The 71,718-nt window shown below is 41.0% G+C and overlaps 3 protein-coding genes across 8 annotated transcripts in view; 1 reads left to right on the forward strand and 2 right to left on the reverse strand.

Moving 5' to 3' along the window:
* Nucleotides 1–4,860: 4,860 nt before the first annotated feature.
* spast (spastin) lies at nt 4,861–43,242 on the reverse strand. 4 transcript variants are annotated; one of them, XM_042332884.1, is made up of 17 exons: nt 42,855–43,242; nt 34,085–34,168; nt 31,959–32,042; nt 26,302–26,397; nt 20,781–20,968; nt 18,715–18,857; nt 18,040–18,133; nt 17,576–17,650; nt 16,093–16,164; nt 14,890–14,965; nt 14,643–14,734; nt 13,977–14,056; nt 11,563–11,605; nt 10,846–10,925; nt 10,437–10,507; nt 8,310–8,350; nt 4,861–7,417 (listed from the first exon to the last, which is right to left on the reverse strand). In XM_042332884.1, exons 1-17 carry the CDS (start codon nt 43,186–43,188, stop codon nt 7,289–7,291), a joined length of 1,782 nt encoding a protein of 593 aa, XP_042188818.1. In that variant the 5' UTR covers nt 43,189–43,242; the 3' UTR covers nt 4,861–7,288. The 4 variants fall into 4 exon arrangements, with proteins under 4 accessions (XP_042188818.1, XP_007890263.1, XP_042188819.1 ...); XM_007892072.2 differs by having other exon boundaries at nt 34,085–34,171; XM_042332885.1 differs by lacking the exon at nt 26,302–26,397.
* Nucleotides 43,243–47,052: 3,810 nt separating this feature from the next.
* dpy30 (dpy-30 histone methyltransferase complex regulatory subunit) lies at nt 47,053–54,594 on the forward strand. 2 transcript variants are annotated; one of them, XM_042333656.1, is made up of 5 exons: nt 47,056–47,181; nt 49,674–49,720; nt 49,838–49,885; nt 53,229–53,371; nt 54,271–54,594. In XM_042333656.1, the coding sequence occupies exons 1-5, from the start codon at nt 47,172–47,174 to the stop codon at nt 54,341–54,343; spliced, it is 321 nt and encodes a 106-aa protein (XP_042189590.1). In that variant the 5' UTR covers nt 47,056–47,171; the 3' UTR covers nt 54,344–54,594. The 2 variants fall into 2 exon arrangements, with proteins under 2 accessions (XP_042189591.1, XP_042189590.1); XM_042333657.1 differs by lacking the exon at nt 49,838–49,885 and having other exon boundaries at nt 47,053–47,181.
* Nucleotides 54,595–59,070: 4,476 nt separating this feature from the next.
* The window catches only part of psen2 (presenilin 2), a 12,876-nt gene continuing 228 nt past the window's right edge, over nt 59,071–71,718 (reverse strand). The window contains exons 1-11 of one of the 2 annotated variants that reach the window (XM_007894264.2): nt 71,613–71,705; nt 70,073–70,215; nt 69,547–69,773; nt 67,807–67,948; nt 67,122–67,189; nt 66,801–67,021; nt 64,635–64,733; nt 63,406–63,483; nt 60,904–61,047; nt 59,989–60,107; nt 59,071–59,883 (exon numbers count right to left, since the gene is read on the reverse strand). In XM_007894264.2, the coding sequence (XP_007892455.1) occupies nt 59,728–59,883; nt 59,989–60,107; nt 60,904–61,047; nt 63,406–63,483; nt 64,635–64,733; nt 66,801–67,021; nt 67,122–67,189; nt 67,807–67,948; nt 69,547–69,773; nt 70,073–70,204 (1,386 nt within the window). In that variant the 5' untranslated portion in view covers nt 70,205–70,215; nt 71,613–71,705 and the 3' untranslated portion in view covers nt 59,071–59,727. Of the gene's footprint in view, nt 59,884–59,988; nt 60,108–60,903; nt 61,048–63,405; nt 63,484–64,634; nt 64,734–66,800; nt 67,022–67,121; nt 67,190–67,806; nt 67,949–69,546; nt 69,774–70,072; nt 70,216–71,612; nt 71,706–71,718 lie in introns of those variants that run through there. The other variant, XM_007893697.2, reaches the window with a different exon arrangement.

The raw sequence follows: 71,718 nt of genomic DNA on the forward strand, positions 1-71,718 counted from the left end.
GACCAATGAATCAAATTTCTTTTACACTTCAGTTGAATTGGGAATAAACTATTTGACACCTCAAAACATTTATACATTTTTTAAATATGGCACTAAATTTTCACCCAGAAAATATACAGTCAATTCACTTTACAGTATATTCTGTGAAGTGCTTTGAGAGGTCTCAAAGACATGATAAGGCACTATGTCAAATGCAAGGATTATTATTATTACATTTGGTCAAACACATAAGAGAGATTTTCAGTCCATCATTGATGCCTGAAAGCTCTTCTTATGCTAAATGTAATTTGAACCTAATCTTTTACAAATGATTTGCACACTTGGCTTATAATAGAACTCAGGCATCTTTGTATTACTAGGTGAAGACCAGCGCTGGATTATAACAATCCTTGCATTTGATATAGCGTCATTCAAGTCAGAATGTCTCAAAGCAATTCATGGGATTTTATTGTATCGTGAGGAGAAATTCAATATTAGCTTTGCTTTGACAGCTGGATTGTCTGCCTCACTTTTAAACTGATGAAATTTTCCTTTAGTTCAGACTATGAAAGGATACATTTTTGAGGCATTTTATTTGGTTGAAAGTACAGTAATCAATAGTGTAAAAAAACAACTTTAACAATTGCCTCATTCAATCTTTTACACATTGCTTTTCCTCTATGACCCTCTATAATACCTTGCCAGGATTCAATATTTACTCATAGCTGTCAAAATTGTTTCACTGAAAAAATTCACTCAAAAGGATAAGTTTTAGAAGCATGCTAAGACATGCAAGTACAATTTAAGTTTAATTTTATCTTGAAATAGTAGTTCTCTCACCTTTAGATGTAATAGTCATTCTTCAAAAGATAATTATTCCCAGTGTCTTGACCAAGAGTCCCCAGAAAAAATTGGTCATTTTCCTTATGGCCATTTGTGGGACATTGCTTTGTGCAAATTGGCTGCTGCGTTCTAAGCAAAATATAGTCACTACACTTCGCATTAAATCTCGTAAAGAGCTTTGATATGTTTTAATATGGTAAGACACTAAAACAAAGGTTTCTATCAATTATTATATTACCCATAGACCATGAGAGCTTTTGGTGTGGGGGAAGGGGGAGGAAGAGGATTTACAAAGAATCTACAGGACTTTTAGAGTGTTTGAACATCAGACAATTCACAATTCAAATCATGTCTGCCCTCTGAAGCATCCCCTTGGCCCAACAGCCTGTGCCAGTGTTTATACTCCACTATTCTCCACCCACTCCTTACTCCTTCATTTGAATGTATATCTAAAATGTATCTATGCTACCTATTTCAACCACCTCTTCAGGCAACGAGTTCCACAATTTCACTTCCCTCTGCGTGAAATACTTCCTCCTAAATTCTCTTTTAGATCCCCCTAATCGCTATCTTAGATTAGCATCCCCTGGTTACGGATTCCCCAACCAGCTGGAACAACTTATTTATGCTAACCTTATTGAAACCTTTTAGAATTTTAAGTATCTCTATTAGGTTCCCTCTTAAATGTCTAGCGAAAAAAGGCCTAACTTATCCAGTCTATCGTGATAGCAGTAACCTGCCACTGCTGGTATCTGCTTAGTAAACCTACATTGTACTTTCTAACACCTCTGGATCCTTCTTGCAGTATGGTGACCAGAATTGGGCACAGTATTCCACATGTGGTCTAACCAAGCTTTGTACAAAGGAGAATAATGTCAGTTGGATGCTTCAGAGAGCAGACATGATTTAAATCAGGATATTCAAACACTCTAAAAGTGTATACAGATAATAATAATCCTTGCATTTGATTATAGCACCTTATCACGTCTGAGACACCTCAAGTGCTTTAAAGAATATATTGTAAAGTGAATTGACTGTATATATTGTGAGTGAAATGAGGATGACATTAGTTCCCTTTTTCAATTAGCAAAATGTACTTCATAAGATGCCACTAAAATAAGACATAAGCAACCATGTTTGACCTTCTGTGGGAACAAATTGCGAGAAGGGTGCCGAATCCTTAAAAGACTTAAAGAAAAGTAAATATCATAATTTAAGATGCCTAAATGAGCCCAGACTCTGCTTGAACTAAATTACTATTAAGTTAGGGATAGGATTATTACAACTGCTACAGAATGGTGCTCATGGTTGACAATGGGCGTGAACTCATAGTGGTTCATGCAGTTCAGGATAGCATCAGGAGTCCTATTTATTGCTGTTCATAGTGCATTCTGTTGACCATTCTATCCTCCTCCACCGCCTCTCCTCTCAGATCAACCTTCACGGGCCTGTCCTTGCTTGCTTCAAATCATATCTCTCCCACTGTCTCCACTAATGGCTTCTCCTCCAGCCCCCACACCATCATGTGTGGCGTCCCTCGGGACTCTGTCCTTGGTCCTCTGGTTTTCGACATCTACATGCTCCCTCTTGGTGACATCATCTGTAGACATGGGGTCAAATTACACATGTATGTGGATGACACCCAACTGTACCTCTCCCCCTCCAACCACGACTACTGCTGTCCTCACAAACTACCATTGGACATCAAGTCTTGGATGAAAGCTTTCTCCAGTTGAATGTCAACAAGACAGAGCCCCTCCTGCTTGGCTCCCATCAGCACCTCCATACCTCGGGCACTGACAGCATCACCCTTTGTGGATGCACTCTACTCCTCACGTAGCCAATGCAGAACCTCGGCGTCCTGTTCGACCCTCAACTATCCTTCATCCCCACATCCGTGCTCTGCCTTTCCCCATCTCCACAACATCTCCGGGCTCTGTCATTGCCTCACACCACAGGCCGCTAAGCCCTTCATCTACGCGTTCATCACATCCATCTCGACTATGTTTGTCGGCCTCCCCAACTCCTCCCTCCACAGACTGCAGATCGTCCAGAACTCTGCAGCCCGTATCCTCTCCCGCACCAAGCTCCATGACCCTATCACCCCATCCTTGCTCAACTCCATTCGCTCTCCATCACTCAGAGGATGCAGTTCAAGAACCTGATCCTCACCTTCAAAGCCCTCCACAGCCTTCCTTCTCCCTACCTCTGTGACCTCCTAACCCCCTACCAACCTGTCCACTCCCTCCACTGAGCAGGCTCCGGCCTACTTCACGATTCCCCGCCTTGCCCACCCTACCATTGGCGGGGTCAGCCTCTCTGACCCCACTGTCTGGAACTCCATCCCACAGTCTCTCCATCTCATCCCCTCCCTTGCCTTCTTCAAGACCTGTCTCAAGACCCTCCTCTTCGACCGTGCTAAGTAGAATACTTAGTGCATATATAGTGGACCAGCCAGCCAATGCAAATTACACTGACTGGTTTTAATCTGCACATTTGTAAGGAAAGAGCAATCTGTGTGAGCCATTATACAGATCTGATTCCAGCTGTTAGCTACAGCTGTTAAGACCGGCTTCAACTTGCTCTAACTCACTATTCAACTACTGCACTAACAGGGTGGTCTGAGGAAGGCAGTGGAACCAAATCGGAGGTGGGCCCAGCTGCTTAATACTATTTCCATATCAGATTAACATGAAAGGCATCATCTCAGTGAATATAAAAACAAGGACAACATGTTCCCAACTTTATGTTGGTATAACTATTACAGGTTGTTTATCCAGCTGGCAGAGGCAGAAAACAGCTTAAGTTTAAGATACAAAAGCGATTTGTCTCCCCCCACCCCCCCACTCATTCCCATGAACAGCGCAAGATCATAACAATGTATAATCACTGTAAAGTTCTTGTGTGAATAATCTCCAGTCCTTTAATGTATTGAATGCCTGAATGAACACACGTGCGCACACACACACACACACACGTGTTGACTGCCATTTCCCATAAAAGGAATTGGAGAAGATGGTCTCTTTTTTGAAAAAAGAGATTGAGGTGTGGGCAATGCAATGTTTGCCCATACCCAGTAGCTCTGGAGAAGAGTTTTAACCATGAAATATTGCATTAAAGATTGTTTAAGGTACAGACAGACTAGCATGAAGTTATATACATGTAATGTGTTTTAACATTTTTGAATCACGTTTCAAATACAATTGCTGAACCAATTTCATTGCAGCTCACAGCCCAACGAGGGGACAATCCTCAAGTCTGAAATAAATTTGACAAATCACTTTCAAGTCACAGGTGGACAGCTTACAAATCTGTTCTAAAAGGTGCAAATGGACAGTTCCAGGTGTGTTTGCGCCTAAAGGAATCCAATGGTGGATAAAACGTTATTCATTAAAAAGTAGTTAAATCTTGAGAACCGTTCGAAGCAATGTTGATGGAAAGATTGTTTCCAAGGTAGCACAGCAAATGTTCATTTCTAATGTAAATAAATTGTATACAAGACTTTGTTAAAAATCACAGCATTTAGATAACCTGGCTTGGAATCCAACTGGTTATCAATTACTTTTGCAACAGCAGTGAATCCAAGATGAAACTGACACCTGCAGGGGAAGTTCTATCACTGCAAGCCTTTATCTGAAACAGTGAACATACCTTGTATTTCCAGCTGATCAGATCACTAAAGCATTCAGTAGCTGCAGCAATTTCAGGCAGCTTCTCCACCCAATTTCCCAAAAGATTCCTTTGATGCATCTCACTTTTAAATCTAATAAAACGGTATCATTTAAGTTGACAGGAACTTGTCCAGGTCCTTTAGTACAAGCAAGACTTTTCTGTCAATTCACTTACATTGCATCTTTCAGTGAGAAAGCCTATAAAAATGTCACAGAACAGGGACTTGTTGCTTCTAAAAGGTAGGCAGTCAAACATTTTCCCATAGGGTTCAAGCATGTAACATAATGATGCAAACAGTACCACATCAAAGTCACATACAAATACAACAGACACATCCCCTCCTCCCAATAAAAAGAAAATCCAGACTTCAAATTAAAACTTTTATTCATCAATATATTAGACATTTAAAACAGAAAGGAACCAAGAACGTATCCATGCACATTGATACAAAAACAAGAAAAAAGGGAGGCGGCAAAAAGTACAATACAGTACTTACTGATACATGAACTGTATATTTTCTAAACCAAGTTTTAGGGGTACCAGGCGTTTAGAAATATACAGCATTAAAGTAATCCAAAAAAACTGCTTCCCCTGAATGCCATGCACTTCAGTAAGCCATGTCTAAACGCTCTATTCACATCAAATCAATTCACCAATTTACAAATGTTGTTAAAATCTAATCAAAATTTATCAAAAGTTAGAAAGAATCCACAAATTCACTTAATTGCTTTTTGCTGGTTAAGCTTCACGGTTATTGGGGGAAAAATGGCTGAGATTTTTGTGACGCAGTAAAAAAAATTAAAAGTATCATTAGAAAGTTGCACTGAAGTGTGCCTTAATATTTTAAAAGCACAGATTAAACTAATTGTGAAGGTACAACTATTAACCAGGTTAATTAATATTTCAGTGTTCTCTGAATTCCAGGACACCATTCATTCAATCACTGTGGTCAGTCTCAACAGCACCATAATATTTCACAAGCCATGCGGTGGAACAGCACAGAGACTTCTAGTGGGTAAGCACACACTGCAAGGGAACAATTCCACCTGGATCCAGATTTATTCTTACTAAGAGTTTGGGAATTTACTCTTTTCTTACCATTTCAGAGCATTTAGAATTTTTGGGTTTTCTTAAAGAACTTCATAGAAAACCGGCTTCAAAATTAAGATTGCAATTAAGAATTTGCCTGAATCTGGACATCCTGAAATGCTCAGATAATAAAGTAAATCTAAACTCACGTGGAATTTCCACTCCTATATTTGGGTGTCTCAGAAAGGATGCAACTGCACCCAGGCCTGGATGTCTAAGGTAGAAAGAGGATGGATGCACAAGCTGAGAAAACAAGGAGCTACAAAATAAGACAGGCATATACGAGGTAGAGCTGGTACAAAGATCATTTCTTAAACCTTCTTCGGGAAAAAAAAACCTATGAACCTCCTGGTTTGTTCATACATCTGGCTGCATAGATCCAAGTCCCATGGAAAAGCTTTTCTTGCAATTACATTTTTGTAAAAAAAATGATTTGAAGTGTTTGTGGTTTGACTCTCAAAATGTAAAATGTATGTTTTATAGGCAACAGGACTGAAGACTTATGAAGGACTGAGACTTGGTCCCAAAGTCCAGAAAATCAAATGTGAGCATTTAAAATGCCTGAAATGTCAGAAACCTGGAACAATGACAAAGTCCCTTTCATGAAATCAAAGTCATATTTTACTACCAAATGCCATTAAATAGCAACAAGAAAGCACTTTAACGCCATTACGATGTTCTCTAAACCTCTGATATATGTACAAAATGTATTCAGCAATATAACTGCTGTAGCAGTTTTAAGAGAAGGTTCTAAGGAAGGCTCATTATATATGTACACCTCTGAATTACTGTGAAAGAAGGTCATTCATTCCCAAACTTGATCCTCAAATGGCTATTTTATACAATCACTGATAAATTATAGAACATAATAGAAAAATATTCTGAATTATGCAAAAGTTTTAAATGAAGTTTCAAACTCAGTACATCCCCAAAAGTACAATTTGTTAAAGAGTTTAATAAACATTTGTACCAGATCTACCTGCCATACTGAGCCATTGGCAGAGGCAGAATTAGAACCTTTATTCATGGGCTGATCAGTAAATCAAGAGACCAGCTGCTTGACATTAGGAAAAGACGTGTTTCTGTAAAGCAGATAAACACTCCAAACTCTTTTCTTTTAAAGAATTTTTTTAGTGAGTGCATTACCAGAATTTTATTTGGCACATTAAAAACCGATGTCTGAAGTGATAAATGATGGGACATAAATGCACATTTCTGGTCACTGCCATTTACATTGGATTAGTGACTAGATTCAGAGGACCAAACACAATAGGACATGCAAACACTGTAAACTTAAGGCACCAATCTTTCTACAGTTGTGCTTCTACTCTGTACACTCGGAACATAAACTGTTTGCAGCTGAAACAAAATATACAGATGAGTATTTTGTTTAAAGCAGTCAGACCCCAGTACTTGCCTTCCCCGACCTTCATCGACCACACATCGTGTCTAAGAAGCCGTCACATAGACCAAGTGGTCTGTAAAAAAAATGCATTATAAAGGATACGGCGCGTCACATAGAGCATTCTTTTGCTATACTTTCTATAGGCTTTAGTTCCGCTGATTTCATGTCCAAACCTGTAATGTAACAACTTTGGATGCGGTATTGAAGGCCAGAGGAGGTGGTGCCATTTGTGGCTGACAGTGGGTGTAACTGTTCTTTGACAATGGCAAGTCCACACAGCAATGAATGAAGCTGCTAGTCTCACAAGGTTGCGGCCGTATCTCCATATTCCCTGTTCCAGCGGAGATACCCCTCCAGAGTCTGAGGGCTCACACTACGTTTGATCTTCTTTAGAGAATCCTTAAAATCAGACAGTTGGATACTTCGGACCTAGAGAGGCAGGAAAGATAAAACAGCTTCAGTTACAAATTACATACACACACACACCTCTCTTAAGTTTACAGTTGGCTGGCAGGAATGGATGCAACTATCTGCTGAACCTTTTACCGGAAGGATTAGTTTTACACCCCCCCCATCTTTTAAGATTACGAGAAGGAGCATGGAATGGGTGAATACTCATGTGGAGTAAACACTAACAGATTGGGCTGAATAAGCTTTTTCCTCCATTCTACCACCCCACTGTACAGCAGGCTGAACACCAAGACACTGCACTGAACCCCACTGCACAGCATGCTGAGCACCAAGATGTTGCACTAAACAAACAGCAACAACAACAACTTGGATTTATATAGTGCCCCACACGCAGGGTAGTGTCCCAGAGCGCTTAACTAAACATAAAGGGCAATAAGACAGGATTCAATGAATACAATAAGATGTCAAAAATATTGTTGCAGGACCGTGAACTCTCAAGTATAAAACACTAACGATCCTAGGACACATTGGAGGGCCTCTAAACCACATGTGCATGAAGTGCAGGAGAGGTTTACGGAAGATTGGTCGGGAACCTCAGGCTCAGTGTAAAAGGTATGTTTAGTATTCAAGAGTTCGGTAATATTTTAGTTAAACAAAAAAAATCACTTTAGCACTCCAAGACACTATCCTGAATGAAGGGCGCTACATGAATTGGAATTGTACAGGTGTATTAAGTATATTAATGAATCAATCCAATGAGTACAAACACATTTAGATAGTCCTGTCCAATTCATATTTTGTTATTCTGGGCACAGCCAATGTAGAAATTGGCCTTGCAATAATTTAATAATGAACACAGCAATGTGTACAGCAACATTTTTAAATACAACAACTAATCAGTTTGACTTACCTCACTAGCAGCCATATTCTTCACTTCTTCTGGTTTCAGTTCTGCAGAGAAATCAAATACCGCAGACCTTTAATTTTGTTATCTCAAACTTCAAAGTACAGTAATGAAAGGAATTAACAATGGAAACATACCTCAGCATTATATATATCAAATACAGTGACATTTCTAAATATGGACTCAGAGGAACCAAGAGAATCAGAGTGGGAGTGAGCTCTTGGCTTAAGAGCCCAGAAACCTTATCCAAAATGAAATCAAACCACAAATGCTGGAAACCCGCAGCAAATCCATTAGGTTTGAAAAAAAAAGGTAAAATAGGTGAGATTGTGGGTGTTACCCTTCACTGTCCTAGGCCAAATTGGAGTCTAAACCATATGTGCATGAAGTGCAGGGGAGGCTTAAGGAAGGCTGTTACCGACACTCACAGTAGTGCATCAGGTCCAGGGTAAAAGGTATGTTTAGAATTCAAGCGTTTAGTAAGATTTTAGTTAAACAAAAAACATAATGGAGTGTGGGAGGCACACATAAGAGGTAAACCTATTTTTCCTGTCAGGTTGATCGGATTGACCTGCTGATGGTTCCCAGCATTGGGGGTTTTATTATTTTTAATCTTATCAAGAGATTTGGATTGTGTCCCAAGCAGCATAGTGCTTGTGAGGTTTTAGCCTCTACTGATTAGTCTTGAAAACACTCAAAGGTTTGGCTTTACTTTTATACTATATGTTATCGTGCATTTCATTGTTTGGATTTGATAGTTTCAATTCAGGTTTTGAGGCAGCAGCAGTGGGGTCAGTGATTAGTAGTGCACTACACGCAGTTGTTGTGCAACATTCTGCCAATCTCATACTGCAGGTTTTATGGAGTACTACACAGAGATGTGAGAGCAGCATTTAATACAGGGCAGCCCAGCCAAGGACTACACACAAGAAAACAACAGTAAGATAAAATTCCACATTCAATAGCTTCTCGCTCTGTTATTGCTCAGTGTTTGGTATTAAGTCGGTAACATTAATTTATTATTTTTGACAAGACAAAGACAGTGACTCAAAATTAATTCCGTGGGAAAGTTTACAGAACAAAGCAGAAAGGCTTAAAAATGTTAAGGGAAATTGCCTGGAGTTGACAGGGTATTTGAGCATTTTAACACTCGTGTCGGGAAGATTAAGGAAATCCTAGTTTAATCACACCCCCTACCAAAAAATGCCGTGAGATGTTTGGCAATTTATTCTTTTATACACCAAGTGGGGGGGGAGAGGGGGGGCGATGGGCAAGCAGGAGGGTGAAGGAGATCTGGCTTGGCGAGACGGATTTTCCAGCTAGGTGCAGTTACAATGCCAGTATTGGCACTGTAATTGTTTCAATCCCCTGGGCAGAAGATAGCGAATAAGCTACCTTCTACTTGTGGATACAAACAATCTGGGTCAATACCCCTGGCCACTGCAAAAGCCAGCAAGGCAGTGAGGCTGTGTTGGCTGCACTAGGAGAGTTGGGTCAGGAGTCTACAAATGGGCACACAGAATCTTTTTTATTGTTCTTTATTTGGGTTTTGGGCCCAGCCAGGTTCAAATTCTGGATACCTGGAGTCCAGTAAACCTGGGATTTACTGTATTCTTTTCCAGAGTTAAAAATCTCACTAAAATTAACAATTTAGTGCCACCCAGTGGTAAGAATGAAGTCCAAGAATTATCAGAGTAACATGTACACAGTGACAAAAACATTTCAGGTTTAATCAAATTCCAATTGCCAATATTAATTAAACAAATTTAATTACTTTGCACAGAGAGTACTCGAGTCAAGAAATGAAAAAGTTATAAAAGTAGTTAGTAAACAACCTTTATAGTACAGTACCTGAGTTTCTTGCAGCCTTGCTAAATCTAATATAATTGCAACATAAAAAGCTAAACCTCCAGTCTCTGTAGAGTCTGATAAGGAACAACTAACCAACAACTTTTTTCAACCCCCACAACCACCTTGCCAAATGAAGACTTTGGTATGTCTATGTATGACAGTAGAGCCCTTTATAATGCAGTGTGGGTGTATAAAGTCCCAACTGGTGATATAATGGGGCCCTTCCTGCTCAAAAGGAAGTGGATTTCATAGAAAACAGACCAGAACCATTTCACTGCTTACCTCGGATTGGACCCAATGCAGCATCTTTAGCCAGTGCAGTTAGATCACTCCCTGAATACCCATCAGAAATTCTAAGTAAGAGGAAAGAAAATAAGATTTTTTTTAAAACCCGAGAGGAAAAAAACTTGAGCCACCTCATACCCAGTCCTGTATCTCCATTTTTCATTTGAGAAAGTGACAAGAACAAAGGATGTCCAAAGATGCACTCTTAAGTAAGAAGTCTAATCCTCTGCCTTTAAGAGAATAGATACTTTAAGAATCACCAGTGATGTGCATGCACCGTAAATCAAACTAACCCTACCTTTCTAACGTATTAACCAGTAACTGCTTGCTAAAAGACAAAAGATTTAATTGTTCACGCTCATCAGAACTCTCAATGACAGCATTTGAAGGCTCGTGAATGACTTACTTTGCCAGTTGCAAAAGGTCTCTATGGCAAAGTGGATTCCTATGTTTGGCCAAAAGATTTGTAAGCAGCGTTAATCGTGTCTGGAATAGAAAGGATAGGAAAAAGAAACTAGATTAGTTATGGACTTGAACACGACTTCCAGTGCAACAGTAAGGATATTAAACTATTCTGATGAAAGGACATCGACCTGAAATATCCACTCACTTTCCTCTCTCCATAGATGCTGCCTGATCTGCTGAGTGTTCCCAGCAAATTCTGTTTATTTCAGATTTCCAGCATCTGCAGTATTTTGCCTTTTATTAAACTATTATTCATTTTCAAAAACATTTTAAACAGTAACTTTTCCAACACAAAAAAACATTTCAAGATGTCTTAAGAACTAAATATTTGTAAGCTTTGGAGCTACATTTGAGGGCAATATATTGTGCCACAATTTGCAAGTTACAGTCTGTAATGTTCACAAGGTCACTGATGGAATGTAGAGAGCTGAAGCAAAGTTTCCCTACAGGTAAAGGGAAAAACACTGCAACTATAAGCTCAGAGCAGCCAGGCACTGATGCCCTCCCAGCCACGTGGTTGGAATACAATACATGCTCTTTAAAGAGTTTTTTGACAAATGCTTAAACATGCTTAATATAATAGAACAATTATTTTCTTCTACATGCAAAAGAATTTATTTTTATTATTCTAGGTTTAAAGTTAAATGAGTTTACGTACATTTTCATTTGGTAGTGAGACGTACACCCTCTTTGTAAACCGCCTGTGGAAGGAGGAAAAAAATTAAAACAATCTAAATACAAGCACAACATACAACAACAACTTGGATTTATATAGCGCCCTCCATGCCGGATGGCGTCTCAGAGCGCTTCACAGTAACGGATCCCGGGGCCGAGCCAGGGGGAGGGGGTCGAAAGGCGCGGTCGAAAAGAAAGGTCTTCAGCCGAGAACTGAAAATAGGAAGAGAGAGGGCGAGGGGAAGGGAGTGAGGAAGGGAGCTCCAGAGCCTCAGGGCATAGTGGCTGAAGGCACGGCCGCCGAGGGTGGAACAGAGGACTCAGGGGACGAAGAGGAGGCCAGATCCGAAGGAACGAAGGCAACGGGCACTGTTTTGAGGAGAGAGGAGGTCAGAGGTAGGGGTGTGCAGAGGAGTGGAGAGATTTGAAGACAAGGGTGAGGATCTTGAAATTGATCCTCTCTGGGACAGGCAGCCAGTGCAGTATGGCAAGGACTGGGGTAATCTGGGGTTAAACGTACAGATTTAATCATCAGGTTATACTAAATGTAGCACAATATAAATAACTATAAATGATTCAATTATCCAAGGAAAAAACCTGAAAAAAATTCCAAACACTTGGTGGTCTGTAATCAAATACTAGAGATTTCAGTAATTTAAATTCCTCCACCCTCCATCTTTTGACTGTGCCACATCAAACAGTAATACAGCTGAATGAACAAACAGACTAAGACTATGTGGCATTCATAGATCTGTGTTTATGTTCGTGGAGCACAACTGATTTTCAAGGCTGAAGTGGAACCCACAGCAGCTTGAGACACTTTTTGAATTAAACTGATTTAATTTGATAGCTCACTGGTCAACTACAAGAGTCAAGAAGGACCTTTTGCAATAGGAAGTCAATGAACTAGACAGAACGATGCAGACCTCCCTACATTCTCTCAAATTCTCAAGTCAGAATTGCCATTAGGGCAGACCCCAATGGTGTGGTATTTGTAGAGTTGCAGTTTACAGATAAGGAGGTTAAATTGACTGTGGCCTGTGCTAGGTTTGGAACAATAACAAATTGTATTTATGTAGCACCTTTCATGTCGGGAGATGTCCCAAGGCGCTGGAAAATGAAGGGTTTGTACCGAGAAGGGGACCATTCACCAATATTACTGGTTCTGACCCCACTTCAGCACCATCTACTGGAAAAATATGGGGATAGCAGTCATATGAATGAAGAGTTAGGCTCAGTTCTGGCACACACTACAGCTGGGTGTCCTGCTGACACTCACTGCCAAGGCTCACATATCAATATTAGCCACTTGGACTTGTACTAGAAAGCAACCTGCTATTTGAGGAAGGTGTCTACCTAACACTGCTCCTTTATATCATTGAGTGACTACTTGGCTCAAGTATAGAACTGGAAGCAGGTAACTCGGTCTGCCTTTCAATCAAGTGAGGTGATTTTATTGCTTTTAAACAAAACTATCTTTTACCTAAACCATTACTGCAGATCATACTGCCTCAGAATAGAATGTAACAGCTTCAAGTATGATTGATATTAGTTAGCTCAGGAAACTAACAAATATCTAGGTTTGCAATGTGAGATTCAAGTTCACAAAGTGGAACAGCAGAGAAAACGGCTCGTCTTTTAATTAGATTGTGCCCGATTCATTATCAAGAAAGTAGTCAATGCTAACCTGGGATGCTTTAGTGTAAACTTTTTACAATGAAGCTAGTTTTCTATAACACAATGTTAATGTATTAGGAGCTGGTTGGCTAAATATATCAATCTGATGTGAAAGCTTTAACTGCATGTTTAATTGCAACATAACTTGGCAACTTTCTCCACATCAAATAACTGAGGATCAGCCAGCCAGTTCCTGATAATCTATCATTGTAAATAAAATTTCATTCCAAGTATAACTCCTTCACTGACTAGATTTAATAATCCTTACATTACAGTGAGTATGTGTTTTGTGGGTAAACATGGCAGTCAATTTGCACACAGCAATGTCCAACAAACAGCCATGGAATGAGTAACCAAGTTTATTGGAGGGGAGGAATGTTGGCCAGGACATCAGGAGAAACTGTCTTCTCTTTTCGAATAGTGCCATGAGATCTTTAACGCTTACCTGAACAGGCAGACGGAGCCCCGGTTTAAAGCCTTATTTGAAGCATGCACCTCCAACAAACGCAGAACAACCTAGCACTGCATTGGAATGTCATCTTAGATCTTATAAGTTTCAAGACCCAATGTGGGGCCTGAACCCACAACCTTCTGACTCAGAGATAAGATTGTTACCAACTTAGTCAGACTGACTTGCATGTAACCTCACTCACTGTGCATCTAATAAGTACAATACATCTACCAAACAAATCTCCCCCCTTAACCAATTAAGGTGCTCACCTGAGGACAGCATCATCAAGTTCCTGCGGCCTATTTGTTGCTCCCATAACTAAAACACGATCATCTCCACTAGACTGCACCTATAAAAGTTACTGTATTAAAACACAACATTCTCGGATAGGCACAAACCCACTGTGCCACACAAAATGAGATTATGAATTTAGTTTTCCATTATTTGATTATTGAATTATAATAGCTTTTTTTAAAAAAATCTTTGGCTCAATTGGTCGTTGAGTTTTGTACTTTTTTTGTAATAAATACTTCAAACATTTAATTTGAAGGCACAAGCTCACTTTGAAATATCTCACAGTACTTCAAAATAACTAATTATGTGAAGTGTTGGAAAAACTATTTAGGCAACTATAGCAGCTAATAATAATCCTTGCATTTGATATAATGCTTAATAGCATTTAATCTGCACCAACAAGATGAGCAAATTCAACCCCCCCTCTCAACCCTTGATTAAGGGAGGAATATTGCCATGGACAGCACGAGAATTCTATCTCCCCTTCAAGATAGTTCAAAAGCCAAAGGTTTAATCTGGTTTAATGTCTGACTGAACCAGTTTAATATTGGACGCTCATTTGGGACAGATTAAACCACCATTCTAAAGGTTAAAGAGATGTGCTGTTCAAAGTCTCTGAGACAAGGTTTACTTGCACTCACCCCATCAAATTCTATTAAAAACTCTGTTTTTAAACGTCTACTTGCATCATGTTCTCCTTCTCTTCTCTCGCATAATAGACTGTCAACTTCATCTGAAACAAAATAATATATTCACGTATATTTTATAAAGGGTGATTTTGCTTTGTCAAATAATTTTAGCAGATAATCTCTACATTAAATATTACATTTCGGTGCAAATGATTGTTATAACCATTAGCCAAGTTAAACAGTGAAATTTGGAACTTACCAATAAAAATGATTGATGGTTGCAATTCTCGAGCTACTGAAAAAAGCGCTCTCACTAATTTTTCTCCCTCTCCAACCTATAGAAGAAATAATAATTTTCTGAAATAATTTATCATTTGAATAGCATTTTGTTTTGCTCACATACCTGTCAACATTTAAAACTGATGAATAAATAATTTCATTAAATGTTTATTTTTAACATTAAATTACTCTATAAACAGTTCAGCTTTGCAAACAGAGAATATTAGTAAAAACAGTTTTGGGGATAAGACTTCTGAAATATTTAAAGGAATTATTGGGTAATGGAAATTGGATTAAAAGATCTTCTGTGATCTAATAAACTAAGGGAACAAGTTCAAACAGTACCTAGGTTTGGCGAATCATTTCATGGTATTTGTAGGACATTGATATGTGCAAATTGACTGCCCCGTTTACCTACAAAAGTCACCCGTCAACCTCCTGTACTCCCAAAGGACTATTCGAAATAAATGACAACACCAGATCCTGGTTGCAGTTTTGGAGCGACGGGCTATGAATGAATGAATTACATGCATATCCTGTGAAATGCTTTGAGACATCCTCCTGATGTGAAAGGTGCTCTGTCAAATGTGATTAGTATCAGTACTGCTTCCTATTATCTGTCTTTCTCAGTAATATAAGGGTAATGGAAAGCATAACAGATATATTGTAAGTAATAATAGGTTTGCATAACAAGACAGAAATAACACCTGATATAGTTTTTCCTGTAGTGCAGGAAAACGATCAACAACTCAATCAACAAAACCACCTGCTGCAAATTTTCACAGAGGCAATAATTAATGGACATTAGATTTTAATATTACACAAGAAACCAGAAACCCCATAGGAGAATGAACAGACAAGAGCATTTAATTAATTTACAACAGGGTCTAAGTTGTGGTGTTTAATGGAATTTCTTCATCGACCCTTGGGAGTTCTACTCCAGAAGTAATCATTTCAGACCCGAGCTCTTGTAAGTCAGCATGACATAATTCCAGTTACCAGGAGATCAAACAAACATTAGTTGTTATGAGCCAGTCGTCACACCAAATGGATACAGTTTTGAGCATGCAGAATCTCTCTTTATTAAGTAGGACAGTGACTTCATCCAATATTGCTCAAGGAGGATCAACAGTTAAACCATTAAATTATCCAATGACACTCAGAGCTAAAAGTGCTTACTTACGTATTTGGAAGTCAGAGTCGCTGCGCTGATATTAAAGAATGTTGAATTGGATTCAGAGGCTACAGCTTTGGCCTATTTAACACAAGAGTTGGTGATAGTGATTTTGAGAATGTTTATTACACGACACTGCATATTAAATCGTGTAACATACAAGGCATCTCAAGGTGGTTAATCTTGCCTCAAAAATAATCATTACACTTTAGAGTAATTAACTGTAAAACATTTTAGAAGTGTTAATGTGATTTGATGCCATAGAAAATACAAGTCTCCCCCCTTCCTTTTCTAGAACGTTTTGCTCATCCTCACATAGACTGCGCCACTTTAAAATACAAGATTCACCTGTGCCATTTTATTTGAACGCAATGGCTTTATTACAGCAATGTTTTCATTTTCTTCTCTTTCAGACCCACACACACTACACATACCCCGGCCATATCCATACACTTCTAAGACTTCCAACTTAGCTAAGCGACCACTCATCATAAATAAGATGGACAGTGAGCAATAGCAGGCTTTTCAACCCAGATACCAATATATCAAATTCCATCAATACCAACATCCAGACAACAACAACAACTTGCATTTATATAGTGCCCTCCATGCTGGGCGGTGTCCCAGAGCACTTTACAGAGGTGGAGCTAAATGTCATGTTGGTAGGAATCAGGAACTCAAGCCCCAGCCTAAAATTTACTTTCTCTTGTCCTCTACCTATTAGCAGTGCCTCATTGTCCTCCAGGTTGAGATTGGCTAATGCAAATCTAGCATCTTCCTGTTATATAGTCTTAGTACTACATACAGTGCAATTAAGCACAAAATATCAGACTTCTGAATTTCCTCATCGTGTACCATTAAATCATCTGCTTTGCTTTAAGACTACTACTTTAACACTACTGTCAAAAGCAAAGAGCATGGGGGATTTCAGTCCTCAGGAGCACTGCTGTAATTGAGTGCATCATTCTGTGTTTATAAAACAGTTTCACTTCAAATCACCCCATTTAAGTGACCAGAATGGAAGCTGGATTTTATTAAACACGAGTTCTGGAGACATCTAGAATTTGTAGTTCAACCAGAAATAACCCACAACTCAAAACAAATCCCCAATCCTCTCCTAGTTTATAATTCAGATAAAGCATTCATGACTCGTACCTGCAAGAAGATGTTATTCTATATAACTAAAATAACTCTGGTTTGAACGTCAAATGTGAACCAACCCAAGAGGCAGTTTTAAAAACTTGCAACACCCATGCCTTTCATGGAAACACTATGACTAATGGATGTTTAAAGCAACACAACCTAAATGATACTTATATAAAATAAAACTCCAACATTCTGAACAGTCTTATGATTTGGANTTTTTTAAAATGTTTTTAATGAGAATCCAGAGGCTGCTCCTATTAGTAGCAATTATCAGCACTGGTGAAGACATTCTTCTGTTGTACAAATACAAACACTGTTACATTCCAAAGAAGAAAAAGATATATACCAGCATGGTTTTCCCATTTCCTGGAGGCCCAAACAGCAGCAATCCACGAGCAGGAGCTCTTAGTCCGGTAAATAACTTAGAGAGAAATAGGTAGATTAGAAAATTGATAATTGAGGCAGCTGTTCATTGGCCCCAACCTTCCAAGCTACTGCTCAACTAGTATCTGTTCCAAAATAAATTGAGGCCTGAAGCTGGGGGGTGGGTGTTGACAACAGTTTACTGCCTCTTCAGAGATGTAGCTTTAAATCATAGCTAGAGAACAATAATTCAAAGTTCAAAGCTTTGTCTCTAAACAAATTTAGCTTATATTACATTGTCAAATCTATATCAAATTTCTTCCTGAATTTTTAATGAAATTTTAATGAGTAAACTAGAGCTCAATAGGTTTCATTGCTGGTTGCTATAGATGCATCAGATTCAAAGAAACAAAATAGCAATGCTCTGAGGTGTCTGGTTTTACTTACCTCTGGTCTAAGAGATGGAAGAATGACAATCTCTTGCAAAGCCTGTTTAGCTAACTCTTGTCCAGCAATATCATCAAATCGGACAGATTGTGCACTATAGAAGGAAACATGCACAGAATTATTCTACAGTATTTCCTTTGATAAGGAGTTGCATTAATTCTGAAATCTGGATAGCAATCATATGCTGTTATTTATACTTTTAAAATTGTTCAGGTGGAGGTAAGGGGCAGGGGAGTTCAGAAAGTCTAAAAAGAACAGGTCCAATTTCTGGAGGTGAGAGTTCTATTATGCAGTCATTATAATCTAGTTTGTGGCCATAAAACTGCAGAACATTGTCCTCATGTCTAAAATAATGCTGGTGACTTCAGTGAGGCCCCAATCATCCTTTCCCTCCTGCCCTGCACTGCAACTGGCTTGATACTCATTTTGACGTAGGTAGCTACTTGTAATCATATTTTATTTTCCACAGAATAAGAAGATTTCATATTGCTTCAATCAACAGGAATAATACAAAGGGCTGTAACCAATCAGTGCAAGTTGTTGTCAGCATTCAAGCGATACCAATACTACTCATGAATGGGAGACCCAATTTCTTAATGATCAATCCCTGGTTTAACTATCTTGATCATTACAGACATGGGGATTGCATTCAGAAATGAGATGACATAAATTTACCTGTCCACAACTTCATTCAGGATTAGATTTGCCAACTTGCTGTCAACATTTCGGAAATTTTTCAAATCCTTTTTCTTTCGTGGAGTTGAAACAGGAGTGGGCGGCTTGTTGCTTGGTCGAGGGGTGTTTTTTGTAGAAAATGTCTGTGAAATGTGAATTGACATTACAGGTGGATTTACATTATGTAGTTTCAGTCATACTGTTAAAGTTACAGAAGACTAAACCAGCTAGACATCTGAAAATTGTACACATCAAACATAGAAAAAGAGAACCACGTCTTCTAAATTAAAGGCAACATTAGGAGGTGATGTGTGTTCAAATAATATCAATTACAAAAGTAATCCTTGACCAGCTTATTGAAGTCTGAACCTTGAGATGTGTTGCTGCCTTGAAAGATAGCAAGACTCCTCTAATTTTCTTCCTTTTTCCATGTGATCCTAAAAGATTGCTGCCAGGAAATTTAGGAATTACTCAACCCAACTCTCACATCCACATAGAAATTACAGGATAGCAATCGGAAGTACTTTTTTCAGGGATCTATCATTGATGAGCTATGACCTAAACAAGCTCATCATACATGTATGCCAGTTTTGTTTAAGGTGTAGCATAGCGCTGCAGTTACACCTGGTGGCCACACCAACTCCCAGTGGCACGCACTCAGACAAAGCCAAGGGAACAAGATGGCGGCGATAATGGATGATGCCGCGACCGGCGTTGCCATTCGGCTGCTTTTCCCACTGCTCCTGGGCGGCCCCGAGCTGGGCGGGGCTATGTGGGAGTTGGGCCGGTGGCGGGTGACGGTTCCCTCGGTGAGGCCGCGGTGTTTCCGGCTTCCTCCGCGTCACTTCCAAAGTTTCCCCGAACCTCAGCAATATTGTTGTCAAATACACTGTGTGTCACACAATAACCGATTGACGTAGAGACATGATTTATACCTCTTCGGAAAGGTCTTGCATCTGGCAGTGTCATGGTCATATTTTTGGGGGCGGGGGAATCTCTTTTCATTGATGAGCTATATGAAAAATGCTGTAATTAAGCCCCAAAACATAAGGTACGCATCGTATTCTGCAACTACGTAACGACAGAGGAAAGCACACTGTTCAGAGAAATACATCTATATTCTGCAACAAATTTATGGCACCTTTTTCTGGTTGTCATGGGAGTTAACGTCCTCCCATGTTGGACAGACAGAGACTGAGAGACACACACACAGACAGAGAGAGAGACACAGACACTGAGGGAGACAGAGAAAGGAGTCCTCCCAATGAATCGTTCCACAGGGCTCCTCCCAGCTGAGTATAGGTAAAGACTAAATGTCTGTCTGTGTGTCAATCTACATTCCACATTGGATCCTTTGTTTGCAAGTGAAGCTGTATCGGGTACAGCTGGTAATATATAAAGGCAACAAGGGCCTGGGAGCGGCCAACTAATGGACCAGAGGCATATGCAATACATCTGAACAACCTCCAGGGCAGACTTATGCCTAAATCACCACTCCAGATAACTCATCGCTGAGCCCTTTTCCCTTGGAGTGATGAGTTATCTAGAGCTTACTGTACATTGAATTGACGTGGAAACTGTTTACCTTGTACATATCATACAACACAACAATGGTAAAATTCAAAGTAGACAATGGATCTAAATTACAATATTTGGCAGTTTTGGTAGTCAGGATAAACCTAAAGACTGCTCAAAGCTGGAGTTCAGTTTGGGCAAGGCTAATTACCACTCTTTTTTCTCCAACACTTACATTACAACCACATTTTATTTAAAATAATCTGCTGCCTTTAACAGCTATCCTTAATCTTCAAATAGAGAAAATTCACAAGTTGAATGTGGACTGTACAATCGATGTGAGGCTAATAATAAGCCTTTCTCAATCACTGAGCTAAATGTCAAAGTTTTTTTTTCCCCCCCACTCTGAATCAATCCACAGGCCATAAAGCATTAAAAAAACGCTGCCTGTCCTTGAAGTTGAATATCATTTTATTAACCAAAACTTCTAATAGTATCCATATCAGAAATTACAGGCATCCAAGAGCCTCAAGACAAAATTGCATCCTTACCTTAGCAGTAGACGTACTGGGCTGAGCATGCGGTCGTGAGGTGCTTGAAAGATTAGATATTCCTCCATGGCTCTGGGTCCTGTGATGGCCAAGTTGTCCTGGTGAACTAATTTTTGTTGTGTACTTTGAACGAGGAAGGGAATTACTTTGAGTTAAAGGATCCCTTTTCTTTGGAACAGCTCCACTTTCTATAGTTAAAGAAACACACATTGTAGAGTCTAAAACATTGAAATTGATTGAATAATTATTTACATTTATATAAAGTTTACAGAGATGAGGAAAACATCTAAACATTTCCACTGTCCTTTCACAGAAATTATTCCTTCTATTTTTTCATCTGAAAACAGACTGCTGCAGTAATGTATCTGTGCCAGCAGATGGAAATGTGTGACAATGTTTGGAATCTTTTCTACATTCCACAAAAATTATTTGTTATTAATCTTCTCTTTCTCCCATAAAAGGGAATTGAAAATGAAACCTGCTCATTCGCACGACAGATAGCTTCTATGTAAATCACTTCTTCCCAGGCAAAGTCCAAGCATTGGCTATGAAGTACAAACTGGGGTACATATTAGACTTGAATACTTGTTGACTTTTTTTCAATTCCTAGTTTCAGTACAATGTCAGCACTAGGTTGCAAGAAATGTCTCCCAATCACTAAGCCAAACCATTCTATCTCTACCACTCTCCAGCTTAATAACATGGGGGAATATTTAGCTGCTTGTCCTTAGCAAAAGCATCTGAGAAATACAGTAGTTGTAAATGAAACCTACAAATGGATCCATTGTCATCATCCTTTTCAATGACCATGGCTGTCATTGCCCAAGTGTGGACACCCCCAACTCTCTCTCTCTCTCGCACTGCACACACACACACATATAATTCTGTCATTTTCTTTCATGATCTCCTCAGTTTATTTAGTGCTGAACAATTTATTGTAGTGCTGAAATAAGAGTCAAAAATTAGTCAGATAGCTAGGTTTTGAGAAATCAATTATTGTGTGCAAACGAATAAATTCTAACCATCTATTTCAGCATTTTTAAAAATTGTCTAAAGTAACATTTGTGATATGGATCATTTAGTCATGCAGCAGACAATATGAATAAGTTAGTGACTATATTTGAAAATTCATCAAAAAAAATCATGCAATTGTGCTATGTTAATAGGGACAGTATGATTTTTGTTTTGTTTTCAGCCTTTTTCACAGTAAACCTGGCAAGTACTTTTGCCTAGGATTTGTGACAATAGTACCTTGATCTACAATCACAAGTAGACTAAAATAGTGTTAAGAATCAATGCACAGAAGTAATAATCTTCTTCTAATTTTTTCTAAAGCAACAGGGTCCAGAAATACAAATATGCACAAAGGATCGATGTGGCCAATATAATCCCATTGCAAATCAAAAGTTAAAGCAAAATAAATACTGTGCAATTGTGCTTCACAAACATAAAGCAATTAAAATATCAGAAGCCACACTTGAGAACAGTATATCACACCATGTACAATTTGGAGACGTTGCTTTCACTGGTTGCAACATCTGTTCAACCATACTACAAGGCTTTCTGTCCGCTCAACATATCCACTTCAATACCAATCAAAGCTTCAGTTTTATCAACAATCACAGTGGTACCTGAATTTGGTTTAGGGAAAATATTCACTTGCCAAAATGGTTTTCAGATTTTGATTGAACCCCCATCGCCCTCAACTCAGGTGCCAAGCCAGGATTGTTAAGCAATGTGGGACATCCTCCCAATGTGAAAGGCCCTATGTAAATTTGTATTGTATTGAATAAACAGCACTTTTTAAAATAATACCCTGTATATGTCTACAAACAAAACTCTTCCGTTTTGTGTCACTGCTGTTTATTAAATGCACCATTAATTCAATCAAAATAGCATTGGAAGCCCAATGTGATGCACTATTGAGCAGTTGAATATAGCTTCACACTCAGCTCTACATGTCTCAGTCAAGCTGCCAATGGAACAAAGTGGACACCAGACACTACCCTAAGGGAAGGGTACAAATATCAGATTCCATGCCATCATTCCAGGCTTTCAAAACAACACTTTGGAAAGCCCTGGGTCTGGGTAACCCACCCAAAGTCTTAGCCGGGGAAAGTACATGGTGCAAGGAGATAAAGAAAGGGAGCAAGAGAATGTAACCTTTTAAAAAAACATTAAAAAAACATTCTGAAATACAAAGCTCATGTACAAGTTTCTCCTAGTTTTAAAACCTCAACTTAATGTATCAACTATTAGAACATAATATTGCCAAATAATGTGGTAGAAGCAGAGTCTGTTGTAGATTTCAGATGAGAAGTAGACAGGACCATGAAAGAAAAGACTTGAAGGGATATGGAGATAGGGTGGGACAGTGGGAGTAAACAGACAGCTTGTTCTGAGAGTAGACACGATTGGCTGAATGCCATCCTTCTACTCTGTAAATGTCATATTCTAAGAGAATTTCTACAACGTATTTTCCGGTTTATCCACACACAGCAGAGCATGTTGTGCTACAATTGCACAGGTGCTGACATTGCATATTTTCCCTCATCTCACCAATGAATGCAACTGAGCTGCCTGAAGTCCTTGTCTCAATTGCTAGCTCATTGTGATTCAAGGATTATGTACATCTGTTTCAAGTGAGGTGACAGTTTGGACATCATTCCCTAAATGGTCGAAGTCCACTATGTACTTGGCATAAGAAATTAGTATTTAGAGGAACTTTCTAAATAGATCAAACTGGTAAACACTTGGGTCAGCCTGCCCTTTAAGCTCAGTTCCCCTGATTCTTCAACACATTTATCTGTAGGATAGTGAGCCAAGAAGTTCCAGGTTTAATTTCTGGTGTGTACTAGTTAGCTGATCCAAGATCGGGCAAGTGCGGATAGCACTCGCTATAACTGGTTTTAGCATCAGAGACCAGAGAAGGGAAAAATAGCATTGATTCTTACTCTCAATTCTTAGCATGCTGCTGAAGGAACACATCTGTGAACAAAACAGGGTTTGACTCCTCCCCAAAAATCAGTCAAACCGATGGGCTATATTAAATAAAAGTACAGCAAATCCTTGCATGGTAACAAGTCAATTTGCCAAATCACAAAAAAGGACAGCAAAATGCCAGCAGCATCCGGGATGCAATGAGTAAAGCAGGTACTATGGGGAGGGGCATTAGAGCTATAGGCATAGGGGGAACAGAAAAGAATACAGAAATTGGAAATGGAGCATAACATTTTTGGTAACTCATTATTTGCCTTGCAAGCCACATGGTTCACATATTTACTGCCCAGGTATTGCAGTTCCAATCTCTCTGTTATGAGAACCAGATCTCCAAACTCCTGCAAAATGCCAAATGGCTTGCGTCAGCCAAATCTGGCACGGTAGATTGTCATAGCAATGGATCCAATATTCAATAGACATTTTTGTGCCACCCAGCAAACACTAACAGAGCTTACAAGTTAAAGTGGAAACATTTGTTCACTAGCATTCACTCTCCAGTGACATTCCATCTGTTGTGGAATGTCTGCAAAATATGTTGGGACTATAGGTCCATCAATATCATGTTCAATTCGAGTGCTTGTGGCATTTGTATTAATATAGTATTTCACATGCCATATACCTAAGGATCTTTCAAAGCCCATCAACCAATCTCTCTTTATTGCAATGGAAACTTAGTCCAACTATGATTCCATCCTTTGAGCCTGGGTGTGCAAATGTCTTAGAAGATAACAGTTACTGGCTTCAGTTTGAGGCCTAAGAGTTAGTGAATTACAAGTGATCTCTGTTGATTTACTTTAGTCTAAATATACAACTAGGCTGGTCATTCGCAAATAAAGTAAGAGGTAGATACAGCCCACAATCGATCAACTGCCAAGGGTAGATTGAAACAGACAAGGGGAGTTTTTGAGCTGTCACTCACCATATATAAAAGTTTAAGGCAACAATAAACAAAATCAAGCCAGATACCTCAAACATTACCAAATAAGTGGTGTTCAGAATCCATGATGATCTCCATGATGATCAAGCCACTTTTCACTGCCTTGGTCAGGAAAGCAAATGTACACAGATACATATTTTTCCCAATGTCAAGTGAGGAAAAAACTAGGTTATCTCACAACATCAGTCCAACATCAACAACTACTTATTAAATCTCTACTGATTGCATTCTAGCTGGGATACCTAGAGCTTCTCCACTTTGTCAATCACTCCTATACATGTATTGATTTACTTTTCTAAACTTTTTCCATCTCTCACTACTTAATTTCTCAGATCCCTTTAACCACCAATCTCAACTGCACTAGTAAAACTATCACCTATTTGGCATCATCCGTGAACTTGAAATTGCAAATGGTAGCATCACACAGTAACTAGGATTGCCCTGCCTGTTAGGACTTTAGCGCACAGAAAAGGGAGCAGCATGATCAACAAGTATAAACCACACAGAACCAAGAACAGATCCTAATATATTAATTTCAGATTTCAAACTCTAGCTCAATTTCCAATCAATCTATTTTAAAAGCCTAATATTGTGGAAATTCTAAATTCCAACATTGGATCTATTCTGTTCACCAGTAGTTTCTACCTCAAATAATTCCACTAGATTTGTAAATCGTGAGCTATTGCTTTTAAACACCAATGGCTCAGCTTTTGCCTCCAAGCTCTTTTAACAAACACTGATAACCTCTGATCAATTTTCCACTATCAATATTAAACTACATATGTGTACAAGTTGTGCATCAGGATTATGACCTCAACTGGCCTTGGGTTAAACTCAGTATTTACAGGCTTTTGGAAAACATCAGCCAGAGCCTCACCAGTTTCTGTAACAATTCTTAAATTATTTCATAGATTATAGGGGCTTTGTAGATATTTGAAGCTTTGAATTATAACACAAACTTTAAGAGTGTTTTAACTTATGTACCAATATTGAACTGAACAGGCTAGAGCTGTGTGGAGTGAAATACAGTTAGTTATTATTCTCAACAGATATTCTCTCTAATATGCATGCAAGCGGAATGCAAAGGATGTGCATACATTACCACATAAAGCATTGTGTGCATTCATTATAATACATAAACATGCATGTATACATGCATATATATATATATATATACCCCAAAACGTGCATGAGGACATTTAGAAAAATATGAAATCCATAGTGAATGTATTTTTCCATGAAATAGAAGGTGCAGTGGTTAAATGAAAAATACTAATATGTTAACAGTAGCTTGCAAATTAATAGGCAATTCTATATTCCACACAATTCCTTTGCAGATCTTTGCAAAAAAAGCGAGAGGAACATAGCTCAATAGATAAATTAGTGGCCGAGATATCTTGTTGCCTGGCAAGAATTCATCCAAACCACACAAATGCATTCTTACCATTCAGAGTCACTCCTTAACTGCTCATCACATAATATGTATAATATCTGCAACACAATCCTACTGAAGACATATTTTAAAATCAAATTGTTTGTCATCCAACAAAGAAACCATCGTTTTGTTGGCCATCGGAAACCCACCTGACTGGAGCCGCGCGCTAGGGCACGGCAGGGCTGTGCTGTCTCTACAGACCTCCCTCTCAGGCTTGGAAACAAGCGAGCATGCTAGCATCTGCTCTATATGACATAATAGGTAGGCACAAACAGAAACAGAATAAGTACAGACAAAACAAATGAGAAACAACAGGAGAGATTATTTTAATAGATTCTGCTGCAAAGTTTAAGAGCTGTTATTCAAAGTTAAATCCCTTGACATTTATACTTTGACTTTTGTAACTTTCACCCGATTCCAGTCTAGCAGCATTCAAACTGCTTAATGAGAATGCTTAAGATGCAAGAGNAAAAAAAACAGAAACAGAGAGGGGTCCTGTTTTTTGTTTCTTAATTTCCTGATTCAGGTTGACTTCCACATTGTGGTAGAAAAATGAACTACTGAAAGATTTTGGATTGAGGCGAAGGCTTTATTTACCATTGTCACCAGGGAGAGCCACTTTCCAAGCCTAATAACAGACTATCACAGTGTAAAACTCATTCATAGGGGAACAGCAATTGTTTTCCATCTCGGCACAGGATCCAAAAGAGACAAAATTGTGAGATCCAGGTTTATGCCAGCTATTGGTTATTCCACTCCAGCTCTGGATGTTGGCATCTACTATATGTATTTCACTTGAAGCTTGAAAGTTTTTACTTGAAACATATATAATAGTGTACTATATTGCGAATCTTAACATACAACATTTGTGTTGCAATTCTTAGAACATTTACTGGCCCCTCTAATAGTAATTTCAAGCATACCTGCCCAAATCAGACACCACTCCTTTATAGTTTACGTTTATGAGCAATAGTAACTGCAATGGGGTGAATAGATTTACAAAACCAACAGCAGCTTAATGAATTAACACTTGTATTTATATCAAAATACACACCACAGGAATGAAATTACATAAAACCATGAATAGCTATAAAAATTCAAAAAGTTGTAAAAGAAAACAATCGCAATGTGAAGTCAGTCCTTTTTTAAGAGAAACATTAAAAAATGTTGCTATAAACTGAATATTTACTAGACGAGGTATTCGACTCCCTCCTGCACCACTCTAAATTGGAAGAATTTAGAAGTTATAACCGTTTTGAAAGAATTCAGTAACAAAAAAAATCCACTTGGAAAAAAATTTACATAAATAAATATTCCAATTAAATAGGCCAGAAGGCATTGTGCAAAGGATAGTCTGGCACTTTTTTTAAACCAAGTACCTGGAATCAAATGTGCTAAAAATTAATATACATTTACGTTTTAGCACTCAGTCAAAAGACTGTATATTTTATTCTATAAGTTAATCTGTTAAGGTCCTTTAAAGTGTTGATTTTTAGCCATCAACAACTAGGAAACAGAAGAACATACAGCCTATTTACGGAGTTTTCTTAAAAATATTTCCAGTCATTAGAATGAGAGATGTCAGTGGCAGGCAATGGGAACACTTCTAGCACTCAGGATCAAGAATTCCCCAGTCGGTTACACACACATTAAACATTTCCTCTTTCCTGTACACCGTTGTGGAAAATGGAGAGGTTTAAAGTGCTATATGTAAAAATATCAACAAACTGTAACTTCACCAATGATCATGATAGGTTCTACACCTCCCACACCAGCCATCCTTATTGTTTCTCGGAGCAAGTCTACAAATCGTGTGGAGTATCAAACTAAACTCATTTTACATAAGACCCTTAAAGCCAGCAGAGAGAGGATTTTTTTTGTCTCAACTGTCTGTGGAGCATTTGGATTCAGCCTCTAGACTCAAAACCCAGAAATGAAAAACAGGGATCATGCTACCTACTTCCTCCATTTCAATACATTTCAGCAATATAGATCCACCATACTTTACTCTTTCTTCAAGCAGCATTATACAATTTCACAAACCTGAGCAAAAAACTATTATAATGAAAGAAATTTGCATTTCAATTGTTTACATTCAGAAGATAATTCACTCTTGACCTTTAGCAATGCAGTTGGAAATGGTTTGTAGATCTGGTAAGGTTTTGAACCTTGAAATGTCTGAGTGGCAATTCTGATGCTTTCAATATTTCAATAAACATAACTCATAATTCAATGTGCAATGTATCTGATTAGCTTCTTCAAAAAGGATGTGCACCTCACCCCCAACTTCCTTTTTTTAAAATAAAAAAAGGATTTTATTTCTCCTTATGAGAAAATGTCAAGCATTGAACAGGTCTTGAATCCCCGAGTAAGTAGCAATTCTCTGTATAGCACAACTACCCAAGGCCTATACCTGAGGTTTGTATCACCCACTAGGTCTGAATGTTTAATAAATTCAGAAATTCCTCCACGAACGCAAGATCAAGTACTTAGAGAAAACTTTGCTCAAATATTTAAACAAACTCTTAGAAAATTACACAATAAAAAGAAACAACCTAAAAACAAAAAAGGCAGATTCAGAATGCTTAAATGCAAAAGAGGGGGAAGCAGAAACTTATGTTTCAGACTTTCATATCCGATTTAGAAAATCGCAGTAATTGTGCCAAGTTAGATTTGATTTTTAAAAAATCCCATCATTATACAGCAAACAGCCCAAGTCACAAGATCACTGTGAACTACAGAATGCTCTAATAAGTGACAAGTAGTGGCATTCCCTGGGGCAATGGTACGAGGAGGGTTCTCCACAACAGCAGCATGATACAGAACACTTAGAACAGGACTGGATTAGAGTCAAGTACTGAAGTGTGCTCTCTAACATAAAGCCGGCCTCATATTACACCATTGATATGTACAGAACCTAGAAGAATACAACCACTGTTGTAGCTGAAGTCCCTTTTCTGTCTTTTAGTTTTACATTAGATGCTGTAAGACTGCGGAAAACGTAAACAATATTGAATTATATCAAATCAAGTTTTGGAAAAAAATTCTAGATGACAATAATTTGGATTGCAAATCCTAGATAACACTCAAAAATAACAATCTGATTCATCTGAAAAACAATACATCTCATATCTGTTTTTTTTATAAAATCTGATTAACCTTGGGATTGGCACTTCTGGGCTCACCACCTTTGCTACTTATTGCATTTAGCACAGCAAGAGGTTGGAGTGTCAAACTGGGTAAATAATGTTATTCTGCAGCACAAATCTGCAGACCAGCTACATCACTGTGATTTTTGAAAACAGAAACCTGAATGTGGGGCTACATTTCATACTAGCCAGAACGTAATAATGTATGGCTTTAACGTGGAACAATCCTTAAGATTTCTTTTTCAACACAATTTGTTTAGATTCTTGGGGTGGACAAAGTTTGCAGGCTATGGGGAGAGAGCAGGGGGAGTGGGATTGATTTGGATAGCTCTTTTCAAAGAGCCAGTACAGACACGATGGGCCGAGTGGCCTCCTTCTGTGCTGTATAATTCTATGATTCTTTGTTGTATTTTGCAGATAAATGAAAAATGGAGCAAGAAGATGGAGGAAGCTTTTAATAATGCCTAAAATGCAGAAGTGAAAGGCTTTTTCACTATTGACTGCAAACCCAAACTTAAATAAAATAAGTTAAAGCACAGGATGCTTGCAAAGAAACAATGTGATAAATGAGAATAGACCAGACAAGATTCAAATGGCTGAATCCCTTATTTTCTGTGGTTCGCACACAGTTATAGAATGAAATAGATACAGTACCTCTACATTAACCACATCTCAGTAACCCACCTTTGTAACTTTAATTGATCTGGTTACACCTTGGTTTAATATCAAACACTGTAAAGCAGCTCATTTCTAGTTGTACAATTCAGAAATGCACAAATAAATGCAGCCATAATAGCGATAGAAACATTGCAACAGAAAGGGTTAAAAAAAACTATACACAAATAAAAAAAAGTATGGTTAATCCATTGACAGTGTTTAGTTTACTTGAGCACAAAGATCTTATTGCCTTATAGCCTATTCGCATTATTTGCCAACAGTGTTCCAAAGTTCATTTAGGAGTGGGTGACACATACGGAAAACACTGGGCAACTCATGCACATACTGTATTTGGCACGACTTGGCAATTGGGTATTCACTTGGAAGAAGTCAATCTAAAAATTAAAAATACAGACAATAGGTCCAATCTTCTGTTTCTCAAAGGAGAAGAAAAGATCAGATGTCCCATCTCCTCAAAGTGATTATATGGTCACAGGATGGGAGATATCATGCCACCATTTTGCTAAGACACCATCAGTACAGATAGCAATGTCTGTGGTTGGCAGCATAAAGATTACACTAGGATAAAGCCCATGGAAACCATAAAGTACCATCTGTTGAAACAAGCTTAGGTAATAAAGAACACCCAATATTAATACCAAAGTTAACCGTATAGCGTCTTCAGGAAAGTCAAACTCTGGGAGCCAATGGCAGGATTGAGTCGCTCTTCTCCCAAGTGAAACAAACAGACCTTGACATTCATTATCAGCATTGGAATGGCTTTTTAAGTGAACTATCAGAAAGCTACTAACACCTTTGTTTCATCTATACTTTAGCACAAGTTACCAGCTTTGGGAAAGGGGAGAAACTTAAGAAGAGAAGGAAATAGTTTAAATAATACTTGCATTTGCCTACAAAACACAGTCACTTCAGTTCACAGTACATCCTTTAAAGCATTTTGATTCATCTTCTTGACGTGAAAGGCAAATGCAAGGATTATTTGATATAGCACCTTATGTCAAATTGTCTTAATGTGCTTCACAGTTTTCTGTGTTGTGTAGTGACTGCATTTGAAGATGAAATTCGTAGCCAATTTGTACACAGCAATGTTCTGTAAAGTGAAAGCCCAACTTTTATCCAGAGGAATATTAGCCAGGATGCTGGAAGAAACTTGTCTCTCTTTGAGTAGTGTCATGGGATCTTTAACATCCACCTAAATAAGCAGACAGGATCTCAGTTTAATAATCCTTGTAGTGCAATGTCTCATCCAAAGGACGGTACTTCCAACAATGCAGTAAACTATGTGTTTAATAGGCTGAGAAATATTTTTCTCAGAAGTAAAACTTTGGATTTTCTTTCAATCTACATATCCCACGGAACATATACAAGAATGTATTAGCATGGATTAGTATAGTAGGTCTCCAATCTCACCCAGATGAGAAGAGATGCAGAGGTTTTTTTTATTTACCACAGCTCTATACTGTGTTCTCTATATGCTATCACAAACCCAAGACAAAAACCTGAAAAATACTTTAGATTAGTACAAATCCAGATTTGTTTCAAGCCCAGCAGCTAGAGCGATAAAACACTGAATTGAAGAGACAGCTACTCAAGTTCACTTACTCTTCATGAAGAATCTGGGTTTAATCACAAGCAGGCTGAACTACAGAACAAGTTTGTGGTCTGTCAGCTAGCAATGACAGCAAAATGCCTGCAGCAGCCAAACATGCCACTCTCCAGGAAAGTCCTAAAAACAAGCTGGAAGAAAGGTAATAAGAAATGCAAAGCAAATTTAAAATTGGTTATATACTGGTTAAAACCTATAAGGTGGGAAAATATTTACATCCAAATTAAGAAAGACTAAATCAGGTTTAGATCAATTAAGAACAAGGCAAACATAAGGAAAGGGAAGCAAAGAGGAAAATTAGACTGACTCACTTCCTATAATCTCCTTTAAACTATCTTATAAACCTCTTTCTTTTACTCACAAATGTACCCACCCAGGAGCTTTAGACGGTCTTTGGCCATCAACAGATTTGTGGTCATCTTAGCCTGCAACCGCCTGGCTCGATCAAATTGTTCACCTAGGAACAAGAAGGTATGGCAAGATTATCAATAACTACATAGCAAATATATCCACAATTATAATTTATATTATACTTTTTAGGTTACCAGATATCTCAAAATGCTTCACCCAACTGACTGGAATCCCAAGCTAGTCAATATTATTGATTACACTTATATAAGCACTATTCAGAAAAGCTATGGTCATAGTCAACATCCTCTGCTGTCAGCTTTATTGGCTGTCACATACCAGTTTTTGCTTTAACCTCTTGTCATTTGGGTTCAACTGAGCTCCCCAGTTACTTTGCTAACGGGACTAAATGGACATCACAATATCACACAAAAAGAATGCTGAGCTGCACTGAAATACAACATAGGTTACAGAACTAAAGTGCAAGCTTGAAGATCATGTATTATTCCCAAACATTAAACCAGGCTTAGTCAAACTTGGTGATTAACAATTATTATTGCATTAAAACTGCATTCATTTTCTTGTTAATGTTAATCATATCCTTCCTACAAACCATTAAATGATCATTAAATTCAAATATGTGCAGTCACATATATTGTACATCATAGAATTTTCTTCTGAATGAGGAGAACTGCTAGGGGAACAGAGCAAAAAACCACGAGTAACATGCTGCATCGGGATGTGGCACTGAGTTCTGAATGGTCTGCAGTTTGTGAAGGGAGGAGCTAGGGAGTCCAGCAAGCAGCCTGGATTATGTAATGAAGAAGCATCAATATTTCTCAATATTTAACCTGCAGGCTAGTACAATTCTGCTATATTTTTTCTACATACCATCATTTAATACCAGCTTTAAAAATGTGTAGTAAAATCAGTTTTATTATAGCAGTAAGTAAATCTGTTCATGGAAGGCTAGAAGATAAATTAATTTTTATTTCATTGTTGTTTTGCCTGGGGCAGATTTTGATTTAGAATATCAAAATGAAAATAACCTTCAGTGAGCTGTTAAAGCGCTTTGGGACATCCTCCTGACATGAAAAGCACTCAATAAATGTAATTTTGTTGTTTGTTGTAAATACATGACAGGAGGTAACCTGGCTTATCAAAATGTAAAAGTGAAACCATAGTACCCAATGTATGTGTGCCACGTGTATATTACATCCGGATTCCAATGCTGTGGAATCAGACCCTTTTCCTGTTTACAGCCTACCTTTCCTCATATATGTACACACACACACATACACACACAATATTATCCTGCCTTACTCAGAGGGCCAGGCCACACTCAACATGGACCAGGACTAGTGAATTCCCAGTTCGTAAACTGCAGCTCTATGCCAGTGCACGTGCTGTGGCTCTACCCACTACCCAATTGGCACTGCCCCACGACTATTTCTAATCCTCTACTTCCTCCAAATAAACAGCTTGTCTTTTACCCAGTTCCTTCAGTCTGACATCACTGACTGAATGAGAACAGCTGATCTTGAGATAAATTTTAAAAAGTAGTACAGTGGACACTGGGCTTTTGTTTTCTCAACAAGCAATCTAAACAATGCTGTAAACATATGGTTTTATAAGAATTCATTTTAGAGCAACCGTTTTATAGTTGCACTGTACTACCACTGTCTTTATGACCAGAATATCCCATGGATGCATCAGGAATGTGACCACGCTGGTGTGAATAATATTGCGGAACAAAATGTTCAGTAGTCCTTGGGTTGTAGACTCACTGCCCCAAATGCCTGGATTATTGTGCCCCTGAGCTTGGGTAGAGACTTGCATTTTGCCTACCTTTAAGCAAATCTGCGATTGTACGCAGATAGTTTTTATTCAAAATAGGGGAGAATATGCATTTTAATAAATCTTTTGTCTCCTCAAATCAGTAAGGCAGAAAGTTGAGCCTCAAGAAAAAAGTCTGTGGGGCAGCTTTAGAGCAACTCTACATCCAAGCAACAGGTCTATCATCTGGACTCATCAGAAGCTCAGGTCACGCCTAAATATTCACTGACCTTTTACAAACCTCATTTTTTTTTATTTTCTGCATTTACTCTTATCTGACAGTATAGTGACAGATACTTAAATTGACATCCTTACCTGGTTTAGTGATCTGGACTGCAATTCCTTTCTCCAGTTCATCAATCCCCTTCTGGTACCACTCAACAGCTTTATCCTTCTGTCCTGCTTAAACAGAGGAAGAGTCACAAACTGTACCACTGAGAAACCAGCACAAAAAATTGCCTAGCCCACCACAACCATTGAAAACATTACTTTAAACTTGAGTACTGAATATCCAAACATTGTTCAGGACTTCACGCTTCTAATTGTTGAGATCTAAAGAAACCTTAAAAAGCTTGATAGAGGATAGTTAAGGGATATTTAGCCTAAAGGCAACTATAGTTGTTAGATTGCTTCAAAACTGAGACTGGGATTTGAAACCCCAACAAACTGACTAAGAGTTAGGATTCTGGACCAAAGATTCATGGTGAGGATGCGAGGCAGCTACATGAAATCCCTAAAGGAAAGATGGGTCAAAGAAAGTTAAATATGCTAAAAGTTTTTAAAACTCTTAAAAGAAATGATAGTTTCTGCAATTACACTGCCACATCTACGGGTTCTGACATACACCATCTACAGGCTTAAATCTAAAAGTTGTTAAACTAGCTGCCTAGCAAATGCAGCAAGATATCATGGTCAGCAAGAAAATATCACACTGCGCTGCTAGATACTAACCAAAGCCAAAAATTGACGCAAACCATCCCAATACTTCAGGAACTCTGAAAATATCTAGCCCCTGCAGAACTCAAGACATATTACAGATTTCCTATGTACTTGATTTTTTTTACACAAAGGGATACTTTTTAAAACAAAGCTCATCTCAATATAGACTTTATTTCTCTAATTATGTATACAATTAGTAGTGAAGTGAGCGAATGTTTTGCACTAGCTTTACTGTGGTGTCAACCTAATCCTGGATGAGTTTCTGGGTATTTTCTGATTGCCCTCAGTTTACAATACAATTTCCTGTGCACAAATGACACGCAGCAATAATAGGTCTCCAATGCTCAAAAACAGAAATAATGTAGAGCCTGCAGCTCTAGCACATTGATTATAGATAACAATGTGATCTTGAGATGAGACTACAGTGATGTTCAAATCCTATTTCACTTCCATGATCAAACTACACGTAGCCTGGAGGAACTATACTAGTGAATATTTTGCAACATGACTGACTTCAGTAATTACCATCATCTCCACATTAGTTCTAACAAATGAAAAATTAATCTCCCTAGAGACTACCCAACTGGATTCTAAGCACCTGCCAAAGCAACAGAGGCCTTCTGCTGCTATGAAGGATTAATTAAAAATGCATATTGACACAGGCAGAGATCACACAAGTCAAGATGTGCTCTAAGGGCTTAAAAATTCTGATTTGAAAATGGCATTGGAAAAGGTATTTTACATATTATCAGCTTGCAAATGTTCAGTTTTATAAGATTCCCACTTTCTTTTTACTCATCCCTCAAAATTTCAAGATTGATGTTATCCACGGCACCCAATTGGTTGCTAGGAAATGTGAAGACAACTGCTGGAAGCACGAGCTATCTAACACAGCTGCTTCAGAAACAGTTGAGCACAGAAAGATATGTTTAGAGTCCAGCCAGAAAGAAACAAATCTAGCCTAACATTTATCTGGAAGTCCTGAGTGTCATAATTTCAAACAATTCCTTCTTATTGTTCATCATGAAGTTACAGTATGTCCCAAGGTTTACTTTTCATACGTAAAATGATAAGGGTCGGAGAGGAAGGGGTGTTAGTATTTTACACGAATAGTGACCTTTGGGTCAGTGATGCTTGCAGCAAGTTGAAAATTTGCTAGGTGAGGGTCCTACATAAATTTATTAAGACTATCAAAATGTTATAGCAAATGTTATAACACAGAAACAAGCCATTCAATTCATCAAATATGCATTGGTTGTTTTTGACACCTGAGCCATCTTGTCCAATCCCACTCTCCTGCTCACTTCCATACCTCTAATATTCCTCTTTTTCAAGCATCTAAATCTTTCAGTGGGCAAATTGGTCTTAGTTTGCTTATGAATTTCTGTACTACTTATAAAAATATTTAAAGCCATTCAGGGTTCCACCAAAAACTACTGCATTGAGGTGAAAATTATGCAATATCTGGAATATATTAATGATACTCAAAACCATCTCCATGACCTAAGGGGCAATAGTTTGGGACATTAATGGTTATTTAGAATAACATGGCATCAGTCTTTGTTCTATCCCCAGTTCATATCATTCACTGCAGACCGCACATGGTTTTAATGAAAACCAGTTTCCAACAGATTATATTGAACTTTTGAGTTAATTGGTATCATCAGAAGAGGGAAGCCATAACAATACTGCAATTTGCATTTTGAACTGGAAAGTACAATTTGTGAAGCCAAAGTGAGATTCAGTCCACAGGATGCATCGTTTTCCATCTGTTTTGTGGATGAAATGTACACACTGAATGTGCACACTGGCATTCAAGCTTTCCTCCCCCCCACTGTTTTAAGTGATTTTTACCAATCTGCAGCAATAGAACAGGATAATGCAGGTTTTACAATAAATTATGTTTTTAGTTAACATCAGGATAAAATTCACACATCTGGCAAATTAAAAATATTTGTTTTTGTCAAAATCAGTCACCCCCGATTAGATTACAGGAGAACAAATCATTTGCCCCAATGCCACAAATAGATTCACAAATCAACATTGACTACCAGTCGGATATGTGTATACACCACATATCTGTCTATGAACTTCAGATTTAAGATAGTTTTCTAAATGCTGGGAGAACTGCAGAAGAAAAACTGAAAAACGTATACACCAGACATTTAACAGAGGAAAGACTAACTTTGTTAGTCAAGAGTTATCTTCACCCAACCTCAAATGTCACTCACATAGACATGAATTGGACTGTATTTAGGACTTATTAATACAAAAGGATTTCAGTAAAATGCAGAAGAAAAAACAATCTGAAAACTATTCTGTGGAAACATTTTGGCAGCAAAACCTCATTGGGATTCATTATTCGACAGTTTCTGGAGTCGAATAACTTGCATGATCTCATGACAGTAAAGATGCTCATCACTGGGTACCATGGCACACAAAGTGCTTTAAGCAAGGTTATGTCTTCTGCCTGACTGCACGTCATGACTAATACAGAACATGTAAATGGGTCAATGGGTGACCTTGCTGACACGATTGGAAATACCACATTTCAAAGCTCACTGACCAGTTTTGTACGAAGAAGTCAAATGCAAACAGACAACCCTGCTAAAAGAAAACAATTTATAAGACATGTCCATTAGGACACATCTGAATTGGACAAACAATCAGTGACAAACAGGTTCTTTAGCAGGAATGCTGAGAAAGAGAGTAGTTCAACAAAGGCACGGATTCCCTTTTGTACAGTATGGGAATTAAAACATTAACAGAAGGCAGCAGTTTACATCTCTCTTAAATCAGCATTCTTTCATTAATCTAAATATGAAGCACTTTTCCCAATGTAAGTAAATACTTTGTTGCTTTAAATTGTAACCATGTGCACAAATTTTAAATACCAGAAACATATCTTTGGTATTAGCTCCAAAGTCTCTTAATACATTTCATATTTTCCTTATTTACAGTACTTGCTACCTCACTCTTTTTTCCCCTTTTAAGAAAGACAGTTTAGTTCCTCCCCTTGTAATTTACTGATTCTGTCGGTTGGTTTCTTGTTTCACTGTTACATGTCTAGAGATATTGTAGTTACTTTCATGTATAAGAGCAATAAAGTACCAAAACATTTTAAGAGTTTCTTTAAAAAAATCAACCAACAATTAAAAACAATTATTTTCTCTCCCCAAATCCCTCTATCTCTCCCCTTCCCTCTCTGCTTTCAGATCCTACTTAAAGACCTACCTCTAATTGCGCGGTGAAACCATTACATTGCCATAGTCATCACTTCCTGCTTTGCACACGAACAGTAAAGCATGAAGCAACGTGGCCGAAAATCTAATAAACCCAAAGCCAGCCATTTTAGTTAAAAAGCCAGCCATCGCCCGGGAAGCATTTTGTTTGACCAGCCGGGTGTCTGACACATGCAGAAACCCATCACTATGGCTCAGGAACGGGACTACCGAGAGGCCTGGTTCGATTCCATCATTCCATTACCAGGCTTGGAGCCAGTTCAAAAATCCAAGGAGGATAGTCACTCGACTAGAAGCAAGCAGGCCAACTGGGTGCCTTTGTTATGAATGGGGTCTAATTGCATTATAAGAGAATTTATGTTGTGGCAGAGCTGCATGTACTCGAGATTTTTTAAAGATTTAATCTGAGTTGTGATCCATATGAATGTTTGGTCTCTTTTCTCAGTTATCCTGTCTTATATTTCCCCTCCTAATCCACACCTCGCTTTACCTAGTATTATGTAGTAGTTAGTCAATTGATGGATTGCTTTCTGGGAATAATAATCCTCCAAATAAATAAATAATAATAATTTGGTCACTCAATTCTTGACTGTTTGTGGGACACTGCTGTGCGCAATTGGCTTCCGCATTTTGTCCACAAAATATAGTCAATTCACTTTACAGTATATTCTGTGAAGCACTTTGAGATATTTCAATATTGTGATAAGGCGTTAGATCAAATGCAATAATTATTATTTACCCTCAAATTCAAAATAATTGGCTGAATATCTCAATGCTGTTTGTGGGACATTGCTGGTGCCTATATAACATTCATATCATACCTAATCAATTATATTTTGAAAAGTGTTTTGGGATGTTTATGTGAAAGGTGATGTAAATGCAATTTGCTGTTTTTATGCATTATTACCACTGATATATTCCTAAAGGACCAAATGCAGAACATGAAAGAAACACATAGGCTCCATGTACAGCAGCTTTTCTAGAAAGCAAAATGTAACAACTGCTGCCAGGATCACACCCAGTTGAAACAGTTCTTCCTTGATATCGTGCCTCAAACTCAGCTTTTTATCTTGCAGGTTTGGCTCACCGACACATTTTGAGTTGCAGAGATAAAGACAAGTCTGCAACCCATTTTCTTTAACCATTTTGTTCCTCCACTGTGCTTAACCGCTTCTTTTTTTTATTAAGGAATTCCCATTAGAAATTGTTGCATGTTATACACACACACTCGGCCCTATTGTCCGTTTTAGGAATATTGTATTTATAAAATGGAAATAATAAGTAGTATTTTGTGTGTAATAGAAACTACAGTGGTCTTCTACTTGATTGTAGAAATGACAGGCAATAATGTAAGAGTAGAAGCAAAGAGGAAATATTTTTCTACGTTTTTGTCTCCAATCTCCAATCCAAGGAGGAGTAGTTTACTTTATTACCTGATAACAGCAATCTTTTAATTTATTAGATGGCCTCCCCTTATTTTACTCTTTTTCTTTTAATTGTTATCATACTTGGTGCCATGAGAACTAGCTGTCCTTTGATAATAATAATCCTTGCATCTAATAGAGGGCCTTATCACTTCTTCGAGACGTCTCAATGCGCTTCAATTGCTCAAAGTCGCCAATTTTCAAGTGTAAACCCAGGAGGTTACTTTCAACAGTATGTTTGACAGAGAGAACAGGCAACATCCACAAGCCATGCAGAAGCCTATGCCAATGAATTAACATTAAACCCTCCAGTCATCACCGATCTATAGAACTGCTACTCAATAATTCTCATTACAACTTCTATGCCAGTAGAAGTAATAAGTTACAAGGCACCATCACAAAAGTACAACTATTATTAACTTTTATTTTTTATTTTTACATTAGATCCTGCTATTCACTTTATTTGATGAAGCTACTGTTCATTAATTTATTGGACGGACCCATTCCTAACAGAGAATTAAACCAGAAGGATCTCACAACATCATTACAAAATATTTTACTTCAGCCAATCACATAATCACTACACAATACAATTTAAATGTATATAAACGCCTTTCACATCGGGAGGACGTGCCAAAGTACTTGCTACTACCGGATGGGCATTTGAGCTGGGACTGGGAGCCAAGGTAGGGAAAGATGACTGAAAGTGTGGTTAGAGAGGCATGTTTTGAAATGTACCTCACTGGCAGTTATCACCACCAACGTACTAATTTACAATCTCTACTTGCCAGCGCACTGCAAATAGATGCATAGTGCCATTAAAGACATGTAAAGGCGAAATAGTGTAAAGGAGAGGGGAGCAATATTCTGAAATATTTGAATGAAAATAATAACTACACAGACAATCCCCAACATCAAAGTGCAAAACATTATTGTGCAAATGGATGCATATACAAAGTAGAAAAATTACATTTACAATTAGTGCTATGCAAATCTGTTTCAACAGACATACATCAATCACGTTCAATTTCAAAATTCCTATGCTATCTTAACATTTGCTCAGTCTGCTTTCGACTGTATTCCAGAGGTTACATTGTTGAAATGCATGCAACTAAATCCAATTATATCCAAATCTGAAAATTGGGAGACCAGTTAGATAATGTCACTATTATGCCCTGGTCTTCAGTTCCTTTGTAATTCCATTCATATGCAAGTGAGCTGCTTCTACAAAAATCTACCAGCACTGTACTCCAGGTGCAACATGATGATAATCTCCCCTATTACGAACGTGAATCTGTACTGTGTTCAAATAAGTGGTAAAAAACAACTTCATTTATTCAATGGCTTACTTCAATGTGGTACAATTAATGTATTTTCAATTGCAGATCTACTGTAAGAAAACTAAAACATGGCCCAGTGACTAAAGGTGAAGGACTGAACTCAGTCATCAGCAGGTTATCTAACTGTCAATAAAGAGTGGCAAAGTTGCAGGTGGTGAAAGAGTCTGCAGGCAGAGAATAAAAAACTGCAACTTGCATTTATATAGTGCAGGGGAGAGTCTCAGGGGATGTCATGGTAGCAGAGCTTGATTTGTTCTAAAATAAAAGTACATTCAACCTAATATATGCTTTCACTGGTACTTGTTCTATATATAGAAGTATATAGGTATTTGTTCTCCTTGAGTTTCACTGTCTCCGCTTCCATCTCCTTGACCTAAGGCAAAGGCTACTTACTTACTGCTGGATAGTGTTGTGGGTATCTCACTCAAACGGCGAGCAAGTGTCAGAGCACTGAGAACAGGCAAGAGACAGTCACAGCCCGATTGTTTTTAAAATGAGAATCAGTGGCGAATATTCACAAGGCTTCACAAACCTCCTTCAGCAGTGCAAGAGTTGTGCTGAAGCAACATTTTTTGCTGATTAGTATTGACAGTGGTGGTGGGAGGTGGGGGAGGGGGGTGGAGAGAGGAAAAGTCACATCTATTCATATTTTGTAACTACCAAAGAATAAAGCGAGTAAGGCTGTGTAAATAAATAAAAAAGCAAACTAAGAAAAACTTTTAACTATATATGTGTGTATACATACATACACTACACGTATCGACTATTTCTTTCCTCCCGCCCTCCAAGCCAGGCGGGATCTCACAGTGCTTAACAACGGAGCCCAAGGCCGAGCCTGGGGGAGGGGAGAGGGGGTAGGTGAGCATAGGCGCAGTCGAAAAAGGAAGGTCTTCAGGCGCTCCTGAAGTTGGGGGAGGCGGGGTTGAGGGAGGAAGTTCCAAAGATTCGGGGTATAGTGGCTGAAGGCACAGCTGTCGATGGTGGGGCGGAGGATTCGGGGGATGTGGAGGAGGCTGGACCCAGTAGAGCGGAGGCAGCGGGTACTGCTGTGGGGAGAGAGGAGGTTAGAGAGATAGGGGGGTACCGAGGAATGGAGGGATTTAAACACTAGGGTGAGGATCTTGAAGTCGATCCGCTCTGTGACAGTGAGCCAGTGGAGTTTGGCGAGGACTGGAGTAATCAGGGTACGAAGTTTGATACGGGTGAGAATGTGGGCGGCAGAGTTTTGAATGAGCTGAATTTTGTGAATAGTGGAGGAGGGTGTGACTGGCGAGGAGGGCGTTGGAAGAGTCCAGTCAGTCAGTCACACACACACAGTCAGTCAGTCACACACACACAGTCAGTCAGTCAGTCAGTCACACACACACAGTCAGTCAGTCACACACACACAGTGTCAGTCACACACACACACAGTGTCAGTCACACACACAGTGTCAGTCACACACACAGTGTCAGTCACACACACAGTGTCAGTCACACACACACAGTGTCAGTCACACACACACAGTGTCAGTCACACACACACAGTGTCAGTCACACACACACAGTGTCAGTCACACACACAGTGTCAGTCACACACACACAGTCAGTCAGTCACACACACACAGTCAGTCAGTCAGTCACACACAGTCAGTCAGTCACACACAGTCAGTCAGTCAGTCAGTCACACACACACAGTCAGTCAGTCACACACAGTCAGTCAGTCACACACAGTCAGTCAGTCAGTCACACACAGTCAGTCACACACACACAGTCAGTCACACACACAGTCAGTCAGTCAGTCACACACAGTCAGTCAGTCAGTCACACACAGTCAGTCACACACACAGTCACACAGTCAGTCAGACACATCCTGTACTTGGTCACAAAGCCCCTATGGCCTGGGCCCTGTTAGCGCCGCTGTGCTGGGCTGACCCGGGCTGACCCGACCCGGGCTGGGCTGGGCCGGGCTGACACGGGCCGGGCTGACCCGGGCTGGGCTGGGCCGGGCTGAGCTGACCCGGGCTGACCTGGGCCGAGCTGGGCTGACCCGGGCTGGGCTGACCCGGGCCGGGCTGACCCGGGCTGGGCCGGGCTGAGCAGGGATGGCCGGGCTGAGCTTCCGCCCGGGCTGATGGGAGGGGACGGGAGGATCGCTCACCTTTGTCATCCTCGTCGATCCTGAGTGCGGCGGAGATGTACTCGAAGGCCTGCTTGTGGTACAGGCGGACCCGCTCGGGCTCGCTGCCCGGCTCGCACGCCCGCTCCTCCACCGCCACTGTCTTCCGCGATGCCATTTCAGCCAGGCGGTGACAGACATAGGCGAAGAAGAGCCAGAGGTGGAAGGCGAGGAAGCGCAAGAAGGTGAAGACGGCGATGAGCGGGTAGGAGAAGTAATACAGGTTCCGCTTGTGCAGAGAGACCTTCTGGCTGTCCTCAGACGGCGATCTCGGCGGCCCCTTCTTCCTCCTCCCTCGGCCGCCCGGAGGATTCATTCACCCGCCCGTCAACCGCCATCACACGCGAGCAGCCGGCCAGCGCATTGTCCCCGCTCCGCCAATCACATCAGCTCATCGCCGGCCAATCACATCAACCCCTCATCGCCGGCCAATCACATCACTCTCATCGCTGACCAATCACATCACTCTCATCACTGGCCAATCACATCACCTCATCGCCGGCCAATCACATCAACCCCTCATCGCCGGCCAATCACATCAACCCTCATCGCCGGCCAATCACGTCAACCCCTCATCGCTGGCCAATCACATCAATCTCATCGCCGGCCAATCACATCAATCTCATCGCTGGCCAATCACATCAACCTCATCGCTGGCCAATCACATCACTCTCATCGCTGGCCAATCACATCAACCTCATCGCTGGCCAATCACATCACCCTCATCACCGGCCGATCACATCAACCTCATCACCGGCCGATCACATCAACCTCATCACCGGCCGATCACATCAACCTCATCACCGGCCGATCACATCAACCCTCATCACCGGCCGATCACATCAACCTCATCACCGGCCGATCACATCAACCTCATCACCGGCCGATCACATCAACCTCATCACCGGCCGATCACATCAACCCTCATCACCGGCCGATCACATCAACCTCATCACTGGCCAATCACATCAACCTCATCACTGGCCAATCATATCACCTTATCACTGGCCAATCATTTCATCTGATCACTACTTTCCCCCCCCCCACTGCACTGTCCAATAATATCACCAGATCACTGCCCCACACCGTCCAATCACTTCACCCATCAATGATTCCTGCATTGTTCATTCACATCATTCGATCACTGCCCCGTATTGTCCATTCACAAAAGGAGGTCACTACCTCTCATCCTGCCCAATCATGTCACCCGATCTCCCCCCACTAGCCAATCACATCACCCAATCGCCCCCACTAGCCAATCACATCACCCGATCACTCCCTTTCCCCCCACCCCCACCACTCTCCAGGTACATCATCAGCTCACTGCCTGCACTGTCTTATCACATTACCCATGACTGCCAACCATTGTCCAACCAACATCACTCGCTCACTGCCTCATAGTCCAATCACGTCATCCACTCACCAGTCCATCTGGACATGCAGAAAGGACCTCAGTTTAATGTTTCATCCAAAGGTCCGGATTGGTGGTATATTAAAATTATTCATTTAATATTAGTAGGATGGATGTATAAGCAGTTTAGGTTGTAAATCATTGACATGCCTTTTCTTGGACTAAGTGTAAATCAATTAGTGTACAGTAGTTCAATTTGCAAATAACAGATAGTGACCTTGAAATGATTATTAGCGTATGACCCAGGCTTTCCATTCTGAGCACTTTCCAGAAGCTTCACAGGAGTCCTGATCACAGCCAAAGCATACAACTCTGCCAGATTGCGCCTCGCAGCAGGAGCCATTGGAGACTTGCAGCTTGATACAATTATATGTCTAACTTGAAGTTTGAAAGGATACTACATTGTTAGAACTTTTTTAAGGTTTCTCATTTTACAATGTAATACATATGATGAGACAGATTACTCTAGATAATAAGAGTGATATGAGAGGTTTTGTTAACACAATTCAAAGACGTTATGAGTCCATTTCAGTTAGATATTGGATTGTTTGTCCTCCAGACATGAAAGGCACTATACAAATGTAATTTTGTTGTTGCTGTTGTTTGGGCGATGTCTTACAAATATTGGAAATTAGATTACCTCAGGATGAGGAGATTGGTCAGTATTCAATGTATTATAACAATAATCTTTGCATTTGATATAACACCTTTCATGTCAACAGAACATCTCAAAGCACTTCACACAATTTACTGTCAAGTGGCAATACACAGCAGATGATTTACACAAAGTAATGTCCAACAAATAGCCATGAAACAAATGAATGACCAATTTTATTTTGGGGATCGTTGGCCAGGACACCTTTGTTCAAATAGTGCCATGGGATCTTTAACGTCTACCTGAATGGGCAGACAGGACCTTGACTGAAGTACAGCATCTCCAACAATATAGTGCTCGCCTAGTATTGAAGTGTTAGCCTGCAGTGTCATTTTCAAAGTCCCAACATGGGGCATGAACCCACAACCTTCTGATTCAGAGGTAAGAATACTACCAACTAAGCAAGATTGGCACGCCAAATCCCAATGTTGAAATCCGAATGCCTATGCTAATTACAAAAGAAGGTATATCATTTAATTGTTGCATTTGGTATAGTGCCTTTAATGTCAGGAGGACGTCCCAAAACGGAAACCTGTGCTTGTGAGATTTCAAGACTAAATAATTACTATCCTCTTGGCGGGTGGGGGAAGATGAGCTGGCTCCAAGGTGACGTGTTTGCACAACAAAATGTTGGAATCAAGCCAACCTTCTGTGGTGGTCTCAGTTGTCCAGTTTCTGAGCCAGATGGATCTGCAGTACAGCCGGCCTAACCCATTGTAAGAGTTGGAGGGGCAGATATTACTTACAGGTAGATTTGTTACAATAACTCATCACATTGCAATATTTTTCATTATGAATAAAAAAATTATAGGGGCAACATTTTCTGTTTAATACAGAACTCTCCTTAGCTGTAGTAACACCAACATATAATATTTAACCCCTTTAGAAGCACTGCCCAGTGGAGCAGAGGAGATGACAAAGAGTGGAAAGTTCCAAGTTTGAATCCTGTATTGTTCTGAATTAATTGTAACCTCAGCTGGAATCAGCAGTAGGACCATTATGATAAGTTGCAGGATTTCTGGTTGTGATCTCTATCTCGGGATCGTTGGGAGGTGTGAATGTTGGCTTAAGACAGAACCAATTTCGCCCACAAAATATATAGTCAATTCACTTCACAGTATATTCTGTGAAGGGCTTTGAGACATCTCAAAGACGTGATGAGGCGCTAAATCAAATGCAACGATTATTATTATTTATTATTTAAAGACAGGACCAGATCAATCCCCAGTTCCACAGCGCTCCCCCAGCTCAGCGGCGCCCCCCGAGCTCAGCGCCCCCCCCCCCCCCCCGCTCAGCAACACCCCCCCAAGCTCAGCAACACCCCCCCCAGCTCAGCAACACCCCCCCCCCAGCTCAGCAACACCCCCCCAGCTCAGCAACACCCCCCCCCCCCCCCAGCTCAGCAACACCCCCCCAGCTCAGCAACACCCCCCCCCAGCTCAGCAACACCCCCCCAGCTCAGCAACACCCCCCCCCCCCCAGCTCAGCAACACCCCCCCCAGCTCAGCAACACCCCCCCCCCAGCTCAGCAACACCCCCCCCCAGCTCAGCAACACCCCCCCCCAGCTCAGCAACACCCCCCCCAGCTCAGCAACACCCCCCCAGCTCAGCAACACCCCCCCCAGCTCAGCAACACCCCCCCCCAGCTCAGCAACACCCCCCCCCAGCTCAGCAACACCCCCCCCCAGCTCAGCACACCCCCCCCCCAGCTCAGCAGCGCCCCCCCCCAGCTCAGCAACAGCCCCCCCCCCAGCTCAGCAACACCCCCCCCCAGCTCAGCAACACCCCCCCCCCCAGCCCCCCCCCCCCCCCAGCCACCCCCCCCCCCAGCTCAGCAACACCCCCCCCCAGCTCAGCAGCGCCCCCCCCTGCAGCTCAGCAACACCCCCCAGTTCAGCAGCGCCCCCCCCCACTCCGGCTCAGCAGCGCCCCCTCAGCTTCTATTTAGTGATGGTTGTTCACAACCAGTGATCAGCACCAGCGCCGCTGTCTCCACTGAGCATGCGCCTCCGAAATCCCCAGCCGCCCCGCTGTCATCTGTCAAAGCGCCTGCGCGTTGGCTGCCGGTGACGTCGTTTACCCCTCTCACCAATCCCATGTCCCCTCTCAAGAGCGGTGGGGTTTCGGCAAATCGTGACGACGGGGCCGCGGCAGCGCTTCCGCTGCAACCAATCGGTGAGAGCGTCTCTCACGGGGGGGGGTCGGCGGCAGTGCGTGGAAACGGACAACAACCATGGCGGACGGTGAGTGTGCGGGAGCCGGGCAGCGGGGAGCTGAGCGGTCTGGGGGACCCCCTCTTACACCGCCCCGGCACCCGAGGGGAGGGGAGGCAGCACCGGACACCGACCCTCTGCCGGCGGGGAGGAGGACCCGACCCGGCGAGCGGCGGTTCGTCCAGAGAGCGCGCGGGCCAACCCCTCCCCCCCCCCCCCAGTCAGTATAACAGCTCTCGAGGCTCTGTATGTAACTCACCTGAGCCCCCCCACCCCCCCCAACATCGTTATCATCATCATCTTTGCATTTGATATACTTACCATGTGGTTGAGACGTCTCAGAGCGCTTCACAGAATATACTGTACAGTGGATTAACTGTGGAGTCCTGTAGCTCAGTGGTTAGAGCACTCGCTTTGCAAGTGAGAGACCTGAGTTCAATTCCAGGCAGAGGGCGAAACCTTGGGCAAGTTTCCTTACTCCACACAGAGCCTAATAATAATCCCTTCAAAACAAAACAATAATAAATTGGACATTTTCAATCTACGACTGTTTGTGGGACATTGCTGTGCGCAATTGGCTGCCGCGTTCGCCCACAAATATACAGTCAATTCACTTTACAGTCTATTCTGTGAAGCGCTTTGGGACGTCGAGAAGATGTAAAAAGCACTACATCAAATGCAAGGATTATTATATTTTGTGGGGGAAACGCGGCAGCCAATTGGTTTCAGGATAGGAAAGTCAAATAGTGCTAACTTTATGTTACAATGCTCCTGGTGCATTAGGGCAGGTTATTCCCCCCCCCCCGGGCATGACTGTAACCTGGAATGCATATACTTTTATTCAGAATGCAAAAAAGTAATTTATTAAAACAAAATGCTATAGACTAGTTTAAGTTTGTAGGTTCTCAACTGGGGAAAGTACCTAATTCACATATAGCCAATCCAAAATATGTTAAAGCAGTTTGAAATATTATTGACTTTCCAGAGGTTGAGTTTTATATAGTTCTGAAGTATGAGCAGATTAACTGATCATCAGTTTGAGGCTTTTTGTGGGTCTCGGTTTGCAAACTGGTTGCTGTTTTGCTTGTAGATAACACCCTGTAGCATATTGGTTAGAGCACTTGCCTCACAAGCGAGAGGACCTGGGTTCAATTCATAGAATCATAGAATTATACAGCACAGAAGGAGGCCATTCGGCCCATCGTGTCTGTGCCGGCACATGTGTAGTTTTCCTGCTCTGGAGGGTCCTAATTAATTGTTATCTGATGTTATTCTGATGTTGTTTATAATTGTTAATAAGAGATATTCCGTAGTAATTCTCTTGCAATTTGTGTTTTGTAGGGTGTTCAATATATCAGCCAGCTCTATGTTTAATTAATCATTGTGTTGGTCATTGGTACCGAAAAGGGTGGAGGGAGAGTATCCTGTGAATTGTAAGCAATGAACTTCATCTGACCCAGAAGATTCTATGTGCTGTTCCCTTGTCAGTTTGACTAGCTGGGCTAGTATGTATTTAATTATTACAGGTAAAAATGTACTAAAGTGTCTCTCACCACATGACTTGCAACTACTGGTTTGTAAAATTTAGAGCGTGTGGTGAAGGAATAAATCAGTAGGTATGATTTGTATTTCCTTACTGGCACTCTTGTCTGAATTAGGGTAAAATGCCCCAAGCAAGGATTACAGGCTACCAATGATGATTCAGATCAATATAATGATCAATAGAATATATGATATGTTGCTAAGGAACTCAATTCTCTGCATTTAGGAATTTGGATCTTTTCCAAGACATACCTCACTGCTGGCCTTTCATGTCCTAGTGTACCAATTCATGCAGGGCCAAGCAAGAATCAGCATCAGAATTGCCTTGCTTTGTGTGGAAAGAAGACAAACCTCATTTCACCGTTTCCCTGCTCTGGGGAAAGATTTTCCCTTTTCTTCTCCAGCCATTTCTAATTTGCCATGAAGTATAATTTGTCATTGGAATCTCTCCACTTCCTTCCCTTCCCCCAACTAAACTTTATATAACCATGACCATCTGAAGCTAAATATGTTCTATGACAACCAGTGAATCTTTAAACGCCCAATAGTGAAGTAGCCAAAATCAAATTTACTGAATTCCTAATTACTTTGTAGATCAGTGTCTGATGCGTCTCTGATCCAATACTGTGCTGCATTACTGATCTTCAAATATTTATCCAGTTCCCTTTTAAGTGTTGTTATGGATCTTTTGTCAGCAGGGACTCCTAATAGCCCCAAGTCTTCTGCCCTCACTGTTCTTTTTCTTCTGGAATGTTCACATTTAGTTATCGTGTGACTCACTGGAATAGGAACATGGGAAAACAGGAACAGGCCATTGAGTCTCTTTTACCAGTTTAGTAGATTTCATTGCCCTGGCTTTTCACCATACCCGTTTACCTCTCCTTCCAGAAAATTTGTGTTTGCGATTAAACAAATTTGAAGTTTTTAAAAATATTTTTCACGAAATGATTATTTTAATGCAATTGTCTTTACTTCCTTAGATCATGCTGATTCAATTGGCGAATCAAATGTGGAAGGACAAATGCAGGTAATACCACTTCGGAATAAACTATTGTAGAGCAAGAGACAAAGCTTGCAGCCTCTTGTTTGTTTCCATAGTGTTTCCATCAGCAATATTCTCAGATAAATTACGTCTGTTTTTCAGGTAACCGATAATCCTCATGCCGAATATGGCCTTACGGATCATGTGCAGGTACTGAACTAAACAGGACAACAGTTTACATTAGGGAAAGCTACAAGTACAGTGAAGCCTGTGTGTATTACAAGCATTTCCTGCACAAAGGAATTGTGACTTTCCCCTTAATACAAATTTGGTCTGAAATTTAGAATCTTGATTTACTCTCTGGATACAAGCAATCCATAACTGATACCACTGTTCTTTGTAAATAGTCATTTCTTTTTGCTCATCTCCTTGCCATCTGTAAATTGAGTAATCTTTCATTCAGAAGTAGCTTGATATTGTATTTGCTCAGGCTTGACTGTGCAGAATATTAACTGTTAAAAAACATGTGTTGATATGTGTTCATGTATATATGATTATATATTGATTAGATGCATTGGAGGCTTAGAACTAAATGTAGTTTACGTGCATGGTTAACTTTGTTAAGTAAAGGGGAGCTCCCAGATTTTTTTTTTTTTTAAAAGTTCCAAACTCCTTATTTGTGCCTTGTGTAGAGCCATTAAATGATTGCCCTGATTGAGTAGTTCTGATGGGAGTCAAGTAGTGGGGATCCTCTAAAAGAGTAATGCTTTGAGTCTCTAGCTGATAGGGTAGTTTTGTGAGTTATTTGGAGGGGAGGGAGTCTGCTTCACCAGATACTGTAAGTAATCACACATCTCAGCAATTTTTGTGCAAAACAAACTTAGCAATGTCAAGATCACTTCTGAGTATTTGGCTTTGCCCTATTCTCATCAAAATTTAGTACATTTAAATCTATAAGGATTTGATTCTTCAGATGTGTAGCAAATACACTTCTCGATTTACACTACATTATTCTCTAACTGAAGCATCCGTGAGCTTTAAAGTTTAAATAAAGGTTTAACTGGTGCATTTATCTAGAGTTAAAACATGGACATAATCTGACAGTGACCCCCATTTATAAAGATAAGTTGTGATAGGTACTGTTTTAGACTTGCATTTAAGACTTATCTCTTCGATCAAGCCTATGGTTACTTCCACTTCTCCCTTGCTCTGCGTTCCAACACCACCACTCACTGTACAGCGCTCCGACACACTATCTTGCGTGAAAAACACTACATAAGTGCACGTTATTGTTGCATTTAATTTTCTAGTACAGTATAACCTTTATGCAATGTATAAAATTTATTAATATATACTGATATTTTCGGGAGGTCAACTATTGGTTAATATTTTTTAAACTTGCCATCCCAAACTCGGGACTAGAAGATTCTTGATTAATATCTTGGTCGGTCCAATTATCTCTTCACTGTTTTGCGGTTGCTAAAATACTATGTCTCAAATCTTCCTTGGTGTGAACAAGGCTTCCAGGATTGAACTGCCTCCCAAGAGCAGGCCAGTAATCCAAGGCACTGTTGATGGTTGACCAGCTCTACTGGCTCATCAATGAGACTTCAAGAACTGGACATATCCAACTGTGCAAGACAAAACCCAGCCAGTAGTTCAGTCCTGGTTCAACACGCATTATGAAACTTGCCAGAGTCCTGCACTGATATGCTGCGTGTTTGGTTTATTTCTTTTACGTATTGCAATCATTAATCCATCATTGTGAATGTCATCATACATCAGCTGCCTGAGCTGTTGTTCTAAGTGCATACACAGCCTTTTCCTGGTATGATACATGGAAAATATAAATACTCCCATTAATTTCAGTATGTATAGTATAATCACTTTCTTAGTGACCGGGTGGATAAAGGTACCATTTGGTGTCCTATGTCAAAAAGGTTGTGGGCTTTTGGTACATTCAGTAATGTGTGTGGGCACAGCACTTAGGCACTTTAATTCGTTTTTTTGCCCTGTCTCGAAACTGTGCAGGCCAGCAGAAGAGAATAGGATTGGGCTTGTTTGATGGCTCCACAATTGAATGAATAGCCTGCCCAAACGCACTGTTTTGGTTCACACATGAAGAATGGCAACTTGGGCAAGGTACTTGAGGGCTCCTGTTGTCTATGGAACCACTCTTCAGCAAAGAGTTAGCTGCTTCAAAAGAGGAGGGGAGAAAATTAGAAAAAAGCAATTGGGTGATCTTAAAGTTTAATCTTATTTCATAGTTCAGATTATTATTTGAATTAATTAAAGTGCTGTCACCATATGATCATTCCTGGGGATCCATGCTTGATGTAATTTTCTGTGTTTTGATATGAAAATGGTTGCCTTGTAGTTTCTGTGTTTTGATTAAATAGCTCTTATGGTTGGACTATTTCAGAATAATGGTCAAAGTTAGGAAAATTTTACATACTTTGCTTAGCAAGGCTGTTTTAGAAAACCACTCTGTGACATTTCATATGAACAGATAAGATCAGATAAGATCCAATATATTTATTACAGCACCTTAAGTGACATTTCTATGCAATAAAAATCACTCCTTACCCATTAAAGGAAAGCAATGTTGTGGGGCATATAATTTCCATCTGAGGTGCTCCTTTTTTTCCTTCCCTTTCCTGCACCCATAAGCACTGAAGAATAGTTGCTGCTATCCAGGAGAATAAACTCCCTATTTTCAGACTACAAAAAGGAGTCTGCTGGAGACTGAACACTTAATATGAGCTGCACAGAAACTGTGAAACTGCACAGAATTGTAAAGTGACAATCATTACTTGTCAAAGGCTTTTCAGTGTTTTGATGTAATGATGTCTTGTAAAAATGTGAGTTCTTTATTTTCCTTCCTGCAGTACCATTAAATAGGAGAGTGGAATAGGTGAAAACCTTCTTTGCACTATGTTTCTAAATGTTTCCATTGTCCATTATAACCCATTCCATTATAACCCATGGATTATGCCTTAGCCATCATTAATAGCAGAAATTTCATATTTATTCTTTAAATGTGGTGTTGCACGGACTCATTATCTCATGTGCTTTTATTTAACTTTGAACTTGTCAAATACATTTTTGCATTAATGTTTTCAGTCTTGGGTATGTGGATCACAAATCAATGCTCCTGCTGATGTTATTAAGCAGGTGTTCCATGATAGTAGGTCAATGGCAGGCACCACACCTGAGTCTAATGCACATTCAACACAGATCACTGGATAGAAATCAGAAATCTCTTGATATATCCTCTTGTATTGTCTGGAAGTCAGGAACGGAGCTGAGAAGAAATTCGAGGTTATCGCAACCTCTTAGATTGTTTTTCTACAAACGTGTTTTGTTTGTTTGGTATTGACATCAAAAATGGTTTGTCAAGTTTTTTTCCTTTGTTTTAGTGTACTCTTATACCTGGGTTCCATCCAAATTATATGGGTTATAAACACAGAAATTTATTACTGAGTGAAAAAAATCAAAATAAGGTATAAAAGTTTAAAGCTATTATTCTTTCTCTTCTGGACGAATGGAACAGAGGATAGTTGAGAATGAGAAACTGAACGCAGAGAAAACATCAAAACAAAAAGTGGATCTGCAATCCCTTCCAACTCGGGCATATCTGGATCAAACTGTGGTACCCATTCTTTTGCAAGGCCTTTCAGTTCTGGCAAAAGAAAGGTAAGATATTTAGAATAGCAAGTGAAATGTACACTGCTCTGTTATTCAGAGGGATGGGTACTAAGTGGTAAGAATTTATCAAAGATTTTGTATTTAAAAGACCTTTTTTTAAAAAGATTAAATCTAACATTTAGTACCTGGGTAGTATTCTGGAATGATTACCATTGAACTGTTACTTCAGGTTTAAAACTGCCCCATATGTTGAGAAAGGATTTTACTATTGGGCATATAAATCTTTTGATGCTTAAGATACAAAATAAAAACCTGTTTTGCTTTTTATTTCATGCAATGCTGAAAAGGCTGCTGCAAAGTGGAATAGGCAGAGAAAGTTTCATAATTTTAACAGAGCTAATCATTGGGTCAGATCTAAATTTGTTGGCACTGAGGCAACAGTTCCACAGTATTTGTACCCTTTTACCTTTGCTGTAAATCTTAGCTGTGGATCTTGTTCTGTACTGTGGGGTACTAAAACATTTCAGTTTTAGACAATGAGCTTCACATGGACTTTTTCAGTGCTGATTATGGCTGTCCATTCCTCCATGGTTCTGCTCATCCACTTTCTCCTTTCGGTTGTGATTCCACATACATTCTTCTTAATATAACACTGAAACGAGAGCTAGGTTTTAAGGGTTTCAGATCAGCTTTGGAAAGAGTTTTCTATTTTCTTTCTTTACATCCTTATTTATCTTTTGTCACTGGTAATCTCTGTGTCCTTCCTGATGTCTTGCCCTGTAGGAATTATAAAATTTATTTAAACTGTGATTATCTCTGTGGGTTTAACTAGATTTTGGATTTTTTAAAATAAACTATTTCACTTGAAACGTTCAATGTACTTCACCACAGCACAAAGTACATGTGGGTAATTACTTATTTGGTACTGTTTTTAATTGCCTTTTTAGACCTCCAAATCCTATAGAGTTCCTGGCGGCTTACCTTCTGAAGAATAAATCGCAGTTTGAAGAGAGAAATTAACTTGGTGATAGACAAGCAAAATTTACACACCAGTTCAGATTTGCCAGTGGCATGGAGTTGTGAAACAACTGAAGCTGCATATCACTACTTGTGAAAACAAATAAAGGGGAACAAATGCAGAAAGCCAAAATATAGATATAGACAGTATGGCCCATTATCTGTGTAAGGCGTGATTGAGTGAAGTGGCTACTGAAATATTTTCTGTAATTTATATAACCATTATGCTGTTAAATAAACCAGTTTTGTTTTTATATTGGTTTAGTTGTGTTCTTTTCTTTGGTTTGTACAATCCTTTAATTTTAATAACTTAGGTCATTCAAGAAAATAATCTGGTTCCTATAATATTCAAGGAATTTGTCCAATAAACCCACACAGTACCTGAGGCACACAGGTGCCTTCATCACCTCAAGGCTGGACTATGGGAACTCTCTCCTCGCCGGCCTTCCCGGCACCTCCCTCCACAAGCTGCAGGTCATCCAGAACTCTGCAGCTCGTGTACTGTCCCACACCAGGCTTCGCGACCACATCACTCCCACCCTCGCTCGCCTCCACTGGCTTCCCATCCCCCAGAGGATCGAATTCAAGATCCTCACCTACAAGGCCATTCACGGCCTTGCTCCCTCCTACCTCTCCGACCTACTATCCCCCGACCTACCTGCCCGTACCCTCCGTTCCTCCGGCTCCGGTCTGCTCCACATCCCCCGCCCCATCCGCCCTACCATCAGTGGCCGGGCCTTCAGCCTCAGTCCCCAGGCTCTGGAACTCTATCCCCCAGTGCCTTCGCCGCCTCCTCCCTTTCCTCCTTCAAGGCCGGTCTCAAGACCTTTCTCTTTGACCGTGACTTCAGCTCGCCTCTCGACTCTCCACCCCCTCCTCGCTCCCTCCCTCCCTTCCCTCACCCTGACCATTTCCCCCCTGCTCGGGTCCTGACCCAACTGTACAGCGCCTTGGGACGTCCTCCTGACGTGAAAGGCGCTCTATAAATGGAATCTTGTTGTTGTTGAGGCACACCAACCAAATTGAAAGTAAATGGTACTTATCTCTGAAATTTCCATGCATAGGTGGGATGCATAGAACTTTTGGTTTGGTTTGGAGAACTTAGTCATGATGATGGATTTCTGCATGTGTGTGATACCCAACTGAAGCCCCACACCAACTGACTGATTAATCTCGTGAGCAGGGGAGCAGCATATCTCTTGTGACAGGACTGGATGTATAACCAAGCCTACAAGTAAGGTACAAGGGCCTGGTGCATGCACTTAGGAATATTGTTACAATTAATAATAATAATAATCCTTGCATTTGATATAGCGCTTTTCACGTCAGGAGGGCGTCCCAAAGCGCTTCACAGAACACACTGTAAATTGAATTGACTGTATATTTGTGGGCGAACGCAGCAGCCAATTGCGCACAGCAATGTCCCACAAACAGTCGTAGATTGAAAATGACCAATTTATTATTGTTTTGCATGTTTGAGGAATAGTCTCACAAAATGGTATGTTCATGTACACCAGAACTGCAGTAGTCTTGAAGATTGGGGAAGAAAGCAAGAGAGGCAGCTAAGATAAGGGTAAAAAGAGAAAATGAGAAAGAGATAAACACCTTGCACCCTTCATTGAAGCATTTCAGAGATGAAAGTCTGAACAGGGTGGAATACAGAGGTAGTGGTCGAGAGAAGTTTTTCAAAGGGATTTTGAAACAAAAGGAAGAGGCAAGGTTGGGAGATTTAGAGAAAATTCCAGAGATCAGGGTCAAAGTTGCTCAACTTGTCCACCAATTGTGTAGCGGGGATGTAGAAGTATCAAAGTTGAGGGAGGTTGCACCATAAATCTCAAGAGGTGTCAGTGAGGGAGGTGCAGCAGGCAAGAGGGCATCAGAGAGCAGAGGGGGTGGACCAAAGGAGATTAGCAATAGGAGGAGGTGGTGGGCAATGTGGCCTGAACGGAGCTGAGGATTTAGGCAAGGGAGTGAGATCACAGAAATCAGGGATGGTAATGTTGCAAAGGCATTTACGTCAGACCAAAGGTTGTAAAATCAAACTACTAGAGGTAGAAGGTAGAAATAGAAATACAGTAGAAGAAAGACAGAATAACAAAGGAAAAGTGGAAACAGGTGAGCATAAGGTCATGGAGTCCTGTAGCTTAGTGATTAGAGCACTTGCCTTGCAAGTGAGAAGACCTGGATGTGATTCCCAGGCAGGGCGAAACGTTGGGCAAGTTTCCTTACAAACAGCTCTGTTTACCTAGCAGCAAGTAGCAACCCGGTTGTTAGTCGATTGGTGGATCGCTTTTGCGGAGGTAATAATCCCTAAAAATAATAATTTGGTTACTCAGTCCACAACTGTGTGGGACACTGCTCTGCACAATTGGCTGCTGAGTTTCTACCACAAAATATAGTCAGTTCACATGTAAATATAATAAAATAATCCTTGCATTTGATATATATATATATAGGATAATTATATATGGTGCTTTTCACGTCTTCTAGATAATAATAATAATCCTTGCATTTGATATAGCGCTTTTCACGTCGGGAGGACATCCCAAAGCGCTTCACAGAATATACTGTAAAGTGAATTGACTGTATATTTGTGAGCAAAAATACGTGGAATCCCTTCATAATTGTATGTACAAAGGTATGGTCAGGGTAATATCCTTGTACGTGTACGTAGATCGACAATGTCAATGGAAAATCCCTGTAGATATGTAATGTTCCTTTATGTCTGCAGATCAATGTGGTCTGTGTAATCCCTTGCATTACTTCAGGTCCCGTCTAAAGACCATGCTCTTCGAACGTGCCGACTCCCAGCTTGGGTCCAAAAAACCCTGACTGTCCAAGACCCTGAGCTGTCTTTCCAACATGAAGGGCGCTTTACAAGTGTAATTTGTTACTGTTGTATGCAGAGTGCATTGAATGCACATGGTCGGTGCAGGGCCTGTTTTCTTCTCCCATTTACTTGGAAAGATCCAGACACAGAAACATTGTGAACATAGTAATTTATATTCAGTTCCTTGAATGTATGACGTATTTACAAATAATTATTTTCACGGCATAAGCAAGATAATGAGTTGTAGCAGTGGCTTGAGTCATGATGCATTGTTTTCTAAATGCTGCAAATTGCATAATATAACAAAGTAGCATTACTTTAAAAGTAATGTTTATTCGTGGGTTTTATCCACATTTATTTTGTTATAATACAAGCAAAACAAAAGTTGTTGATATCTTCTTTGCGATGAAATTAACAATAATAATCATAACTATTCGATACAGTAGCATCAGTTTTACTGATTTTTTTTATCTATGGGGAAGAGAAGGAATACACAATTTCAGAAATGCACTTAAGTTTAAAAAAAGATAACCATCTATTTACATAAATATAAAATGGTTAATCTGTTCTTTCAACATTTGAAGTACAGGGTACGATGGTAATGTTTTGCTATTTAAAAGGATTGCTATTCCCGTCTTGTCATCAGCACAAGATATTTATGTGAGGTACAAGGTTTTGTGACTTGTAGTATTTGAAGAAGTCTACGTTCTACATGAATTTGGTTGGTTCTGAGTTGACACATTATTTGCATTGAGTCGAACTTGAATCATCATCCAAATTATTTCTCCTGACCAAAGTTAAATATGCAATTATATCTAAAGTTACTGAACATTTAACTATAAGTAAATGCAGAAAATCTGAATCACTTTTTAAAGTCGCATTTCACGATAGACAGGCCTATTGGGAATGCTGCACATCTTTTCACACCAAGTTTTACATGTGGATCTAGATAACTGTAGCAGTTGGTTAGATTAACAACATTCCAAGCAGAAGCAGGGATACACAAAGAAATCTGAAGTGTTAATGAAAAGTCATGATCAAAGGAACCAAACTCAGAATGAACCAAATTCATGTAGAACATCACCCTAAGGAGGTGACAGTAATATGAAACAGTCATTCACACCAGATACATATTGTGCAGGAATATTGCACTATTATGGCAAGACATACAATCTTTTATATGACTCCACGTGTATTTGCCCTACTCCCAAATACCACTTTTCTTTTAATATATGACAAGTCCATCGAACAATACAGACACACTGGAAGTGTGAAACAAACATGTGCCATGCAGCCAGCACCAGATCAAAGTGAATGATTAGCTTTCAACCCAGAGCTAAATCATTAAAAAAAATTGAAAAGGTGATCTGCATTGTAATGAAGAAATTAACAATGCTGAAAATCAGTTAATCCATCGAGCCTTAAAAATATATGAATTGAAGAACACAAGTGTTACAGAGGATTGAATTTGCAGAACATAATTTAGTATTACTACAGCTCCAGGACAAGCACTGTAGTGAAGAGATCAAAACAGAAGCAATGTTGCACAGACAACATTAATAATCTTAATGCAACACAGGCTATTCTTTTGCTTAGAATCTATCCCGAATAGTCTATCCACATAGTGTATGCTGGCAGTGTGCTGCATTGTTGGAGGTGCCATTCTGCAGATGAGATGTTAAACTGAGGTCCTGTCTGCCTATTCAGGTAGATGTTAAAGATCCCATGGCACTATTCAGAAAGAGAAGGGAGTTTCTCCCAGTGCCCTGACCAATAATCCCCTAAATAATATTGGTCACTCACTTCATGGCATTTGTGGAAAATTGCACATTGGCTGCTACGTTTGCGCACAAAATACAGTCACACCACTCTACAGTAGACCCAGTGAAGCATTTTGAGATGCTTCAATGACGCGATGAGGTGCTACATCATATGCAAGGATTATATATTTTCCTTCATCTCTGAGTAGGAGATACTTACACAATATAAATATTTTATATGAAGTAACAGCTAATAACCGGTAGCTTAATATTCATTCAAATCCTTCTTGACAAAGGCTCAGCTAATACAGAAATATTGGGTTACTAAACTGCCCAGTCCATTTTAAAAGATCAACATTTTAAAGTCCTCTTCACTACCAAAGAAGTTTGTTTCAATTGTACTTTCAACATTAGAAAAAACAACTTGCTCATAAAGCTACTTTTACCTACTAGATTTTCTTTTAATTTTTCTCATGATCTAGATAATTATATCTTAAAACAAGAACATCCTTTAGAAAATGGGGGTGACAACTATTAATTTAAACTTAACGAGAATCTCAAATTCATAATTTTTTTTAAAAAATAAGGAAAAAGGAATATTTCATACAGGGGTTGGTTTTGCTGGAAAGTGGAAGTGTTGAAACATTAGCAGGTTACATTGGGTTGAGTATTCCAATAGTGGTGATGCTTTTGCCTTTCTTTTGAAGTGCTCTGGCTCACTTTCCCTGACTTCGTACTCAACATCAATCTCGCTGAGACACAGCGTTGTGAGGGACATTGCTCCAGCAGGAAGGCACCTAAATATAAAACTGGTGTGATGCAAGTGTGTCCATGAAAGGGCGAACCAGGTTGTCGGTTGAGAAGTAGAATATCAGCCCAAAGGTGATCGAGATGGGGAGGGCAGGAAGTGCTTTCTTGAACACGGCCAAAAGTAAGAGTGTGAGGCACAGACCCTGGCAAAACACAGAAATCAAACAGAATGTAACCTGGTGCATTCATTTTTACTTGCAACAATGTCAAAATGTAATAATAATAATAATAATGTTTGAGCGACTCACAATTAGGATAGCGATAAAGCAGGCCAGTGTTGTGTTCCAGTCTCCACTGGCAGCAGCGGCAGCCTTTCCTACGAGAACACTGTAAAAAATGAAGTCCCCAAGGCCGAGTTTGACACCCTCTGTGAAAAGAAGCAAGTTATTAATAATAGCGGGCTCCTGGCAGCGCCTCCAGGAACTCTGAGCTGTCAGCAGGAAATCTGTCTGCTGTGATTTATGCGCAAAGTTTCAAGTGAAGACCAATTCAATTAATAATCATTTTCCATTTAATTGGAATTAATTGAGAACACAAATGACACATTATCTCCAGATTGGAGTCTAATTTTGTGGGATTGCTTCACCAGAAATATGTGATCGAATTTCCTCAAATTTCTGTGCAGCACATTTAGTGTTTCAGAAATTCACTGGATGCATTACATAATACAATCCAAAAGTTACATTTGTATAGCACCTTTCACTTCGGGAGGACGTCCCAAGGTGTCCAAACATTCCGAACATTGTTTCAAACATTCAACATTTAGAAATGCGAGAATAGCACATTTCTTATTAAGATATCTGTTGCAGAAATACCACAAATTAGACCTGGGAATCCGAGTGATGTTATGAAGTTCTGTTGTGTGTGAACTAATTGTAGGGAAATCCAGTGGATTGATAACCTCAATGAACTGAAAAAGAAGAAAGTAAATCGCAGGTGGAAGGAAAACAGAAAATCAGTGAGTTGAAGTGGAGAGAAGGCTACAGGACATGTAGGGCGAGCTCCCCTCATCAGCTCGAAAATAATCACTTATTCAGTAGGTGAGAGGCAGCCGTGCTGTTCCACACAAATCACTTTCTCAGAAATATAAAGCAACTCAGTTTTTTTTACAATTCACCTGACGTTAATCTCAGGTGGAACAAAGCTCGGAAGCAGCCACTTACTTTCCTCCTCTGGGTCCTCAGGACTAACTGTTGTACGATTCATTCCTTGGATTAGGATCTGAGGCACATCAGTGGCATCATTAGACTCGGGGGTGACGGGGTGATTTGCTCCAGACTCTACTGAATAATTGTCCAAATAATTTTCTAAACACAATGGGAAAAAACACAGAAATTATTGAACCTATTTTTTCATCCATTAAAGATGTTTTTCCAGCAAAATCGGACTTCTCCCATTTCCCAGCTCTCGTGTCCATCATCTTTTTAAGCACAAAATTGAACCCGTCATCAGTAATGTGAGACTCTAATATATATATATATATAAAATATAGGAATGTGAGGTGAGACAGCATAGCATGGGCACATATAAATAATCCTTAATCCTTACATTTGGTGTAGCGCCTTTCACATCAGGAGAACATTCCAAAGAGCTTCATAGAATATACTTAAAGTGGAATGACTGTGTGTTTTGTGGGCGAAAACAGCAGCCAATTTGAGCAACGCAAAGATCCTTTGCGTTGCTCAAATACAGCTGGGAACTCCTCCTCCCGCACACACATCCCTCACTGCAAACGCTGAGCAGAATGTTGCAGTAAAGATTCTAGGATGATGTGTTAATGGGATGGCCAAGCCTCAGTGAAGGTGGCTTCCAAGTCTGGGCTCTTGCCTACCTGTGCCTATAACAAAGCCCTAACGGATAGGGTATTCTTAGCTGGACAATAATAATCCTTTCATTTGACATAGCGCCTTATCAGGTCATCGAAACGTCTCAAAGTGCTTCACAGAAATATACTCTAAAGTGGTTTAACTGTTTGTTTTGTGGGCAAAACGCAGCAGCCAGTTTGCGCACAGCAATGTCCCACAAACAGCCAAGGACTAAGTGATCAATTCAATTCCAGCCGTAACCCAATGCACTCTCTGGGGTGCCCAAATTTTGGCTCTTGCAAATCAGCGCCAAATACTCTCCAGAATTATGTAAGTAGAGTGCATCCTTCCAGAGAGAGTACATTCCATTTCAGGTGCAGGGAAATTTTCACGTGCAGGTGGCTTACAAGTGTGGAATTCTCAGTCTGGTTTGGATACTGCTAAGAATTTTTTTAAAAAAATACCAGCGGTTAAAAGCAGAAAGTACAACATTAAATTGTTTCTTTTGAGAAACAAAACTGCTTTCAAATAGGAATCATCTACGTCTCTCTTGATCGTTTCATCAAAAACAGGAATGCTCAGGAGGAGAGTAATGCGAATCAAGGTGCAGATTTCTGAGGTTATTCAAGATCATGCTTTGTATTTATCAGCAGCCATGAACTGCTTTAATTTCTGGTGGCGACCAATCTCCATGACTCTACTTTAACATCAGAGCCTGGTTCAGGACCTTGGATTATTCACAAATCATGTGTTTTATCAAACTTGAGTTGCAAAAATATTAACTAGAAAACCACTATTCAGTGATTTTGAGAATTTTTCGACAAGAAATGTTGCAATGCTGTGATTGTTTTGCTGGTTATGGAGGCATGTGGTGTAAGTGAAAAAGCAAGTTTCACATTTACTCCAGTACTACAACATGGGCACATATGTGTGAAAATGACAGACATTTTGTTCAAACCCATTTTTGTGGTCTCAACAGAAACCAACTAAAATCTGAATTAGAGAGCATGAATAGAGTACTAATTGCACTCTTGGTGAATGCTAATTGCGCTGTATTGACTTCAAAGGTTAAAACTATCCTACCGCTTAATCAATCCTTAACTAGAATTTGGGGCAAGATCCACAGTTTCGCCCTTTTTGCTATCCATTTTTATACATCCCTTGCAAAAGCCTCACAATGTCTCCCATGCAATGCAAGAACCACACAGTGTCTGTGCTATAAACCTCGAGCTCAATGCAGCAATATTTGCCAATTCACTGCTGTGGCTGAAAACCAATTGAAACGCTTGGGTCCAGATGTATGATTTCTGAATGAGATTCCTTAATCCTTAATTCCGTAATCCTTTTGCAAAGATTGGGCTCTGAAAGTGGACTGCATTGGACTGTAATGTTCCCACCCATCAGGGTGACAAATTTGCTGCTGCCAGGAGTCTCCTGTTTGGTTATTAATAATAATAATAATCCTTGCATTTCATAGAGCATTTTCATGTCTTTTAGACGTCTCAAAGCACATCACAGAATATATTGTAAAGTGAATTGACTGTATATTTGTGGGTGAAATGCGGCAGCTAATTGCGCACAGCAGTGTCCCACAAACAGTTGTGGATTGAGTGAACAAATTATTATTTTTATATTTTTTAGGGATAATTATCCCCGGAAAAGCGATCCGCCAATTGACTAATAAACGGGTTCCTACTTGCCCAACATTTCGCCCTGCCGGGAATCGAACCCAGGTCTCTCGCTTGCAAGCTGAGTGCTCTAACCACTGAGCTATAGGACTTTTAATCCCATGACAAAATACGTCATTTTAGACATTTGTCTTGAAAAAGTTGCTTCTCCCTCACCCGTCCCTGGACTAACCTGAAGTGCCGGTTTGGTTGAGAGGCTCCTCTGTGGCCACGTCTCGCTTTGCCATGCTCACCAGCCAAACCATGGTGGCTAAAGAGAAAGGAAATCTTTAGACCTCAAGGTACCAAAGTGAAGGACCATGTAGACACTGTCTGTAAACACACCATACACTGTACGCAGTGAAAAATGACAACATGCTGCTCAAATAACTTTAAAATGAGATATTGGAGAAGTGAAGACTTAATGTTTCCTCCTCCAGGTCCACAGCTGTGCAGGAGGTGTTAGGATAAGTGATACAATACAGTATAATACAAATACAAAGTGGTATTCCTAATTCCCAAACGATCTGCTATGATCTACTATAATGGAGAAACAGGCTCAATTCCTCCCGTTCCTATCAATCTTTCTGGTATTCAGGGACCATTTATTCCCTCACTCTCCCGACTCTGAAATTGTATGTCGGTTCCGATTAGAACGATTCACTGAAATGTCGTCTCTCACAGCTGAACAGTCAGCCCTGTTGACAAGAGGCCTGGGGGCACCTGGCGGGAGGCCGGGGTGGAGAGTGCAGGACAAACAGCATCACAGAACAATTGGCCCGCAAAAAATGAGGAACTATTCAATGGAACTACAATCCTCAAACCTGGTATTCTGTGTGGTAGAAACGTTAACACTGCTCCACTGAACAAAACACGCGTTGAATCAGGTAAATGAAGGTGGATCGGAGCTCCTGTGAGAATCCAGACATTGAGAAGGCTGTGATTTTGTGCTGCCTCTCAGCTGCAGGCTGCCCCAGGGTCCCAGAGACAAGCTCTGCTACAGATGGACGCAGCTGGCACCAGATGCGGTTTGAAAGGGGCGATTCCCTAGCCTCTTCAATGTTAAACATTACTTCTCAAAAAACACAGTGTTTTAAGAGCAGAGAACACAATTAAACCAACAATTAAACCAAGTGAAAGATTGCTCAATGAGACGACCGTGGTAGAGACTTCAGACAGACACTATTCATCTTTCATTACAATGGCTGTGTCTCTCCCCTCCCCCACCTCCCCGGACCTCAGTCCCATTCACCACTGCATTTGAAGTAATAACAACAATCCTTGCATTTCACATAGAGTCTTATCACATCATTGAAACGTCTCAAAGGATTTACTGCCGAGTGTAGCGACTGTGCATTTGTAGGCAAACTGAGTCTTGCTCTAAAAAACATCCTATTACAAAACTCCAGGATGAGCACTTACAGGAGTATATCAAAGCAGGAAATATTGGTTCATTTCTCTCCTGGGCTGTTTCCACCAGCATCCGGAGAGGGCCCTTTGGACATAGCACTGCAATCAGGTCTGTGGAAAACAGGAGCAGGTCACAATGGAACTTTACTACAAGACAGCCTTACGCCCTGCTCCCTCCCGACCACGGTACACCACATGAACATACAGTCACCAGTAGTAATACTGCTGTGTGATCTTCATTCCCATTGCAGTGACATACAGCATTGCACCCCGGGACCTACAACAAACCACTCATACTAATAACCCTCATTAAATGTGATATTAAACCGAGGTCCTATTCCTGGAACAGGCAGACAGGACCTCAGTTTACTCTCATCCAAAGGATAGAACCTCCAATGATGCAGCACCACAATGACTATATGAGCTTAGACTATGAGTTCCAAGTCACAATATGGGGCTTGAATCCCAACCTTCTGATGCGGAGGGAAGAGTGCTACCACAGAGCCAGGCTGATGCTAATACCCTCCCTCCTCACAGAGAAAAGTCATACCCTCAGGTTTTGCATCCCCTCAGAAGGAGCAAGTTAGTTTTTGAAAACGCTTCCTCACAGAACAGGAATAGCTTTCAGCAGGGCCTAAAACACAACATTTACAAACCACAAGTCACTGCAACCATTGGGACTTCTGGTTTCCAATCTGAAAAAAATCCTTTTGTCGGCATGTGGGATCCTTCTGCTTTTTATAATCCTTGAAATGGCAAAACATCTCAAAGCGTTTCACAGAATTTACTCACGGTTCACAGTGTAGTTACCAACAACACTAAATTCGTGCTCGTCAGACTTCTCACCTCTTCCCTCCACAAGATTATTCAGAACTCTGCAGCCTTGTCCTCTCCCACTAAGCTCCATGAGTCGATCAGCCCCATTCTCGCCCGGCTTCACTGACTCCCCATGTCCCAGACGATCGAGTTCAACACCCCAGTCCTCACCATTAAAGCCCTTCTCTACAGTCTTGCTCCTTCCTACCTCTGTGACCTATTAAAACTTCACCAACCTGCCCGCTCCTTCCGCTGTGGACTATTCCACATCACTCACCCTACCTGCTTCACTATCAGCATTCGGGTCATCGGCCTTTTTGCCCCTACTCTCTGGAACTCCAGCCCAGAGCCTCTCCGCCTCACTCCCTCATTGTACAGCACTTTGGGATGTCCTCCTGACGTGAAAGGCTCTATATAATCCAATCTGTTGTTGTTGCAAAACTGAGGCCCTCCTGATTGGCTCGTGTCAGCGCCTCCGCACCTCAGGTGCTGACAACATCAGCATCCAAGGCTGCACTCTCCACCTCTCAAAGCCAGTCAGGAACCTCGGGGTTCTGTTCGACCCTGAGCTGTCCTTTCTCCCTCACATCCGCACCACAACTGGCACCGCCTTCCATCACCTCCGGAATGTCGCCAGACTACGGCACTACCTCACCTCTCACGCTGCTGAAACCCTGGTCCACGCCTTTGTCACCTCAAGGCTGGACTATGGGAACTCTCTCCTCGCCGGCCTTCCCGGCACCTCCCTCCACAAGCTGCAGGTCATTCAGAACTCTGCAGCTCATGTACTGTCCCGCACCAGGCTTCGTGACCACATCACTCCCACCCTCGCTCGCCTCCACTGGCTCCCCATCCCCCAGAGGATCGAATTCAAGATCCTCATCCTCACCTACAAGGCCATTCACGGCCTTGCTCCCTCCTACCTCTACGATCTACTATCCCCCTACCTACCTGCCCGTACCCTCCGTTCCTCTGGCTCCGGTCTGCTCCACATCCCCCGCCCCAACCGCCCTACCATCGGTGGCCGGGCCTTCAGCCTCTCAGCCCCGAGGCTCTGGAACTCTATCCCCCAGTGCCTTCGCCGCCTCCTCCCTTTCCTCCTTCAAGGCCGGTCTCAAGACCTTTCTCTTTGACCGTGACTTCAGCTCCCCTCTCGACTCTCTACCCCCTCCTCGCTCCCTCCCTTCCCTCCCCTCACCCTGACCATTTCCCCCCTTGCTCGGGTCCTGACCCAACTGTACAGCGCCTTGGGACGTCCTCCCGACGTGAAAGGCGCTCAATAAATGGAATCTTGTTGTTGTTGTTGTTGTTGACTGTATTTGTAGGCAAACACTTTTGAGGATTCTCAAATGCCGCACTTACCGTAAACAGATATGGCTCCGAGAATGACCCAGGCTGACCACTCGGGGAGATATTTAATGAAGACCAGGGCCATGAGTGCGCTGATCATGATGAGGTAAGCTTGCTGGAGCTGCAGGGGGCCTTTCCAGTGGATGCAGATCATTCCCACCGCTCCAAAATTCCAAATGATTAAGATCAGGGTGGGATAGTCCATCGCCACATTGTAAGTCTTAAACACTTCACTAGACAAGAATTAAATCGAGTTGGAGTCATGCCAAACAGTGCAGGAACAACACAGCAATGACACTGGAGAGGAACCAAGCAAAGGCACAGAATACCTACCCTAAATACATGTAGGTAAACAGGAACAGCAACAACAGGGAAGAGAGAATCAGCCAGCCATGGATAAACTGAAAGGCACAAAAGCACCCTGGTCAGTGGAAAACAGAGCATTCAGACTTTCCACAGAAAATCCGGTAGGAAATCAATGTCCTGCCTTCCTTCACTGCCGCTCCAAACACATTCAAGCAAATACTGGAAGAGGGTCTAATTTAAAGCTTGTACTAACAATGCATAAACAAAAGTGTAAATGTAATTGTTAAATAATTAACAACCAATGAAAAGCAAATTTTGTATGTGGAGAATGGAGATGTTTGTAGCTGAATGAACATCAATGGGGAGAAAGTCCAGTGGGTCTAGATTTACTCTATTAATATAGCATTTCAGAGCATCCATTAATTGACAAATTCTTAAACACAGATTTCATTTTGAATCTGGTTTCCTGTAAGCTTCTTGAGAACTACGGAAATCAAAGTTAAAAATTAATACAACAATTAGCCAAATTCTAGAGACTGAAATGCTGAGAAAATATGATCCAGGTGGAATTTTCTCCCTTTGTAAATATTCCATCCCCAATAGCTCAGACAGCAATAAGGGACACACTCTTGGTTACAGCAGGACTCAATACCAGCGGTTTAGACACCGCAGCCGGTAAATTCAAACACACACAAGGATGGAACACACTTACTTTGTAACAGCGGTATTTGTAAAGGAGAACGAGGATTATCGTCATGACAACAATCACACTGATCATGATTATTGTGTTGAGGATGGAATTGAGAAGACGCTGTCCAACCGAGTCCGTGTCCTCTGTGAAAGGTGTGTAAATGCTGCCAAAGTGCAAGACAGTATATATTTACATTTATATCATGCCTTTCAGGTCAGGAGGACGCCCCAAAGCACTCAAACAGGAGTGAAAATGAGGAGGAATCTTCTACCGATAATCACCGTAAACTTTTAACATGATGAGCCCACTGTTCTGCGCTACCATTAAAACCATAGAGAGGCTCTTCCTTCCCCCACCCCACCACCACCAATTCCCCAATATATTTTTGGGATCAGTCGGGTGTCTGCCAGATGCTGAAACCCATCATATCACCATGCTTAAAAGTATCTCGACCAAACCAAGAGATCCAAGAGATCCATGAATCCTACCTCCACATGTTATTGGAATGGAATATGCACTCTCTCCCTGCAGCGCTGCATCCTGCTTACCTAATTCCAGAAAGTAGTCTGATAATGTGGCCGTAAAGGCCTAGGTTCCCAGTACTTTTCAGTCACATTATCAGCATGTGTTTCAAGTCAACCTGCTGTCACAGCTTCATATAGGCTATCTGGCCTTCATTTAGAAAGCGGGACCTGGGTTAGTTCACAGATGGTCCACTGTCCTTTCAGTACTAAGAGGGAGTTGTAGTTTTGACAAGTGATTTTTTTCTGGCTCCTATCTGTTGCAATGATGGTGGTGGTGGGAGGATATGGAACCTGGGAGAGAATCACACGATGGTGACGATGTTCTCCCCGGTTTCATACACTCCTCCACCCCACCCCATCCTGATCACCGGTATTTGAATCTGGTCTGGCTGGGGCTGCACTTGAATAACTCTTGGAGAGGGCTCGGGGGCTCTTTAAAAGGTTAGCTGGTGATCCTGAGATAAAATACAATACAAATTACACTTGTAAATGCGCCTTTCACATCATGAGGACATCCCAAGGGGCTGAATAGTCAGGGATTAGGACCCGAGTGGGGTGAGGGGAGCCAGTGGTGGCGCGGGCCAGATGGGGAACATAGAGCAGGTCAGAGCCTGCTGAGGGAGCGGACAGGTTGATAAGGGATTAGCAGGTTGGAGAGGTAGGAAGGGGCAAGTCATGGAGGGCTTTGAAGGTAAGGATGAGAATTTTGAACTCAATCCTCTGAGGGATGGGGAGCCAGTGGACCTGGGGCGGGGGGTGTGATGGGGTCACAGAGCCTGGTGCAGGAGAGGACACGAACTGCAGAGTTCTGGATGATCTGCAGCTTGTGGAGGGAAGAGTTGGGAAGGCCGACAAGCAGGGCGTTGGCAAAGTCAAGCCTGGTTGTAATGAAGGCATGTATGAGGGTTTTGGCGGCCTGAGGGGTGAGGCAGTGGCAGAGTCGGGCAATGTTGCGGAGGTGGGGAAAGGCAGAGGGTCGAACAAGATGCCTAGATTCCTGACTGGCTTGGTGAGGTGGAGTGTGCATCCGTGAACGCTGATGCACTCAAGTCCCATTGCCTGAGGTGTGGAGGCGCTGGCGTGAGCCAGTCAAGAGGGCCTCAGTCTTTCTGACGTTCAACTCTACAAAGTTGACTCTCATCTAGGACTTGATGTCTGTCAGGACAGCAATGGTCCTGGGGTCAAGGGTGGAGGCAGAGGACATTGGAAAGGAAAGGGAAGTTCAGGACACACTCACAGCTGCCCATTCTTCTCCGTGTAGAAGCTGACGGACTTGATTGTAGCGACTACCACAGCCATACACAGAGTGACGGGCACAAAGAGCATGATGACGTGTTTGGCTCCATATTTGAGGGTCAGCTCCTCCTCGTCACTGTCAGCGACCAGCTCCCTGCTGGTGGAACCACTCTCAGGACCCTCATTGTCCTCCCCGCTGACCAGTCGCTGGCTTGCTGCCGAGAGCCGCTACACGCATAGGACGGAGCAAAAAACAACACGCTCGTACAACCATTCTCTCCACAAATTCCCCTTCACCATCATTTCCCCAAGTTAATCCTCCCCCATCCCACTTTCCCAAATTTACTCCCCCCCACCACCCACAGGTCCTCTTCCAAAATTAACCTCCCACCCGTTCCAGCCCACTCCCTAAATCCAACCACCACCACCACCACCACCATCTCCCCAAATCAGCTCACAAAGAGCAGTACAGATTTGACCCTCCACTGCTGGCACTCAGTGTGAGCAATGGGCCAGGGGAGACTTACCCTGTTGGTCTGCCACTCAGCTGTGTTGGACACCTCATCTTTATCCTGATAGGAGGATGTAGCTGCCACGGCAGCTGACATTAGAGCTGTCCTCTCCGTGTACAGCTCCTCCTCACTCTCTGATGAAATCATGAACTTGCTCTCTGTAAATACAAGTGACTGATCTGACACTCAATAACAACAACAAAAAATTCTTGCATTCGATGTAGCATCTTATCACGCGGTTGAAACATCTCAAAGCATAGGGGGATTTACTGTAAGTGTAGTGCCTGTATTTGTAGTTGAAATGTCTTTATTTGCTGCCTACCCAATTTACATTGTTACACGACAACACAGTCACTGAAACAAAAATGAAATCTTCAGCGGAAAAGGTTGCTGGAGGTCAATACCTAGATCTGAAAGTTCTATGTAAATTCATCTATCCCCAACTATGAGCAAGAACCATGTGGCCCATTTCATCTCATCCTCACAGAGTACCAACCAACATATTACAGCATCCAGCTGTTTCTCAAATCAAACCAGTGCCCTGGCCTCAACCATCCTTCCCTGTATCCCATTCGAGCTGTCGATTATACTGTGTAAAAAAATCTTCCTGGTGTCTATCCTAAAATTACTCATTACAACCCTGAACCTTTGCCCTCTTGTTCTTGCTAGTTTGGTTTATTCAAAAGTATTATTCTCTATTTACTTTCTCTTGACTGATTAGCATCGTAGATACCACTACCAAGTCTCCTCTGAGATGTCTTTTTTCAAGGCTCAAGAGTGCTAGCTCATCCAGTCGTTCCTCATAATCCCAAAGCCTCCAAACCCTCAGGGTCGAGTTACTGACACAGAGCCAAGTGCTTATCTTTGCCCATACAGCCTGTTTCCAGCTGGGGAGGTGGGCAGAGACTTGGTAACAGATTATCCCTGCACTTCCCAGGATCTCAACAACGACAACAAATTAGATTTGTATAGCATCTTTCACATCAGGTGGATGTCCCAAGGCGTTGGACAGTCAGGGATCTGCACCCGAACTGGTGGTTGGGATCAAGAGGGCGAGGAGTGTAGGAGTAGGAGGGTAATCAAAGGCACGGTGAAAGAGCAGGGTCTTGAGACGGATCTTGAAGGAGGCGAGGGGCGGGGGGACGAGGCGAAGGGACTGCGGGATGGAGTTCCAGAAGGTGGGGGCAGAGAGGTTGAAGGCCCAGCCGCCAATGGTGGGGCGGGCGAGGCGTGGGACGTGAAGCAGGCTGGAGCCCGCTGAGCGGAGGGAGCGGACAGGTTGGTCGGGGGGTTAGGAGGTCCGCAGCGATCTCAGTCTGCTCAGAAACTAATCCCTGCCGCTGGTCACAGTTACCCTGCAATCAATCAGAGATTTTAAATGGCTCATCTTCATTATCTATCGTAACAGAGGATCACCACTGAAGGCACGATCTCTAACCTTTAACCCTACAGGGCATTAACTGATTCGGTCACCCCTTGGCAGAGACCAGCGATGCCCGCGGCGGAGCCACAGCCTGACCGCAGAGCTGACGCAGTGAAAGCGCCCCTGGCCTACCCCAGCAGAATTGCCTTAGTTTTCGGTTATCCCATCTGCCACCTCACTGCTCTTCGTTCAAACCACAGATTTGCAGACTGACCAGGAAATAAAGCGTCTCCGTCGT

Source organism: Callorhinchus milii, unplaced genomic scaffold, assembly GCF_018977255.1.
Source record: "Callorhinchus milii isolate IMCB2004 unplaced genomic scaffold, IMCB_Cmil_1.0 Scaffold3, whole genome shotgun sequence".
Classification (NCBI taxonomy): domain Eukaryota; kingdom Metazoa; phylum Chordata; class Chondrichthyes; order Chimaeriformes; family Callorhinchidae; genus Callorhinchus; species Callorhinchus milii.

What these genes read in the sequence shown, in the direction of transcription:
- dpy30 (XM_042333656.1), top strand. An exon ending in ATGTGGAAGGACAAATGCAG is followed by an intron (nt 49,721 to 49,837) that starts GTAATACCACTT and finishes TCTGTTTTTCAG; the next exon opens with GTAACCGATAATCCTCATGC. An exon ending in TCAGTTCTGGCAAAAGAAAG is followed by an intron (nt 53,372 to 54,270) that starts GTAAGATATTTA and finishes TTGCCTTTTTAG; the next exon opens with ACCTCCAAATCCTATAGAGT.
- spast (XM_007892072.2), bottom strand. Translation starts at nt 43,188, where the DNA reads ATGAATCCTCCGGGCGGCCGAGGGAGGAGGAAGAAGGGGCCGCCGAGA. An exon ending in CTGAATGAAGTTGTGGACAG is followed by an intron (nt 18,134 to 18,714) that starts GTAAATTTATGT and finishes TTCCTTCTATAG; the next exon opens with TGCACAATCTGTCCGATTTG. An exon ending in AGAATATGGCTGCTAGTGAG is followed by an intron (nt 7,418 to 8,309) that starts GTAAGTCAAACT and finishes CTGCCTCTCTAG; the next exon opens with GTCCGAAGTATCCAACTGTC.